The sequence below is a fragment of the Sorghum bicolor genome, chromosome 9 (genome assembly GCF_000003195.3).
Source record: "Sorghum bicolor cultivar BTx623 chromosome 9, Sorghum_bicolor_NCBIv3, whole genome shotgun sequence".
Classification (NCBI taxonomy): domain Eukaryota; kingdom Viridiplantae; phylum Streptophyta; class Magnoliopsida; order Poales; family Poaceae; genus Sorghum; species Sorghum bicolor.
The window spans coordinates 45,578,845-45,649,725 of NC_012878.2; the positions used below are offsets into that span (position 1 = coordinate 45,578,845).

General features: G+C 44.3%; 6 protein-coding genes across 9 annotated transcripts; 5 read left to right on the forward strand and 1 right to left on the reverse strand.

The window, feature by feature from the left end:
* Positions 12,368–14,605, forward strand: LOC8077906 (chloroplast processing peptidase). 3 transcript variants are annotated; one of them, XR_002447519.1, is made up of 7 exons: positions 12,368–12,725; positions 13,001–13,069; positions 13,155–13,223; positions 13,326–13,412; positions 13,715–13,782; positions 13,947–14,070; positions 14,159–14,605. XR_002447519.1 is itself a non-coding variant. In XM_021447439.1 (6 exons), exons 1-6 carry the CDS (start codon positions 12,468–12,470, stop codon positions 14,226–14,228), a joined length of 621 nt encoding a protein of 206 aa, XP_021303114.1. In that variant the 5' UTR covers positions 12,374–12,467; the 3' UTR covers positions 14,229–14,605. The 3 variants fall into 3 exon arrangements, 1 of the variants encoding a protein (XP_021303114.1); XR_002447520.1 differs by lacking the exon at positions 13,947–14,070 and adding an exon at positions 13,482–13,630 and having other exon boundaries at positions 12,371–12,725; XM_021447439.1 differs by lacking the exon at positions 13,947–14,070 and having other exon boundaries at positions 12,374–12,725.
* Positions 19,758–21,688, reverse strand: LOC8077908 (acyl-coenzyme A thioesterase 13). The gene is made up of 3 exons (XM_002440935.2): positions 21,180–21,688; positions 20,928–21,071; positions 19,758–20,214 (listed from the first exon to the last, which is right to left on the reverse strand). Exons 1-3 carry the CDS (start codon positions 21,381–21,383, stop codon positions 20,071–20,073), a joined length of 492 nt encoding a protein of 163 aa, XP_002440980.1. The 5' UTR covers positions 21,384–21,688; the 3' UTR covers positions 19,758–20,070.
* On the forward strand, positions 21,490–23,700 carry LOC8077909. Of its 2 annotated transcripts, none has more exons than XM_002439622.2 (7): positions 21,490–21,771; positions 21,924–22,029; positions 22,150–22,311; positions 22,448–22,494; positions 23,022–23,181; positions 23,298–23,361; positions 23,462–23,700. In XM_002439622.2, exons 1-7 carry the CDS (start codon positions 21,571–21,573, stop codon positions 23,520–23,522), a joined length of 801 nt encoding a protein of 266 aa, XP_002439667.1. In that variant the 5' UTR covers positions 21,490–21,570; the 3' UTR covers positions 23,523–23,700. The 2 variants fall into 2 exon arrangements, with proteins under 2 accessions (XP_002439667.1, XP_021303113.1); XM_021447438.1 differs by having other exon boundaries at positions 21,507–21,771; positions 23,298–23,393.
* Positions 41,209–44,738, forward strand: LOC8062706 (vegetative cell wall protein gp1). Its single transcript, XM_021448148.1, has 4 exons — positions 41,209–41,294; positions 42,757–43,284; positions 44,087–44,269; positions 44,533–44,738. Exons 1-3 carry the CDS (start codon positions 41,209–41,211, stop codon positions 44,217–44,219), a joined length of 747 nt encoding a protein of 248 aa, XP_021303823.1. The 3' UTR covers positions 44,220–44,269; positions 44,533–44,738.
* On the forward strand, positions 47,785–48,948 carry LOC8062707 (NDR1/HIN1-like protein 1). Its single transcript, XM_002439624.2, has one exon. It carries the CDS (start codon positions 47,904–47,906, stop codon positions 48,714–48,716), a length of 813 nt encoding a protein of 270 aa, XP_002439669.2. The 5' UTR covers positions 47,785–47,903; the 3' UTR covers positions 48,717–48,948.
* On the forward strand, positions 57,266–58,222 carry LOC8062708 (NRR repressor homolog 1). Its single transcript, XM_002439625.2, has one exon. It carries the CDS (start codon positions 57,387–57,389, stop codon positions 57,912–57,914), a length of 528 nt encoding a protein of 175 aa, XP_002439670.1. The 5' UTR covers positions 57,266–57,386; the 3' UTR covers positions 57,915–58,222.

A 70,881-nucleotide genomic window follows, 5' to 3' on the forward strand; every position in this document is an offset into this window, starting at 1 on the left:
CCATCCTTCCATCGACAACTATCCCCATCGGCAACTCATCCTGTAGATCAAGTACTGCCGTCCTGTCCTGCCGACCTACACTTTACCAATCATGGACACGTGCCCAAAAACGGTGTCAACACATGCCCCCCAATTTTGGAGTATGAAATCATTAATGCACCAAAATTCTCCGCAGTAATGATGCCTTTCCGCAATTAATGCTCCCGATTTGGTAACGACAGCCTTAATCTAAACAACTCTGATTTGATTCTTCCGCACATTCCTCGAAATCCTCAACTTCCCAAACGGACATTTCCATTTTAGTCGCGCATCGGCAATATTACCGTTACAGGGGTTTGCCGATGGACTGACCAGGACGCCCATATCTTATCCCTCCAAACGGCTATCTCCACTTTATTCGCCCATCGGCAATATGACCATTACAAGGTGCTGCCGATGGACCGACCAGGAGATCCCGCACAGTAAAATATCTCTGGACAATGACCGCTTTCTATCAAATCACCTGCACAATCCCTTGATTACCGTGCGAACAGTTACCATATCTACCTGAGTACCCTTGGGTTTCATGGATACGGCGAAGAGATAAGTCAGATTTGCCCTTGCCCGTTTTTTCCTATAAATAGTTCCTTCTCGGGTACTCCTTCTCCATCACATCATTCCACAGCCCCAACTTCACTTTCCCAGCGGCGGCGCTGTTCGAGAGCTTCAAGATCTCCAACGAAGCCCCTTCTTCACCAACTCTGAAGCCTTCAATCTTCTTCCTCGGGAGGAAAAATGGCCATCAACTTCATCGTCCCTGAGGTTAGTTCATCACTCCATCTCTTGTACTTTTTCTCGCACCCCTGTTCATCCGCAATCCATTTTACTGAACATTTTCTTTTTCTTTCTTTGTTTTTCTTTTACCTTCAAAACCATTAGGATTTGTCTAACAAAATTGTCATCCCCACCGATCAACCACACCTCCAATGCCTTGGCCCGTTAGGGGATCCAGATCCAACCGACCTCATTAACGCAGAAACCAACAGAATCCCTTTTAGATCCGAGAACTTTTCTTTGGATCTGTGGAAGGATACTTTCCGTTCTTGGCCCAGTCCTACCGTGGGATGGTCGGATTGGTTTTTGAGGGTCAGCAACTCAAATGAAGTCCAGTGGGGCGAGAGAAAACTAGACCAATGCATCAGGTTGTCTATTACCGATATGCATAGAAATGAATCATTGCTGATAGCTGCATCATACTTCTGGTCAGACACGCTCAACGCCTTTGTCTTTGGCCACGGCCCTGCTTCCCCTACTCTTGCCGATGTAGCTATGCTCACTGGCCTAGATGTATCTTCTGCCGATAGCACCCATTTTTTCGACACCAAGCCTAGTGCCAAGGTAGAAACTCGTTCCATCGGCGGTTGGTCAGGGTATATTCAGAAATATAAACGAACTGGCCCTGTCAACATAAAGGAGCAGACCAGCTTTCTGAACATGTGGCTGGACAAATTCGTGTTTTGCGGCCGATCGACAGGACCAACCTCTGTCTATCTAGCAGCAGCAGAAAACTTAGCTAATGGTGGCCGATTTCCCCTCGGCCGATACCTGCTTGGTGCAGCCTACCACCTCCTTCACCAAGTGACTAGGAAACTCTTACTCGGCCAGTCTATCGGCAACTTGGGAGGTCCCTAGTGGTTTATCAACATGTGGCTCAGTCTCCACATGCACAAGCGTCTTGAGTTTGACCTTTTTGCACAGCGTTTCCCAAGGGACATAGCCGAGAACTATGAACTGGACGAAGAAGAATCGGCAACACGCCCTCCCCTAAACTTCGGTGAGGTTGTCATAGTTTTACCTGGTACAGGGGGTAATGCAGACCAGGTCAGCCGATTCTTCCAAACCTTGTATGAAGGCTTGACTAGAGAGGAGCGAGCATGGTTAGCTTATGACGATCCAGACACCATGTTTCCTCTGGTTTTCAACCCATTCAATGATGCTCTTGACACGGATCACGAAGTGAAGATGGCACTGGTCACTCCCAGAGCTATACCAGTGAACTTCTTTGGTAGTGGGAAAACCTCCATCCAGACCTATGAGTTTTATAACCCATCGGCATTAGCTCGTCAATTAGCTTTCGGCCAGCTACCGATTGCACTCTGTTATGCCAATGTGATAAAACCCAGGGAAGCCATCACTAGCCTTCTTGAATGGATTCGAGTGGCCCAACTGCTATCAAGTGCCAATACAGATGTAGACCTGTCAGAGTGGGTTCCAGCTGCCTTCATCACTCAGGTATACAAGCAATGGTGGGCAGAATGGAAGGTACATCTGTTCTGTAGATCGGCTCTCACGTATCGCGGCATGATCGACCCTGAGTACAAAGTCCCTGATGACACTGTAAGTATCTTCGAACCGATGTTTCAATTTTCTCATTTTTATTTCCATCGGCGATTTACCTTTGTATCATCTTGCAGGTTGACAACACCCCTCCATCGGTCAGCAGGAGTGGCAAGCCGATTGACCTGTTTCCATCAGGCCTAATCTCCTCAATCGGCAACAACGCTCCTACCCTAGCCGCCATCATGCATCGAGGTGTACGCCTCAAGAAAGTTACCACTAGGAGGACTCAGATATCTCCATCGGTAGCTGCTTCCACCTTGGCACAGGTGTTCAAGGTAATTGTTAAACCTTTTCATTCATATCGATTTTTATTTTACATCTGCCACACTTGTACTCATAAATCTTTTCCATATCAGCAGACCGGCGCATCGGCAAAGACCAGAAGCAAAGGTGCCAATGCCCCCAAGTCCAGCCAGCAGAAGAGAAAAGGTGCCAAGAGTACCAGAGCACAAACAAAGCGCTAGAAAGTGGCAACTCCTCCTCCTCCTCTGGTATCTCCAATTTCGGTGGAATCCTCTCCTTCTTCTCCAGAAACACAGACACAACAAGTACCATCCCCCCTCAACCGCAAGAAGCACTACAAGCAGAAGAACCCCGACCAGAAGAGCTCCAACCAGAAGTACCTCAACCAGAAGGCATATCGGCTGATATAGGTGAGCAGACTACCGATCCAGCAGGATCAATCATATCGTCAGTAGTTTCCTCTATCCAGACGAGCACTGCACCTCCCCAAGGTAACACATTTGCTTATGAAATTAGTACCGATGAACTTATTTCCTCTGTCCTTACAATCATTTCTGTTATTTTTCAGCTGATATAGTTCCATCGGTAACCCCAGCCGATCAACCCGTAATACCATCGGCATCTTCCAGTCAGAGGCGAGAGATTGCCCTGAAGCAAGTAAGCCACCCAATCTCCATCAGTACTATTTGCTGATGCTTGACCATGGAATGACTCGCTTTGTTTTCTTTTTTAGGAACAGGACTCTCCCAACAGCCTGTTCTCCTTCGCCATTGATATCTCCGAAGATGAAGGCGAGGAAGCAAGTTCCTCCCGGGCAGTTGGGATCGCATCGGCAGAGATTAGGGCAAAGCTAGAAGAACTGTCGGCTCTCCTCCATCAAGACACGGCTCAATTGGTCGATGACTCTGACCCGGCCAAGGCTTTGTTCAAGACCCTCAGAGGCCAGATTCCTGCTGATGCTGAAGAAATCCTCTTCCAGGCCGCACATCTGGAGAGCCGTCAGCTGCAGTACCAGAAAGCTGCCCAGCGCCTTGCCGACAGAGCGGCTCATGCCCAACTCTCCGAGGAGATGATGAAGGTGAAACTCCTTGCCGATGAGAAGCACAAGAACATTGGCATTTTACAGTCCTCAGGAGATGTATTGAAGCAGAAGATTTCCGATCTATCGGCGAGAAGAGAAGCCCTACTGGCAGAACTCAAGCAAGTAGAGGATGCCCTGTCCCAAGCCCGACAAGAAGAAAGCCAACTGCTAGAGACAATTAAGCTCCTCGAGCAAGAACGAAACACCCATGGCCGCAAGGCGCTGCAGATGAAAAAGAAGCTAAAGCCGGTGGAAGGTTCTGCCGATGACGACGTGAAGGAGATAGAGGAAGCCAACCAGATTCGTCTGCACGCCATATCGGCGATCCAGGCGCTGTTGAACACATGAACCCTTCATTGGCAACACATCCTTGCCCCTCTGCACTTTCCAGCTCTCTTATTGTTTAGTCTAGCCGATAGGACTGTTATCGGCATCTTTTGAAACATTAAGTCCGGCCCCAGATACATTTCAATCTAGCCGATAGGAGTGTTATCGGCATCTAAACTTTTTATGCATCGACCCATATACTTGGGTAGTACTTTTTCAGATATTTACCATTTAATGCTTTGGGAAATCCGACTCCTTCGAGAGTTTCTAGAATATAGGCATTACCAGGAGCCGACCGACTTATCCGATAGGGACCCTCCCAATTGGGAGACCATTTCCCAAATTTTGAACTTTTAGTTCCAATCGGCAAGACCAACTTCCATACCAAGTCTCCATCGGCAAATTCTTTAGCCTTTACTTTCTTATCATACCATCTAGCAACTCTCTTCTTATTTTCTTCTATACTCATTAAAGCCTTTAACCGATGTCCTGCTAGATCATCTAACTCATCGGTCATCAAAGCAGCATAATCATCGGCAGCCAATTGATCCTGAAAAGATAGTCGCCTAGATCCAGCCTTAATTTCCCAAGGCAACACTGCATCGTGTCCATACACCAACTGATAAGGTGAAACCTTGGTTGATCCATGACAAGCCATTCGATAGGACCATAAAGCTTCATTTAACAATGTGTGCCACCGCTTAGGATTTTCTTCAATTTTTCGTTTGATAAGCTTGATAATTCCCTTGTTAGATGCCTCGGCTTGCCCATTAGCTTGAGCATAATAAGGAGAAGAGTTTAACACCTTAATTCCCATACCGATTGCGAATTCATCAAATTCCCCTAATGTGAACATAGTACCCTGGTCGGTAGTAATTGTTTGAGGAATCCCAAATCGGTAAATAATGTGCTCCTTCACAAAATCAATCATATTGGCCGAGGTAACTTTCTTCAAAGGAATAGCTTCAACCCATTTGGTGAAATAATCGGTGGCAACCAAGATAAACTTATGCCCTTTGCTAGATGGCGGATAAATCTGACCGATTAAGTCAATAGCCCATCCCCGGAACGGCCAAGGTTTGATAATGGGATTCATGGCCAATGCGGGTGCTCTTTGAATGTTACCAAATTTCTGACATCCTTGACATCCCTTGAAATATTTAAAGCAATCTTCAAGTATGGTCGGCCAATAATACCCGTTCCTCCTAATCATCCACTTCATTTTGAAAGCCGACTGATGTGCTCCACATACCCCTTCATGGATTTCTCCCATCAAACTCCCAGCTTCATCATCACCTAAGCATCGGAGAAGAATCCCATCAATAGTTCGATAATACAATTCATCTTCGAGGAGCACATACTTGGTGGCTTGAAACCGAACCCGCCTTTCAACTTTCTTAGATGGATCCTTCAAATAATCAATGATTTCCTTTCTCCAATCATCGGCACCGATTGCCGATATTGTATTAATCATAGGCTGATATCCCGAGGCATGCTGAGCCAATCAATTAGCTTCTTCATTATGCAATCGAGGAATATGCTCTAATCGGAAATCTTTGAATTCCTTTAACAGTCGCATACTCCTTTCGTAATAAGTTATGAGAACTTCACTTCGGCATTCATAGCTTCCAGCCAATTGATTTATAACCAACATAGAATCCCCGAAGACCTCAACAGCATCAGCATGAACTTCCCTTAACAACTCCAATCCTTTTATTAAAGCTTGATACTCAGCCTGATTATTCGTCGACGTGGCAACAATTGGCAAGGAAAACTCATACTTCCTTCCCCGAGGGGAAATCAATACTACGCCGATTCCTGCCCCCCGGTCACATGTGGATCCATCAAAGAAGAGCGTCCAAGGTACAATTTCCAAAGCCTCCACTGCACCGTAATGTTGAGTTACAAAATCGGCCATAATCTGTCCCTTAACTGCCTTAGCCGATTCGTAACGCAGATCAAATTCCGACAGCGCCAAAATCCATTTACCAATCCTGCCACTCATAATCGGCATAGACAGCATGTACCGGACCACATCATCCTTGCAAATGACAGTGCATTCGGCTGATAGCAGGTAGTGCCTCAACTAGACACAAGAGAAATACAGACACAAGCATAACTTCTCAATAGCCGAATACCTGGTCTCAGCATCAATCAACCTCCTGCTTAAGTAATAAATCACGCGCTCCTTCCCTTCAAATTCTTGAATTAAAGCCGAACCGATGACCACCCCATCGGTAGACAAATACAATCTGAAGGGCTTCCCTTGCTGAGGTGGAATTTGAACTGGAGGATTCACTAAATAATTCTTGATTTCATCTAGAGCCAACTGCTGTTCTTTCCCCCAAACAAATTCTTGATCGGCTTTTAGTTTAAGAAGAGGACTGAAAGCACGAATTTTACCAGACAAATTAGATATAAATCTCCTGATAAAATTTACCTTTCCGATCAAGGACTAGAGCTCAGTCTTGTTGGTAGGGGCAACTATTTTGTTGATAGCCTCAATAGATCTTCGACTAATTTCAATCCCCCTTTGATGCACCATGAAACCAAGAAACTGCCCTACCGATACACCAAATGCACACTTATTGGAATTCATTTTCAAACCGTGCTTCCTTGTGCACTCCAACACCTTTCGTAAATCAGCAAGATGCTTCGTGAAGTCTCAAGATTTTACCACCACATCATCAATATAAATCTCCACCAGCTTGCCGATGAACTCATGAAATATAAAATTCATGGCCCTTTGATAAGTAGCACCAGCATTCTTTAAGCCGAAGGTCATGACTGTCCACTCAAACAATCCAACATGACCAGGGCACCTGAACGCGGTCTTCGGAATATCTTCTTCAGCCATGAATATTTGGTTGTATCCTGCGTTGCCATCCATAAAACTAATAATCCGATGTCCAGCCGCAGCGTCAACTAGCAGATCGGCAACTGGCATTGGGTATCCATCCATCGGTGTAACTTTGTTGAGATTCCTGAAATCAATGCAAACCCGAAGCTTCCCGTTCTTCTTGTAGACCGGAACAACATTGGAAATCCATTCGGCATACCGACACTGCCGAATAAACTTGGCTTCAATAAGTTTAGTTATTTCGGCCTTGATGTTAGGAAGAATATTAGGATTACATCGGCGAGCTGGCTGCTGATGTGGCTGAAATCCAGACTTGATAGGCAACCGATGTTCAACAATCGATCGGTCCAAACCAGGCATCTCAGTATAATCCCAAGCAAAGCAATCTTTATATTCTTTTAACAAATCAGTCAATTGCTTCTTACACTTAGGACTTAACTTAGCACTAATAAAAGTAGGTCTAGGTTTATCACCACTACCTATATCTACTTCTACCAAATCATCGGCCGATGTGAACCCCTGGCCTAATATTCCATCATCGGCGAACCTATCCATTAAAAACCATCTTCAGAACCGACTGCTTGGATCGGTGGAATTTCATAATCGGCAACCTTGAGAAAATCCTTTTCCCAAGCTTCTCCTGAAATACACCTAGTCCTTTCATAGGTGTCTGCTTCCGCCGATGCGAGGACATAAGAAGAGTCTCCTGGGACAATTTCAATCTTATCACCTACCCACTGGACCAAGCATTGGTGTATTGTAGACGGGATGCAATAATTGGCATGAATCCAATCTCTTCCCAACAGTAAGTTGTAAGCACCCTTTCCACTGATCACGAAGAAGGTTGTCGGCAAGGTTTTACTGCCGATGGTCAACTCTACGCATATAGCTCCTTTAACTGGGGATACATTGCCCTCGAAGTCCTTGAGCAACATATCGGTCTTGGTCAGGTCCTGATCTCCTTTTCCAAGCTTCCGATACACTGCATACGGCATGATGTTGATAGCAGCCCCACCATCAATTAGAATCTTGGTCATCGGCTGCCCATCAACCCTTCCTTTGACAAACAGAGCCTTAAGATGTTGCCTTTCATCATCGGCAGGCTTCTCGAAGATAGCTGTCATCGGATCCAGAGCCAGTTGAGCTATTTGGTCGGAGAATTCCACCTCATCATCACTGGATGGCGCAAGGAACTCCATCGGCAACATAAAGACCATGTTGACATCTGCCGATGGACCTTTCCCCTTAGGATCTAACTGTTGCTGATCCCCAGACTGTCCAGAATTCTCTCCCTTGCTCAATCCTTCTCGCCTTTCGCGCTGCAGCCTTCTCTTCTGAGTCCTGGTCAACCCCTCCGGACACCATGGAGGAAGTTGTTGCGGCCTTACCGATGGGCGGCGATTTTCTCCTGACTCCATTCGGTAAATATTGGCATCTCGGCAGAAGATGAACTCATCGGGAACCCGTGCATTAGCCATCTCTTCGAGTTCTGCCTGGTTCCTGAGAAAATATTCAACATGATCCCCAAGTCTGTCGTGCACACTGAGCCTGCCCCCCAGCTGATCATGAACGAATGCTCTCCCCCTAATCGGCCCATTAAATCGCCGATCATTATCATGATAGTACCGATCGGACCTGTCGTACCGGTCATAACCGTTGCACTCAGGGCAATCTCTGACAGTGGGGAGCTTGATATTTTCCTCCCAACAATGAATGAAGAACGGGCAATTCCAGTGATCCCTATGCCGATTCCACTCCTGTCGGCGTCTGTCCTCTTCTCGACGATAATCCTCTTGCTAGCGCCGATACCGATCTTCTCGTTGCTGCCAATTCTCCCAAGGCCTCCTGTGAGTTATCACAATGCCGGATCGGGGAGGCCTTCCTGAGTTAGCTCCTTCCTGGATCAAGCCTTCCCTTTCGCATCGGCAGTAGTGATTTGATGCTGAGGATCCAGCGATGCACTTCTTTCAGCTGCTTCTGATGTCAAGACCTTGGCCTTTCCCTTAGCATCCAGCATGTTTGTCGGGAAAGGATGTTGGTCAATCTTCATCGGCTTCTGGGTCTTGGAGCTGTCAAATTTGATCCTTCCAGATTCTATAGCCGATTGCAGCTGCTGTCTGAAAACCTTGCACTCATTAGTGTCGTGAGAAGTTGCATTGTGCCACTTACAATATTTCATCCTTTTCAATTCTTCAGCCGATGGGATCACGTGATTAGGTGATAGCTTGATCTGACCTTCCTGAAGTAGAAAGTCAAATATCCTATCGGCCTTAGTGGTATCGAACGCGAACCTCTCTGGTTCTTTATGTCCAAAAGGGCAAGACATCGGATTCTTATTTTTCACCCATTCTGCCAAGCCGATGACTGGTTCCTCATCAGAATCTGAGCTTGTTGCCTCATCAACGAACGACACCTTTTTGTTCCATGCTCTCTTGGGCTCGAAAGGCTTGATATCCTGAACAAAAATTCTCTGCACCAAATGACTTAAGCTTTCAAACTCCTGAGACGCATACTTGTCCCTGATGTGTGGCAACAAACCCTGGAAAGCCAAATCGGCTAGCTGCCGATCATCCAGAACCAGGCTATAGCATTTGTTCTTGACCTCCCGTATCCTCTGCACAAAACCTTCAACCGATTCATCATTGTGTTGCCTCAATTTAACCAAATCAGTGATCTTCTTCTCATGGACCCCAGAAAAGAAGTACTTGTGGAATTGTTTCTCCAGATCGGCCCAAGTAATCACTGAGTTAGGAGGTAACGATATAAACCAGGTGAAAGCCGATCCGGACAATGACGACGAGAATAAGCGAACCCTTAACTCATCCCTGTTACCAGCTTCCCCGCATTGGATGATGAACCTGTTGACGTGCTCCATGGTTGATGTGTCATCCTGCCCAGAAAACTTAGTAAAATCCGGTATCTTGTACCGATTTGGAAGCAGGATCAAATCATATGCGGGTGGATACGGTGTCCGATAAGAGTAAGTATTGACTTTGGGTTTTATCCCAAATTGGTCCCTCGTCACTTCAGCAATCTTATCGGCCCAGTAAGCATCGGCATCTTGCAGATGAGGTGGTTGCGGATCTGGCGCCTGCTGGTAAGCTTCCACGTGCCTGTGCGGTGCACGATCTGCATGAAACATCAGGTTAATCATTTGGCCCCCAATCTGTGGACCACCAAGCTGTTGCCCGCCAGTCTGCTGCCCGAAATTCATCGGCTGGTTGGGCATTCCCTGATTTTGAAACCCGGGATAGATCTGGCCTTGCTGGAACCCTATAGCCTGGTGACTCTGTTGGGGTGTTTGCGGAAAGACTTGCTGCCCAAGCCATCCGTTATTAGCATTCATCGGCATAGGTCCCGCCGATGACTGGTAATTAGGCATCGTCATTGAATTGACATACCCAGGCTGAGTCATAAACCTCTGTTGCATCAGCATTGAGTCTGCCGATGCGTTAGGCATTTGGAACGTTGGAGCTTGAGAATTCCCAGTGTAAGGTCTTGCAGTAGTAGTTGTAGTATACTGAGGACTCTGGTTCATCGGCATATTGGGAGGTGCCGATGCCATAGGAGCCTTGCCTCTCATATCAGTTGCTTGAGATGTACCGGGTGTCTTGAAGTATTCCGGAGGCATACCAAAACCCCACCAGTTAGGAGGAGGAACTGGTCCTGACATTGCCGATGCCAACAGATCTGTGGTGAGCTTGATCTGTTCCGAAGTCGGCGGATTCGTCGTCATCGGCGTAGATTGTGCATTGGTAATTCCCAGCGTACTTGGAGGAACGGGAATCTCCATGCCCGCAACGGCCGTAGCAGCCGATGGAGCTATGACCACTGGTGACCCTGGCTGATGATGAGAGGGGCTCACATAATATGGTGGCAATTGTCCTTCCTTAAAAGTTCTAGCCACGGCATTGAAAACCGTATTGGACAGCACACCAGCTTGGTTGATCAAAGCATGGTTGATAGCACTATCAACCATCTCTTGAAGTTTACCAGGATTGGCTTCAAAAGTGACCTGCCGAGGTGCCGGCAGTGCATCTTTCTGGATCACCTCGCCACTCCTGTTCATGCTGAAGGACCTCAGGCATTGCTGCTTGTAATCCTCCATGGCTTTAGCAATAGCTTGCTTCTGCTCATCCTTGAGATTGGCTTCCGTCACGGGGATGACGTTCTCCTGATCAAACTCAGAAGTCGACATGTTGATCTTGATCTTGAATAGGTCCCACCGGGCGTGCCAAAAGATGTGTTGATGCAAAAGCTGATCTGCAAACACAAAGGGCTAATACCCGATTTAAACGTTAAGACGTGCCAGCCGATTTGACCTTACTATCGGCAAAGGTGGTAACTCGAATACTTTGGTCCCGACAACAGCGATGCGCCCGGATGTCACGGCCAAGAGGTATTCATGCGGAACTTGAGAACACGCCGAGCTTAAGTCGACGAATTCCTAAGAACTCGTAATAAAAAGGAAAAAGTATGACGAAGTCGTCGAAAAAGTAGATGCTTGGAATATGAGTAAAACGTGTGTTTGATTGATTGATAGATGTCTGATTACAAAGCTCTAGGGTCTATATTTATACCCTGCTCAAAGAACTACAACTAGACACGACTAGAACTCGAATTCCAAATTAAACAGAATTCGTATATAAAACGATTTAAATAACTAAGGAAAACATAAAACTATCCCCCCGTGACAAACTGGAACACCTCCGCAAGCCGATCGACAACTTCCAAACTCTTCCCCCGCATCATCGATCGGCAGACTGCCTTGTTGTAGCCATCGGCATAAACACATCATCACCTGTGGACTTGCTCACGTTCAGCCATCCTTCCATCGGCAACTATCCCCATCAGCAACTCATCCTGTAGATCAAGTACTGTCGTCCTGTCCTGCCGACCTACACTTTACCAATCATGGACACGTGCCCAAAAACGGTGTCAACAGGTTGATGAAAAATTTTGATTTTAGATACCGTAACACTTTCGTTTGTAATGGACTAACTAGGTTTAAAAAATTTATCCCGCAAATTGCAGATAAACGATGCAATTAGTTATTTTTTAATCTATATTTAGTGCTCAATGCATGTGCCACAAGATTCGATGCGATGAAAAATATAGAATTTTTTGAGAGCTAAATAAGGCCTAACAGAAAAAGAAACTGCGAGACCAAATCGCCATGACGTCTTGTTGATGAAAAAATTTAAATATATCTACTATAATATTTTTATTTGTATTTATTAATTAGTGTTTAATTATAGCCTAACTAAATTTAAAAGAATGTCTCATAAATTATAGATAAATTTTATAATTAATTATTTTTTATTTATATTTAATACTATCTAGAGATTTGATGTGAAAAAATTTAAATGTTTTTGGAAAATTTAATGCTGACTTTGGAGTTTGAACTGAGAGACGACCGGGCGGAGCCGTGTGTCTTGGAGTGGAAGCAAGAGCACGGGGCAGTGCGCGCGGGACCCTCACCAGCGCATTGACTGTGCGGCCGGCCAGTGCGGTGAAAGAGGGAGGGAGAGGGGGAGGTCATCGGTCATCGCGCCCCTCTCCAGAGCACCACCATCCATGGCCGTGGGGGGCCTTCTGCGGGGCCTCGTTTCGCCGGCGCGGGGAGCCGCCGCCTGGCTGCCCTGCCACGAGCCCTTCGCCTCCTGGCACCCCTGGCTCCCCTTGCTGCCGCGCCTCCGCCCGCCCGCATCCGACGGCTTCAAGCTTCTCTTCGTGCTGCTGCTCTTCTCCGCCGCTCTGGCCGAGGTCCGCTACATCGCCTCCTCCTCCATGGCGCCCACGCTCCGCCCAGGCGACCGAGCCGTCGCCGAGAAGGTCAATCCCCCCTACCCCTCTTTTCCCGCTCTCCACCCTCACTCTCTTTAATTTCCTTTGCTTATTTATTAAGATCATTATTACTACTTGTTACTCTCCACTATTTCTATTGCTAGTACAATAAGACAATGCGTGCATTACTCATCCTATTCTTCCTTGGAGATTTTACATACATGCATAGTTAGATTGGTAGTAGATCCACAGACCCAAATCTCATCACATTGTTGTTATTCATTGACCTCAGATAACACACTCCGATCCATTCTATTTTCCAGGTTACATACTTGTTCCGGAGGCCATGTATTGGGGATATAGTGTTTTTCAAAGTGCCTTCCGCTGCGCAGGTTTGCCTTCTTCGTTCTGCCCTCTCCACTTCTCAATCAGATCCTCGCATTGTCCACCCTGAAAATGTGGAGCTTCCAATTTCAGAATTATGGTGTCAATAAGGATGTTGTCTTTATTAAGAGAGTATTGGCAACACCTGGAGATTTCATTGAGGTAAACTGCATCACTACGTTTGTTCTATTCCGGTATGGTCATTGCCGCAAAGCAAGACACAGTCGACTTGTGGAGCATCCTCTTACATTGATCTGTTTATAGGTTCGACAAGGGCAGCTTATTGTAAATGGTATTGCACTGAAGGAGCATTACACAGCAACCCATGCGTTGTACACAACGGAAGCAATGGTTTGTGCATGCATCTCTAATCTGTGAGCATTGTCTCCTTGAACAACATTGAGGAGTTGATATTGCCAGGTCCAGAGGTTTTAAAGTTCTGTTAACAAAAGGGTTAACAGACGTGACGAGAGAATTTCCATTCTCCACAAGAAGATGACCAAAAGTGGACTGGCTGCTCCATGTTGTTGACTTCTTGAGTGCCTCGTTGTAATCAATGGCCTCAGATGGTGGATGATCTCTTCCTTCCATATCATCTTTCCTTATTGGCTGGGTACCTGGATCCTCAACTGAATGTATTCATACTCCTGCAGCGCCTTCCTGAAGGTCATGTATTCGTCATGGGTGACAACCGAAATAACAGCTGTGATTCTCGTGCCTGGTAAGAAACACGCTTACGCCTCTGCACTAACTCAAACCCTATAGCAGTAGATATAGATATAATTCATTGTTCAGCTAGAGACTTGAGACTACAAACTACTACAGTCATTGACAAAATCAGTTGCTAAGCATATAGCTGTGATGGAGTGTCTTGCTCCCGTACAGGATTTGGAGGCAATTGGGTTTGGATATAGACTGATAAGCATCAGCACCATACCGGGTGATTTCCAAATTGCTTGGAGTTGAGCAGCAGTGTTTGCTATTGCCTGTTGACAGTTGACTTGTCTTTGTATGGCTGACTTGCAGCTTGTTTTTTTGGTTGCCATTTGTCTGGGTACTAATAGTGGTGATATATATCTGTGGTGCTTTGGTTACAGGGGGCCTCTTCCCATTGCCAACATCGTTGGAAGGTACATGACGTCCTTTACAAGATCCTCTTTCCAGTAACTGAAGTGAAGAGGTTCCACTCAATGTTCCTAATGCTGATGTCGCCTCATAATCGTAGTTAGAGAGTTGTGTTAGGGTGGAGCCAGGCTGCTGCTATCTTGTCAACTTTTGCCAGAACTAGCCCTCCGAGTATGCTGTAGCGCTGTTGTTGTATTGTGTTTGTATATGATCGCCTTTCTCCCACCAGTGGGAACTAGAGGTTAGCTCTGCCGCTCGCAGTTGGCACGAGCCCTCAGGCCGCCTCACGCTGTCGTGTGTTGAGCTTGTGATTACCTTAGGGGATGAAGCTTGTCGGCGCCGATGCTAAATGTCGATTACAATTTGCATAGGAAATTTGGACATGATTGTGTTCTTGTTCCAGACTGCGTGTTTTTAAAGTAAATCTGTGTTGCACGTGACATTGCCTGTTTGCATACCGCAGCAGACATAAATTACGCGTCGTTAACACGCATTGTCCGAACAAAGTTTGGGCGTTTCCTTCCATCAGGACTACCTACGTACTGTACGGTTCTAGTTTTAGCACAATGCAAGAGCAGAAAGACCACTAATGTAGGTACTAGGTACAGTTGAAACATACTGATAATTCCTATATAAAAAAAAGAAACATACTGATAATTCCAGCAGACCGCATAGCAACACTAGTAACAGATTTCCACTCAGTGCTAACCACTGAGAAAATACATTGGGAGTTAGACAAGATGTTGGGCATACATACAAATCTGCCAAGAAAAAAAAAACAAAGCAAAAGAGGGTCCCTCTACATCGTACCCTTAGTACAAGCTCATGGATATTATCTACATATACTCACCCCCTTACTCGTACAAATTAATGAAAAGCAAATATGTGGTGACACCCCCTATTCGTTTCCCTGAAATTTGGCTGATGTGATGCTGATGCTGATTTGTTATGAGAGAAAAACATTATTCCTTCGTTAAGAACTACTACAGTAGTACTGGTGATGATGCTGATACTGATTTGTTGTGAGATGAATTCCTTCACCATCTTCGTCTGTTTGCTTTGAGAACTGCACTTAATAAGATGTAGGAAGACAGGAAGGAGGATGAAGTCGAAAGCCCTACATTGACACATGAAAAATAATAGTCTCAGAACATGTAACTCACTGACGGAAAAGTTGGTATGATGAGAAATCCGTACCACCATCAGCCATGCCTTTTGTTTTGTGTAGAAGAAAAGTTCCAGAAAGGATCGTAACAAAGCCACACATCTCAGTCACAATTTGTGTAGGATTAAGTGGTCTCATCTGCTGAGTTCTATCTACTCCAGAAGTATTCACAGGCTATGCCTAAAGCTCAGGCTCATACCATTTCTTATATAGTTTACTTTAATGCAATCCGAGGAAAGCTCATAAATTTATATTTGAAACTGGATAGAAACACTGGCTGAATCACTATCTAGTGCCCTGCTCAAATTTCACAACCAAAGCATGAAGCTGAAAAGATAAGCTACAGCAATTGAAACACATATCTTGAACATGATGACACTTGCCAGCATAGTTAAAGATGTGAACATGGTATAATAAATGGGTGACAGAACTGCTGTATTAAACGTGTAAAGTGCCTGCGTACAAGGAGGAAAAGAAAGCACCATCACCATTTGTTTTAGGAAAATAAAATGCTTCATTGGTCAGGCAATGCTGATGTCATGGTGAGTCAATTGAACTTGGCTCTATATAGTGCTAACTAAAGCTTTAACCATCCAATCATATCACCAATTTTACCAGAACATTCACACTTCATTTCCCTAAGGTATCAAATCTATCGGAGTCCCCAATATCTGGGGACTACTAGTCCTGCTGGACTAGAGAATAACAAGATAAATAATAAATGAATACCTCTGTTATGAACGAGGGTATTTTAGGATAACTAGGCCTTATGCTTTGCCAAGAGCTTTGGGATAACTAGGCCTTATGCTTTGCCAAGAGCTTGAGAGATTGAGGGAGACTAGAATTGTTTCTTCATAATTCATTGCTTGCTTTCCATTGTGCCCCATGGGCTGAATATAAAAGGTACATAGGACTAACACCTCTTGTGCCTAGACAATATGGTACTATTTCTATAGACAAATAACTAAGAGAGACAATAATTAACACTAATGGGCTTAAGGCCCAACTAGGACACTTGCGCCCTACGGCGCCCCTCTTTATGCCCATGACATCTCCCCCGCCCTTGGAGACCCAGCTCGTCCTCGAGCTGGAGAGCTGAAGCGAAATAGGTTAAGCCTTTTACATCTCGGCTTTCCCTTTTTATTGAAGACTAAAATACAAGGATATCCACCTGGATCCCATGGAAAGAGCGCCTCTGCTGGCTTCATGTAGGCTGAAGGGTGGAGTGTGAAGCAGCTGGCTCTTATGCTGAAAGTGTCTAGCACCACGACAGGCACAAGGATGAATGAGATAGCCTTTGATGCCTGATGCTGGATGCTGATGCGAGGTCGCTGCACTGGAAACGCCCATACTTGGACCTCCACTGCAATTGGAGCCGCAGGCCGTATCGGCGAGTCCGAGTGGATGAACACGTACGACAACGTCGAGCTGAGGAGCATGCGTATCTGCCGCACCATGCAACGGACAAGCATTCCTCGCACTGCTGCCTGGAGGCGCACCGTTGCTTGCTCCTTCGATGCTTTTGTGGCACGAAGAGCCTGCGCTCGGCGACGTGCCAGGAGTCCCCGTGCTGCTGCCTGGAGGCGTACAGCTGCCCGGCGTTCACGGTCCTCCTTCTCGAGACGCACCCGGAGGCGATCCAGCTGTGCGGTCATCTCTGCAAGGCTGCGCAAGCAGTTGTCGACACCAAGGGACAGCCGGTAGAGCGGATTGGGGCGCGGAGTTGGTGTGAAGCGCCGCTGCAGGAGCTCGGTGAAGCGACGCCATACCGGGTATTCATCTTGCGTGACTTGGCGGAACCAATCGCGGGCATCAGCTTTCAAATTGCGAGAAGCTAGCCGTACCCGTTCTTCCACCATGATGCGCTCCCGGCGGAAGTAGAGCTCGCACTGGTTGATGAAGGCCTCCGGATCAGAGGTTCCATCAAACTGCGGGAACTCCATCATGTACGGGCGTCGACGGGTCGAGGTCGCGCCTGCTGGATGAGTTGGCTCAGCGGCTGGAAACGGGGTTGTGGCTGCGCGAGATGGTGGTGGGGATCGGGCTGTGGTGGTGGCGGCGCGTAGTGGGGCAGCGGCGGCGTCGTGTTTAGGGTTGAGGTGACACTGCTGCTGGCTGCCAGGATCGGCTGATCTTTTTTTTTTGTGGAAACGAAGGGGATCGACGGGATAGTTGCTGTTGGCGCGGCTGATGGAGGCGCGGCGGCTGGGGGCTGTGGTGGTGGATGGCCGTGGAAGATGGATCGGCCGGCGATCTGGATTGATTTTTTTTTTTGATGTGGAGGATTGGCAGCCAGCAGGTGTGGATGGATCGACAGACTCTGTGATACCAGATGCTATGAACGAGGGTATTTTAGGATAACTAGGCCTTATGCTTTGCCAAGAGCTTTGGGATAACTAGGCCTTATGCTTTGCCAAGAGCTTGAGAGATTGAGGGAGACTAGAATTGTTTCTTCATAATTCATTGCTTGCTTTCCATTGTGCCCCATGGGCTGAATATAAAAGGTACATAGGACTAACACCTCTTGTGCCTAGACAATATGGTACTATTCCTATAGACAAATAACTAAGAGAGACACTAATTAACACTAATGGGCTTAAGGCCCAACTAGGACACTTGCGCCCTACGGCGCCCCTCTTTATGCCCATGACAACCTCTTTTAGGAAAATATATATGCCCTTATGCCAATCTCTTTTTTTGTCCAGTTAAATTCTAGAATCCTAGTCACCCTTGTATTATGCTTCTATGCTAGATCAAGGAAAGAAGAAAACAACAATTGGTTCAGATAGAACTGCTATGCTAGATCAAGGAAAGAAGAAAACAACAATTGGTTCAGATAGAAGAAATCAAAGTACCTTTTTTAGCCAAAACAGCAGAGGTTTAAAAAATCATAATACAGGCAAGGAGAAAAGAAGAAAGTAACTGTACAGTGTCTATACAGGAAAGGAATTCCAGAAGATAAGATTATACAAAGGAATTAATCCAAGAACACAGGGAATACTTTAATTTCGCTTTTAAAAAAACCAGAATACCTTGTTCAAGTAATTCATTTGGGTAATGATACATGAGATGACTACCAGAGTAAAAGCCCATGTCTGTGGGTATATAAGCTGGTTCGTTCCTGAAAAGGTCAGCTTCAATGCTATGCTGAGAGCTTTCACGCTCATGACCTGCATAGTTAGGCCAACGACTTTGTAATAAAGCACACAAGAGGAGATCACAAATGCATGCTATATCAAAAGAACGCATACCAAGATGGAACTAACAAGAGAGCAAACACCTATGTAGACCGTGACAGGTTTCTGCCCTTAAAATGGGACAAACCGATAAACAAGTATGGCAGCTATAGCAATTACCACTGCTGCTTGCTGCATAACACACGAAGGCTGAAAAACAACATCAAGTGATCATGGCTTGGTGGTGTAGTGTAATTATTCAAGAAAAAAGTAGGCAACTAAGAATATACAAAGCAATGGGCAATAGAAATACCTGGTTCTGTAGCTAGATCCCACATTTATGTCACCAACTCAATTTCACGCTCTGGTGGAGCATGAAGGACTATTGTGGTGGATCGACATCACACAGGACACATCCAAGAATTCCGAATATGTGCAGCTTCTCCCGCAGCATTACATGTGCAAGCATTGCACACAGCGCTGCAGAACAGAAGATAGCTCCAGATTAGCGATAAAATGAACAAAAGGTTGCAGTAAGGCAATGCATACAGTTCTATGACTGAGAACTCATGCCTGATAATAATGCTAAGAGCACCAAGAGGAGTACCAAAATAGCTGGAGCAAATGCATAGGCTGCGAAATTTGCAACTTCTCCAACAATCACTGCAAAAGAATTTCCCAAAAGAGACAGTATGTCAATAGGCTATCTATCTATTAGAATGAAACAGAAGAAAAAGAAGAGGCAAGCGCTTACTTGTTATCATGCCAACTCACCAAAGAGGCTCATATAAATAAGAATAACCACCAACCCCTGTCATCACATGGAACATTAAGGCTGCATTTTGCTAGTATAAGTGACATAGACAGACACCTCAGGGAAAGGGTACAAAATGAGGCTGAAAATTGTGATACAAACTCCTGTAGGAGGAGGAGGAGGGAGGGAGGGGGGGGGATACAACATGACATAAGTGTTCTCGATTTTGGGCATACGTCAGATGTGTCATGTAAGTATCAGACACTGAAAATTTTAGGTCAGATCACACGTTACTTACCTGCAATGCAATGCAACACTTACTTAACCAACAAAGTAGTTTGCTTGGGAAAGGTGTGACATTTTGGTGTAGCACAAATTCAGTAAGCTTTAGTCAGTTAATCACTGAAGCAGTTGAACTCCAACTGCAGCTGTTACACAAACATATAACAGATGGTTTGATTCACCTTCATTTCTGGTGGATCAGAGATAACAGATGGTCCACTGTAGGAGTACACAATGACACAAGAATAAATAACTAGCTGATAGTCTCATCGAGTGAGTAATATAGTATACAACAATACCATCTGCACGGCACAAAGAAACAGAATTGAGGCTGTTTTCTGTCACATATAGACAGTAGTAACACTTGTCCAAGCACACCACACCCTACTACCATATGCTCAGGGGGCTAGCATCATGAGAGTATAGGCACCAGTAGGGGGGAAAATAAAACCCAGCAGATTACAACATGCTGCCATGTCGCAAGGCCACCTTGTTGATTCAGTCAGATCAGAGTTTACTAGATGCTACACCGAGATACTTGGAGTAGCGGGCTTGAGCGATGATTTTGCCAGATTTCTTCTTCAGTTCCACAACGGCCACCCCTACTGCCTTGCCAGCGCGCAGAACCTTCGCTTCAATATCAATCTCTTCCTGCACGAAACCAAGCATCTCATGCCTGTCAGTGTCAGCATCAGTCCCTGTATGTGGACCATTGTCCATAACAAATCAACTTCAGAAGTGAAGACCGATTATTTACTCAATTAATAGTCTGGCTTGCTCATCGTCCACATACCAATAGAAAGAAGTAAAAGGGAAATAACTTGACACATTCTGGCTTTAGCACCAGAACACTGCTAATATAAGCTGTGAATCGAGGAGGTTTAATCATGATTACACCTACAATGATGATTCATAACAGAAATGTTTGAATCCACCCAGCTCATGATAATCATGCTGCCAATACAAGAGAAACTAGAAAACGTGCTTATTCCCAAATCACAATGGTGTGACGACATGGGTACATAATACAATCATGCTTATTCATTGGCATCGCCTACCAAAGTGTGGATGCCAGAGCATGCTATTAGGCTCACTGGCTAACAGGCAGGACAAGGCATGTGTCTCGTTTCATCAAAGATTAGATGAGGCTCTTGTGCTGTGTTCATCTTGTTGCAGCCAATTATACCAATTGGGTAATTTGTCAAGTCTCAAGTGTGAGCCACTTATCCTATACTACATCCTAGTAATTTGTGGAAGTAGTGAAAATTCCTTCAAGAGTGTGCAACCGATGAACCAAGCATGTTCGTACAGATCATAGATGGCATACATATATATACTGTAGTACTAGTATCAAGGTTACTCACATCAGCAAAAGCAGCATCGAGGTAGGAGATGTTCATCTCCAGGGGCGAGCCCCTGGTGCGGAGGCCGGCAGTGGCGAAGGCGGCGGAGGCAACCAAATCGACTAGGGAGGCGGTTGCACCGCCGTGCAGGAAGCCGCCCGAATTCTGCATACCATTACCATTCAGTCTCAAGGATCAAGAATCAGATGACACAACTCGACTCGGGGGGAGGGGAGGTGAGAACAGGAGACAGAAGGGGGCAAGGTGGCTCACGAGTAGTCTGGAAGGGACGGTGAAGTGGCAGAGGAGTGTGCCGGGCTGGAGGGCCTGGACGACGCGGATTCCCCTGAGGACGAAGGCGTCGTAGAACCCCGAGGGTAGGCTGGGCAGCTGCTCCGCCTCCGCCGTTGCTTCTGCCTCAGTCGTGTAGGTCACCTCCAGCAGCTGCCTCGCCGTCTCCAACGAGTCGGAGGCCATCGCAGTTCGATTCCCGTCCCGTTCCTTCCCACCGGAATCGAGGAAGAGGACCGAAGCGAGGAAGAGACGAAAGGGAAGTCTCCCCAGAGGGACAGGGGGAGAGGCGTCCCCGCGTCTTTCCGCTTTCAAAGGCAAGTCACGTAAAGACGTGAACGGCGCCTTCTCTCCTTCGTTCCTGCCGGCGGCGATGACTGATGAGATGAGGATGGCCGCCGTCTTCGGCGAGGCCAAGCCGGAGAAATCCGACAACCAAGCCGATGCTCTGCCGCGCCGACCCGTGCTCTTCCGCGCCCACTCCCACTCCCAGGGCAGCCTCCGCGTCGTCGCCACCGACCTCCACTCCCTCGCCTGGCACACCTCCCTCGACCTCGACGGCCTCCGCGACCTCGTACGTTGCGTTGTGTGCGCCCCCCTCTCCCTCTCCCTCTCTCTCACTCTCCATTGCAATCCGCTGATGTCTGCGTCTTGTGTTGCTGGATCGATCGAAATCGATGGTTACGTCGCGCTACGCCGGCTCCGAATTCAAATCCAAATCCGAAGCAAGATGACGTTGGTATCGCTGGCTCCTGGTCCGACTTCCTCGACTACCTCAATTCTTCCTTGTCTTCCGGCCATGTCAGGCTCCTCTTCCCCGACGCCGCCCGAGGTACTCAGTTCATATCTTCTCCATCCTACTCCTACACTTCACTACCCTGCCAGAAAACCTGAACGCCAGAAAACATGAACGCCTTCGCCTACCGGTGCACGAACACGATGTCGTATGCAGGTCCTGATACCGTTGAGCTTGTGGCTACCAAGGCGAAGGGGCTACCTCGCCTCACTATCTCTCTCGATAGAGTTGCTGCATCTGAGCTCAAAGATGTCATTGCTGATTTCTCCCTTGCGCTGTATGAATCTTACAAGACCAAGCAGGAACATGCATCCAGAGGTGGTTCTTTTGGCTTGTTGCTTATTCTTCTTTATTCAATTGTTTCTTTTTTCAATATCTTCATTCTTCACCGCAATGAGAAAATTTTAATTTATTTATCATCTTTGTGCCAAATTCTGTTTTCCTTCTGTTGCAGAACAACAGCAAGTGTCACAGCTCATGCAAAGTCTAGCCTCTGAAAGAGTAGGTTATCCCACCATTACCTGCTATATATATTAGTTCGAACTTGGTACTGGTGCTCTTGCTTATGCTGCTGCTTGATGAATAAAGTTAGGTACATAGTATCTTAAGATAGCTTACTCATTTGGCACATATTTGCCTGTCAGAATGTCAAGCAATTTTGCAGTCTACTCTGGGTTGCCATAGAATGTTAAAGCAGTTTTTGGCAGCCTAAAAATTAGCGCCTGGCTGTTTATAATGTATATAAATGCTACTATATTCAGTGCTCCATTATTTTCGTAAAATGCTTCTGAGTCATGAAATTAAGTTCCAACTCGTTGGTTTCACATGCCTAGTGTTATAACATAGTATTGGATATCATTTCCTTTTTCTCACTTTTGAGTTTTGAGAGAACCATTGGGTTTCATTGTGATCTAATACAGCAAAACACTTCATTACTATGCAATTTTCTTGGTTCAATATTTGGGTATTTAGAATGCATTATGGGGATGTTTGTAGCCCCTGAATGCATTTATTGTTGTATTTTACAGGAAAAAAACGAAGTAATGCAAAAGCAACTTGAAGCCCTTTCATTCCTCGACAAAAGAAAGGCTACAAAGCCAAAGCTGGTGACTGATCAGGTTCCAAGTGTATCGAGTGTACCTCCAAGCTCTGATCAAATTATTGTTCCTGCGCAGCAGCAAACACCAGGTTACATGGCTTCTTCTTCATTTCTTTTTGTATTGTAAACTACATGGCTTCTTCTTGATGCATACTTGCAAGAAAGAATCAAAACTGTATCATCTTATGGATTTGCAAACCTGCAGTGGCTTTGCCTAGCAAAGTTCCTCCTGCTAAAGCTACGAAGCGATTGGCCCCTGTGTCTCGGAGGTTGTACACAACCATTGAAAAACTACTTTTATGTGAGTTGAAGTTAAATTAATATCTGATATCCAGCTGGTACTGATGTTTTCTTTTATTCTTTTACTAGGGCAAGAGTACGAGGAGCTTTGTTGCAAGATACTGAAGAAAATGATGATGATGATAGTTAGATATTGCTGATTTATCAGCGTTGATTGACTCTTTGGCATGTAAACCTATTACATTTAGATGACACTTAGTTTTGTGGCTGCTTGACTTATGTCAAACTTGTGGAATTAAAGTATGCAGCTCATGTTGTAGAAAAGGTATGAGACTAAGTTCCTAAAAGAAAGGATTGCTTCCCTAGCATATTGTGTCTTTTAAAGTTGTCTGTTTGCTGTGGATGAGCTTAGGGTGCTTCTCAATACGCATCTATAGCTGGTTCGATAAAGTTATCTTCTATATTTTTTAGTTGAAATTGTGTATTGATGATGATGAACATTATTAAAAAAAATATTACACTGCACGTAACTTGCAACATGAACAAGTTGAGCAGCCGTTTTGCCATGTTAGCAACTTGGCACTGTTAACTATGAAGACTTATATTATAGGCCTGTAGGCCCATACGGTCTGGCCCATGAGGCTCTCTAGACCTATATATACTCCTTGCCATCTCTCTAGAGAGTTCATGCTCTCGGATCCCTAAGGTACGTAATATGGTACCAAAGCCATAGATTAGGGTTAGGATTAGCCTCATCTAATTCACCCACGATCTAATTTTTTCTTGGGATCCTTTCCTCTGCTTTGTGCGGCCCGTTGTCACGCCTCTGCTTTGTGCGGCCTGTCATCACGCCTTCGTCGTTCGCCATCCGCCGTCGCCTTCGTCGTTCGTCGTCCGCCGTCTGCGCCTTCGTTGGCCGTGCGCGCGAATCACGCGCGGACCCGGTCGCACGGATCGCAGGGGGCTTCACGCGAGGACCCGGTCCGTCCGCGCGGATCGCGGGGCGCTTCACGCGCGCGTGTGGACGTCCGCCGTCGCACGAGTCGTGCCTTCCAGTGCGGACCCGACCCGTCGCGCGCGGCCCGTCTCCTTCACGCGGTCGCGGTCTTCACGCGTGGAACCCGGACGCGACGCGTGGTCTTCCACGCGCGACACTCCACTGCACGTGCGGATCGGATCGCCGGGCGACTTCTTCAGTCTTCGTGGAACTCTCCTGTCTTCTCAGGAACAGAGTTCTGCTCAGTTTGCGGTGATATCCCTCCCACTTCTTCGTCTTCAACTGCTAGTGCTCAGATTCCATCATGTCTAAGTCTCAGTCTCATCATTCTGCTATTGTTTTCAATATCACACTGGATGGTCAGAACTATTTAGAGTGGGCTTTTACTGTTGAAACTGCATTAAGGGGTCACGGTCTTTATTTTCATTTGACTGATGATCATGCAACCACCTCCAGGAGTTGTTGCTCCAGGATATGTTTGCCATCTTCGTCGTGCTTTATATGGCCTGAAACAGGCCCCTCGTGCTTGGCATGAGCGTTTTGTTTCTGCCATACGGGCTGCTGGTTTTTCACCTAGTGATCATGATCTGGCCTTATTTGTTTATTTGTCCCCACGTGGTCGAACTTTGCTACTTCTATATGTTGATGATATGCTGATTACAGGTGATAGTGAGGATCACATTTCTTATGTGAAGCAGCAGCTTAGTGCTGAATTTCAGATGTCGGATTTGGGTCCTCTCAGTTATTTCTTAGGCATTGAGGTCAAGCGATCCACCAAGGGATATCAACTTTCTCAGTCTAAATACATTCAGGACCTTATTGCTCGTTCAGGCATCACTAAGACAGAACTGCTGCTACACCTATGGACCTTCACTTACAGATTCGTCTCACTGATGGGGTACCTCTTCAGGATCCTTCTCGATATCGACATATAGTGGGCAGTCTTGTTTATCTCACTGTCACCAGGCCTGACATTGCATGATGCTCATGCAGTTCATATTTTGAGTCAGTTTGTTTGTGCCCCGACTTCTGTTCATTTTGGACATCTACTTTGTGTCCTGCGATATTTACGGGGGACATCATGTCAGAGTTTGTTCTATGCACATGACAGTCCACTTCAGCTTCATGCTTATTCAGACTCCACTTGGGCGAGTGACCCCAATGATCGACGCTCCATCACAGGGTACTGCATTCTTCTTGGCTCTTCTCCTATTGCATGGAAGTCCAAGAAACAAGCTGTTGTATCTCGCTCTAGTACAGAGGCTGAACTTCGAGCTCTTGCTACTACTACGACAGAGATTGTCTGGCTTCGATGGTTGTTGGCTGATTTTGGTGTTCCTTGTGATGTTGCCACACCTCTTCTCTGTGATAATACCAGAGCCATACAAATTGCCAATGATCCTGTGAAGCATGAACTTACAAAGCATATTGGTGTGGATGCCTTCTTTACTCGGTCTCATTGTCAACAGAAGACTATCTCTGTCCAGTATGTGCCCTCTGAGTTGCAATTGGCTGACTTTTTTTACTAAAGCACAAACTCGAGAGCAGTATCGGCTTCACTTGATCAAACTCAATGCTTCCAATCCTCTGCTTCCACCTTGAATTTGAAGGGGGGTGTTAACTATGAAGACTTATATTATAGGCCTGTAGGCCCATACGGTCTGGCCCATGAGGCTCTCTAGACCTATATATACTGAGAGTTCATGCTCTCAGATCCCTAAGGTACGTAACCGACACAACTATGAACCGAATATAACATTGAACTATTGTACAAATGAAGGTCATGTACAAGCACCCCTCCCTATTGATTGATCCCCAGCCTCAAGTTTCCTACACTGGCTGCTAGTTTTACCTCGAATTGAAGAGTAGATTGCAGCCCATTGATTTCATGCAAATTTGTGTTTCGTCCTGCACTTGCATGAATTGAAGAGTGGATTGCAGCTCATTGTTTCGCCTTGTACTTTCTTGAACTGAAGAATGGATAGCAGCTCATTGGTTTCCTGCAAATCTTTATATCAGCTGCTTATGCTTATAAAGATGAAAAATATGGGTTTCCCTTTTTTTTTTACTTCTGCAGGTAAGGCATTTCCCCGGTGGTGTTATTATGCATGCATTGTTTCTGATGGAATGACCAGATGGTTAGTTAGACAAGAATAGAAGGTGAGAGAGTGCAGCTTAATTCAACCCTGGAATACCTTTGCTGCCTCGGGCAGATTGTCTGCCACTCGAAGCATCATCTCCTGGTGGTACCTGTTGATCACCTCTGCCTCTGCATCGTCCATCCACATCCACAGCTGCTTATTAGAGTAGCAGTTGGTGATCTTGGATTGTTGGATTCAGGATTCGTAGTCGAAGTCGTCCAGTGCGTCCTCATGGGTTTCTGATGTGAATGAGATTGGGCTTACGGTGAAAGTGAAGGGATGAGGAGAGGCAGATGTAGAAGCCATAGTGAAATGTATGTTTTGGGTGACTGCTTTACAAACTTTACTAGCCTCATGTCTTTTTTTTTGAGGGAACAGGAGGGGTGAAAGCCCCTTACTTATACTCTTGTACGTATGTACTGGTACTTGTTACTCAACGCAGTTTGATTGGTTTGATCGAGTCGTCTGGTAACAATGGAAATCCAGCACGTACAGCAGGCCATTCCAATGCTCGGTAAAAATAAACTATTGTGTAGTTGTGATTTGTATATATGTGATGTTAATTGTATACTGGTAAAAATGATGAACAATTGGTGAAAATAATGAAGTGTTTCAGCACTTGGTGAGCTGTTTTTGCCTTGACTGGCCGTGGGCTGGCATGGCATAGGAAAAATGTCGTGCTTAACGGGCCGACACGACATGAAAACCGGCCCAAGCATGACGACCCATAGTGGCCCGACGACCTACAACACGACACGACCTGTTGAACATATATAGTAGCAAGTGGACTTCTTTATGGGTGCAAACAAAGGTGGAAGAGCAAGGAAGGTCGATGCAAATGTAGCTCAATTAGTTCATGCTTTAGACCTTGAGGAATACATGCCTCGCCACCCCATTTTATAGCTGCTCGGATGGCACTCTGTCCTGTAACCTAAGGACCTTATCTAATGGGAGGGGGGCTATTGCATTGATGTGGGTGGCGTCATGGTGTGGGATGGGTAGTGGTGAGGTGATATCTGTGGTAGTGGTTGTTAGGCATCTAAGGGCCAGGCTCCTTTGGTCACCGGCATGGTTGGGCTCGATGTAAAATCAGCTCAATTAGGTCACTCTTTCGAGCTCAGAGAAATCCATGTGTTTCCACCGCATTTTATAGCTGACCTGCCTATATGACACTCTTTCTTGTAACTCAAGGACCTTATTTAATGTGAGGGGCTATTGCATCTATGGCTATGGACGTTAGGCACCTAAGGGGCAGGCTCCTCTCCTTTAGCCACGGGCTTGCACGAGGCTTTGGCTGCACATTTAAGGGACTATTCATTTTTTGCCTTTCCATGCAGGGGAGGTAAGGCCAGCTACTATACACCCCTCTTATGAGGGAGCACCATTGTTGTATGGTGACACCATTGTCGCTCGAAACACTAAAGGCACAACCATGAGCTATGCACCACATCCAGGCGTGCTCCATCACTACTACAATCAACAAGTTTCCCGATGGTTAATAATCCTAGGGAAAGGCTGTAAAACCGTAGGGAAACAATTTCCCTAGGGTATTTCATAGGGAAAGACCCCTAGGGAGAAATTTGACGGGAAAGATAAGGTTCCCCTACGGTTTCCACCAAAACCGCAGGGAAACATTCTTTCCCTAGGGGTTGCATCCCTAGGAAAACTTCCTCACAGATCATTTGTGACATGGAAAGATGGCAGTTTCCTTAGGAATCTTTCCCTAGGAATTAGAATTCTAGGGAAATAATATGTCATGGACAATAACAATTCAATCAAATCTTTTACATAGATTTATATTTGAATTTAAATACAGATTTACATTCGAATTCAAATATACAAATATTTCAAATTCAAATTCATACATGAACCACATAACTAAGCACTCATTTCATCCAATCGATAACCACAAATCCATACATTTAGAGTTATAATATTATCACAAATCGACAAATTCAAATTCAAAAGCAGTTGTTCAACAACAGGCGAACAGGCTGATCAATTATAACTCATGGTTTGACAATATCAAAAGAACGGAAATTGTTCTTCCTCTACAATATGTTTCATCCGGAGTTTCTGCTCCAACACATGAGCCAAAAGTACCAGTCTGTGAAGATTAAGCAAGTCTAAGTTAGAAAAGAGAATTGCTTTAAGATTACTCACATAACAGCAAGACACTACCATATAATAACACAAGAGTAAAGCATAATGCTTCTACCACTCAGATCTGACCTAACTAGCCACAAAAGTGCAGATAAAGCAAGTACAAATTCAGATAAAAAAGCCTACAGCAAAACCATACATTTTGTATATTTTCATAGACTAACTAGGCATTTTTCAGAATTAGACACAACATTGAAAGCATGATCTATGAAAGCATTTGTGTTTAGCACCCACTCTTGGGAATGACAACCATTGTCACTCTAGCCCTGTACATCCAACTAACATGTCTAGTTATTGTAGAAACAACAAACCCCTGTTCAATATATAAAACTCTTATCAAACCCAAAAATAGTAGTCTACACCATACCTATAGTTAAACTTTGTAGCTGCAGAGTTCAATTGATGCATATTCAATTGAGACTAGACTTCAAAAATTTACCTTACTGAGATCTAAGGTCCCAAAGGTGAATCGCATGGGGTGGGAAATTCATGCAGCACACCAAAGGCAGATCCTTGCAGCGTGGGTGGAGGGAGACCCGCGTGGCGCCAAGTCGGAGATAGCTGCAGCAGCGTGCGAACGGAGAAAGCTGCTGCAGCGTGGCGCCCGGACAGAGAGAGCTGCGGCGGCGCACGAACAGAGAGAGCTGCAGCGGCGTGCGGAGGGAGGGAGATGCAGGGCCGTGCGGAGGGAGCGGCAGCGTGGCACATGGACGGAGGGATTGCGGCGGCCTCGTCCGGTAGGTGCAGGCGGCGTGGCTCTAGGTCGGAGGTCGCAAGAAATGGGGCAAGACAAGAGGTTTGGGCGGCGCGAAGGAAAAGTTATGGGGAATTTTTCAGATGTAGGGTTTGGGTTCAGTGTGTCCCTAGGAATTCTATCTATTTCCTAGGGAAACTCCTAAGGAAACAAGACATCTGACGCTAACTTAGCTCATTTCTTTGATCTGTCTCGACGAAAACATGGATTTCCTAGGGAAAAAGGAATTTCCCTAGGGTTTTGCCAACTAATCCTAGGGAAATATATCTTTCCCTAGGGTGATAAAATACGGTAGGAAAAGAAATATACCCTAGGGAAACCTGTTGATTCTAGTAGTGCGTGTTTCATGGGCACGCCTTTTGTTGCCTGGTTGGCTAGGAGGTGATAGGATGACATGTGGTCCATGGTCGCACCTTTAGTGGCATGCGTGACACTGAGGTGACAACATAGTGATGGCGGTCTTGTAGATGTACATACACCATTTATTGGCCTACTATTACGTTGTTACATGTGTATGCGCTATACTCAACCGTGAAGCATGTAGTGGACAACACTATGTAAATCTAAGGATATACTCGTATATTGTACCATATTTAGCATCATAGAGTGGGATAGGAAGTGGTGAGGTGGTATCTGTGGTAGTGTTTGTTAGATACCTAAGGGCCATGGTTCTTTAGGCACAGGCATGGGTAGGCTCGAACAAGGCAGCTTAATTAGGTCACTCTTCCAAGTTTGAGGAATCCATGTGTTTCCACCACATTTTTATAGCTGCCTAGATGGCACTCTATCTTGTAACCCAAAGAGTTTATCTAATGTGAGGAGCTATTGTATCTGTGGTTGTGGTTATGGTTGTTAGGCACCCAAGGGACATGCTCCTCTCTTTCAACAACGGGCATGCGCGGGCCTTGGGCTGGGCATTTAAGGGGCTATTCATTTCTTGCGGGGAGATAAGGTCAGCTGTTGTAGATCGTTGTGTAGTAACATCCTTATCGCTCAGAACACTAAAAGGCATGATAAATGAACTAGGTAGCACATCGAGGCGTGCTCGATGTTTCATGGGCACGCCTTTTATTGCCTTGTTGGCAAGGAGGTGATAGGACGACATGTGGTCCATGGTTGCACCTTTAGTGCCATGCGCGACACTGAGGTGACAACATAGTGGTGATGGTTTGCTGTGTACTTTGGGGGAGGGGGCATGGGTTGCATGAGTGTGCCCGAGCTAGCTACACTTACTTCACACCTATGTAGTCCACAAAATGTACAACAGAGCATATGTAAACTAAAACCAAGTGCACAACCGGTCTCCACTCACCGAGGCTCCTTTTCCTGCACGCCAGTGGCATCCTCTTAGCGTCACACCTCAGTAACGCCACCCACGGCACGCTGCATCACCAGCCCACTGGTGCGTGCGTCTCTGTCTCCTACCTAGTATCCGCCTTGTGAAGTGTATCCCTGCTCTTCTGTTGTTTTCTGGGTGTTTCAATCTATCAAGGTGGAGGCAAAAGCTACCTTTTCAGATCCTATACAAATGTTGATTTAATGATAATGTGTACTTTTACACACCAAATAATATAAAATCCATTTTCTAAAAGGTAATATGGTTAGCTTGATTGAAACCATATGGTGCGGGCTATTTTGTCCTGTTGGTCTGTTGGCCACATGGAACCTGTAAAGATGATAGATAAGCAGGATATTGTTGTGTGTTGTTTATTCTTGAATTTGATTGAATGGATTCATGAGCTGTCAAATGGATTATATTGAGACAAATATTCTTGTTGCCTTACTATGCTGCGCATTAATCTGTGGACTCCGATGTAATGTTGGTTGTGTTTATTGTCACAAGAATTTGCACCTTTCAGTGTCATTATTATAAACCTCTAAAGTTTATGCTTGGAGTCCATTTGTTGCTGTTTTTTTCCAATCAAAGACATTGTCAAAGAACCCAGTCGGTTTTTTCTTCCTTCTTTTGTCACAATGCTGTTATATTGCACTCAGACACTAATGTCATCATTTACTCTTTGTTTCAGTTCCCAAGAATGCCAAACAAATCATTGGAAAAGTGATCACAAAATCGAGTGCAAACAAATGAAATCATTGGATCCTGCTGACAAGGTATCCAGTGGAGGTGAGGCCAACAGTAAGAAATTATCAGGTTTGGGTCGTACCTCATTGGTGGCTGCCTGTAAAAAGATAAGCAAAATCTGTATGTGTTTTAACTTTTCATGTATCTGCAACCATCTTTGTTTGTCTCCCATGCATAGGGTCATGGTCATGTTCTCTTTCCTTATGATGAATTTTTGAAGTTGTACAACTGGAAGGACTTTGATTTTGTACCTTGTGGGCTTATTATGAACTGTGGCAATAGGTACAACATAATAATGCTTTATATTATCATTTGTTTGCTTCCCACAAGCCTCTTAAATGCACATGGTAGATCCTCCCTTTTTTCCTGTGCAGATGCTTTGTTAACGTGGCTTTACAATGTCTCTCATGCACGAGACCACTTGTGGACCATAGCAGGAAATGTATGTGATTGTCTATAGTATGTATGCACTGATGACATCTCATTATTTGCTTCATATTGTTCATTCCTACGCTTCAGGTTCTATGAGACATGAAGATTGGTGTTTTTATGTGAGCTGCAATGTCATATTCATAGAGCTAGTGGAAGTTTGCACCCATTTCTCCTACAAACATTCTTTCTCATCTGCCAAGTATTGGTGGCAATCTTGGCTTTGATCGGCAAGAGGATGCTTATGAATTCATGAGGTGAATTATTAGTATTCTTTACTTAGTTTACATGGATGGCTCCCTGTTGGATTGTCTTCAATTCAATGTATTGTTATTTATATTTTTGCAGGCCTGCAATTGATAAAATGCAATCTGCTTGCCTAAATGAATATGGAGATGAGAAGGCTGTAGATTTTAGCACCCAAGAGACAACCATTATTCAGCACATATTTCGTGGGCGGCTGCAGTCACAGGTTTCTTACGTTTCCACCTCAACCATTCTAAATATGTACTTGGTTTTCTTTTACCCGTGTTTCAAGCAACCTTTAATTGAGCTGCATTCTGCTATGCAGATGTTACAATTCATCAGCATGTAGTGTATAGTGCCTAATTAGAAAGATGTGTGAAGGTTCAATGCACACATGTGGAATGGTCCCAAACCACTATGATAATATGATGATTTTGACTGTTGAAATTCAAGGTGATGCTGAAGCTTGGAAAAATGCTTGGATCAGTTCACTGCTATCGAGTGGCTTGATGGGGATCATAACTTCATAAGTACGAATGTGATAGGTATGTGTGGCTTTGAACAAGTGCCTTATCTCAGGTATCTAGAAATCTGCACTTCCTATATATTTTGTAGCAGTATTTATCAAAAAAATTAGTTTGAGTGCGTGCTGGGATACCTAGTTTCTTTTTCCTAGTGATCATTACAAAGCACAAATTTATATCATGTATGCACACTTGAATGTCTTGCAAATGCATGGACGTAAATAGCTAGATGTCAAACACTAGTGTATTCTAAAGTCTAAGTGAGCTAGTATCTATTCATATTATTAATTTTGTAATAAATTGTTAGCGTTGGTTATTTAATGCTGAAATAACTACACGATCACGTATTTCTGAACAAATAGATGTTTCTTTACGTGGGCACTGACGGGGTCAAGGCCCCAATTAGGGTCCAAGGGAAGCAAATAGATTGATTGGCCCTAATAACGGATCAATTGGGCCTAGCACCACACACACACACACGTAATTCTCACTAGACCCTGAACACAAGAATGGGCAGTGGGTGTAACATATGAGGAACCATTCATCATGAAAAAGGAAATTACAAGCCCAAGGGCTGGTCCTTCCCAAAACAGTCACTCATTGCCCAAGCAGCTAAGAAACATATTTCTCACTGTTCCTATGATGGCTATCACTCAGGGTGTGCCGACAGTCCTCCTGGTACTAAATGACACACGAGCGGTGCAAGGAAGGCAGCACACCTTCGGCCGTAGTCTCCAGCGATCGCTCTGATGGTGGGTATGGTGAGGTGGATGCGAAGGTGTTCAGGCATGGTAGGACGCTGCATGCCAGGGAATTTGAACCTGTGCTATCTGGGGAGGCGCTCACCATAGAAGTAGAACATGGCGGCATCATAGGCCAAGGCTGCTTCAAGGCCATGTCAAAATTTGACGATCCATAGCCTGAATCGAGTGTGTGGGATGCAGATCTCCATAGCCCACCTGCCCCAACTCCACTCTCACACGCCCGCCTATCCTAGGGCCTTCTGTGGGCTACGACGAGCGGGTACTGTTGGTACCGTGTGTCTGGGCGGCCACTGCGGTGCCGCTGTTACTACTACAGTATTTTTAACCGCGGCGGTTAGACCAACCGCCTTAAATCAAATGTCACGGTTAATCGTGGCCTTAACTAAGATGAGTGCCGTAAAGAAACTACCTCAGTTAACACCTATTAACTGAGGCGGTTGCCCTAATTTGACCGTCTCCTTTAAAGGAATAACCGAGACAATTTCGTTAAGGCAACCACCTCCTTTAAAGGAATGTCCCCCCTCTACTGATGCCACAGTGCTGGTCGGCGTGGCTGGTGCAGCCATAGCTTATCGCCTGGAGCGCCCAAGAAACTTGAACGAGGTAGAGTGGTGGTGTTGAGTGGAGATAAATGGGGTAGAGGGTGTGTTTTTAAAGGTGTGGCTAGAGATAGGCCGGTGTGCCGGTACCTAACTGGTCAGTTAGTGAATTACAAAGGTAAAAAATGGAGGTGTCCATATCTTGATGCTTTGCAGGCACCAAGTCGAACCTAGTGCTGCAATTCCACCGTGTGAGCAAGTATACATATGTATTTATATATAAAAAAGAAAAAAAAACACTTACCTGCTGAATACCTGAAAGCCGAGAGAGCTCAGCCTGCGAGGTGAGAGCCCAAGCGAGCGAGCCTCAGGCCACGCGGGGCACGTGGCCCATGCGTGCCAGGCTGCAGCCACGGAGATGGGACGCTGACGCCAATATGTATGGATTAATTCTCCGTCAGGAGTGCTTCCTTATTCGTGTTCTTGTGAGAAAGAAACTTTCTCTATTCTTATTCCCGCCAAATATCATGGGGGAGATTTTCTTCGCATCACCGTGCGAGAAATAATCCCCGTGGGGTTTCCCGTGATTCAACCCATGAATTTAAGCCTTATATTGTAACTTTGTGCATAGATACGGAATTATGTTGTTAATTTTGCAATTATTAGCGAATTGGTAAAATGGATTTTCTATATGAAATTTTTTAGGTGGCATACCATAAACTAAAATCTTAAATTCGCTACTGGTCGAACCTGAACCTACTGGTGTGTTTGTGTTGGATTCTCCTCTCAGGTAGCAAATGCACACACGTAGCAGTTCAGAATTCTATAGGCTGTTTTACTTGCTGCCTGCGCATAGTTTCCTGGGTATTTTCCTGTTCTCATGTTTGTTACCTGCCACCTCTTACACCACAACACTCATCGGCACAAAAGGTTAGTGATGCTCTGGTAAAGGATCTAGGTGTGGGTGTCCTGACTCCTGAGTGTGTTTCATCTTACGTCAAGTTACTTGGTTTGCTTCCCTGTACTTTTAAATATTTGCTTAGATTATAACCATGATGAACTGCCATTGTCTAGGCATGAATGTATCTAACATATTACCAGCTACTATATTATATCTGGACTTGAAAACATTCCTGGTGTTTCAATATGGAATACACGCCATCACAAACACCCAACGCATTTATTTATCTAAGGTGGCAAACAAGGACACGGGCAGTACATATGTGAGAGTACACATAGATAAAAGTACACACAAAGATACTTAATAACATACACATTAGAACATCATGGGCGACTACAACTGCTAAATTACACACTAGAGACCAGGCCTGTAGGTGGATGGAAGAAGTCCTAATGCGCTTCTAGCTAGTTGCACGTGCACCTCCACACTTCCTATAGGTTCTGGTGATTGTGTGCCTGTCAGGGAGTGCAAAGGTATAAGTTAGCCAAGCATTTGGAAGAAAACAAAAGAGCTGTTGGAGACTCACATAAACCAAGGAGCATGTATACTTTTAGATACTCCTAGAAGCAATGCACGTAGGGGTGTTCTCTAGCACAAGGCTGAATAGCTATTCGACAAGCTATACGTAGTGTGGGCTAGTGCAGGAGATGGCTCTGCTCCAATGGATGTAGGAATTGCTAATGAAAGGATATGACCATAGCTTCAATTGATAGAGCCGAGGCGGTCAAGTAGATTTTTATGAGACTTCAATAGGTTGTCCGTCTATATGCGCAGCATATCATACCTGGTCTCAACAAGCTGGGACCAGGACATCAAGTGGTTCAGTCGCTGGTATGTTTTCTAAAAGGCAGGATAGGTTAGATCATTAATGCAAATATTCATCCTCGCTTTAAAATAGCAGATTGCTTGCTCAGAGACACTTTCTTGGGCCTCATATTCGGTCATGCATGGGAGGCTCTGGAAAGTCTAAACTTCTAGCAAGCCCTTGTTGCTCGGTTTGGAACGAATCTTAATGTTGAGCCAGGCCATTGTTTTCTTGCTACCCACCTTAACTGCTCCCTCGGTGCAAATAACCACGCCTATCTTGGGAAGGATCTGTCTTAGCATGCTTTTGCGTGATATGTCAAGTACAATCGGATCTTACAACAAAGTTAACCAAACACGAAGGGTCAGAACACCCCTATGTGTATAGGTGGACCTAGGGATTTGGGTACCACCTAAACTCATCTATACACACGAGCGGGTAGCACAACAAATCACGGTGGACAAATAGCAGCATCATGCCAGCAATAGTGGTAGGTTGCTAAAATATGGTATAGGTGCTTGATTCAAAGCCAACTAATTTAAACAGGTCTATATTATAAAAAAAATTAATACCTGTGGCACAGGGACATGCACACCCAAACCACCCGATGGAAGCAGGGGCACTAAGACCTGGGCACCCAAACCATCGAAGTGGTGGCACTGAGACCTGTGCACCGAAACCATCTGATGGAAGTGCCGGCACTGGTGTCGGTGCTGGTTCCCAGATGACGCCCTTATCCTTATCCATGTTGATGATGACGCTCTTACCCTTAGCCATGGTCTTGCTAGATGAATGACAACATATTGTCTGAGACATATAACATATACTAGTGCATACATGGGCTACATAACTATTTAAGAGGCAAGCAAATATAGTTACATCTTCATGTCTATAGTTATATTTGTTACAACTAAAAATCTACGCTGGTACATGCAAAGCTATGAAAAAAAGACATAAGCAGATAAAGTCACTGGAACCAACATTAATGGTTTGACAATGTATGTTCCGTAATGTATCTACTAGACCAATGCCTGACATGTGGATCAACAAGTGTTGTTTTGTCAAGTGTTGTTTTGTCACCTATGCCTGCTTGTAGATTGTCGGCACAGTCCTAGACATGGAACCTTCCATATAAATAGAGAAGCATGCGCAGCTGAGTGTTGCCGGTGGACATGAACCAAGTAGGTAAACTACATGTAGGTAACAGTAGGTGCTGTCAGACACTGCACACCTCAGGTACGCCACCAATCCGTCAATAAGACACTCCATACACTACATGCACGACCCCCCACATCCTAATATATTGCTAGAAACACGCTACACCTGGTTGCACGCATGACTGCAATCACACAGGTTGTACCATATGTCCATTTGAGCATGCATGCATCCACCGTCCAACATTGTGATGTACTTTACATGCAGCATGCATACAAGCGTCATCCAAAACTATAGTGTACTTTGCATGTAAGAATTTACCATAGGAATTTACATCATTGCTCACTTTCCTTTTATGTAGCCTCAAGCAAGTGGATACATTGAACAGAGCAGATTGATCGGATGAGCATGGTTGGTAGGGTCATAAATACCTTCATGTCTCCACATCTAGGAGCACGCCACAACATAGGCTGTCCAGTACACCAAGTGGATACTATAGGACATAACGTTTCTTTTACACGCGCGTGTAGTTACTCTCATCTATATATCTCTAGATCTAAGGTGTATATGACCGGACGAAATGTATATAGACAAATTATATGATCATACTAGACCATCTAGAGTGATATGTATGTTAAGTATGTATGCATACATAGAGTATATGGTTATACTTATTGTATATAATATAGTAGTGACATTTTAGTAATATATTTTAAATATATTTTTTTTGAAAAATTTTCGCGTGGTAAGATCTAGAGTATCTTAATATGAGTATATAAACATACTCAAACCGATAAACAAGTATGAATACGTACACAATGTAGTTTATTGAAGATGAGAGTAACTACATTATATATATATATATATATATATATATATATATGTGTGTGTGTGTGTGTGTGTGTGTGTGTGTGTGTGTGTAGGTATAGGTTGTCTAGCACACCACTGATATTTACGGTGCAGCCTAGCTTCTCCACTATAGCAATGCCATCTATGTCCATTAAATAGCCATTATTGGGACTGCAGTGCAGACAGCTCGTGCATCCTATGAGGCCTTGTTTAGTTGGCAAAATTTTTGAATTTTAGGTACTATAGCACTTTTGTTTGTTTGTGGCAAATATTGTCCAATCATAGACTAATTAGGGTCAAAAGATTCATCTCGCGATTTACAGGCAAACTGTGTAATTAGTCTTTATTTTCGTCTAAATTTAATACTCCATACATGTGCCGCAAGATTCGATGTGACGGAAAATCTTGAAATTTTTTGGGAACTAAACAAGGCCTGAATCAAGCCTCCTCACTGGAGTGTAGAACAAATATTGTGTAGCATGCTAAATGCTGAGGGCATGGCAGCGTAGCTCATCAACCAGTTTTCCCAGCCATGTCCACTACACCATAGAGCCTGTAACTACATATGCCTCGATTGTCAAGGACTGCATCAACAAGCCTTGTGCACACACTGCCAAGTAGACCATGTATTCCACCGGACCCTACAGGTTCAAGAATTCGGCCTCTATAGACAATCCTGAGCATATGGACACTCCTAAGTAGCTGTTTAGTTGAATAACCACCAAACTCACTGTGCAGGTGCTGAAGAAATTAGCATGGAATAACGTGGTACATGTTTGAGACGTGTCGTCTTATTGACATAGACGACGTGAAACAGTATGTCTGCAATGGGTCTATGGTGGTTTACTTGAGGAAATGGCCTAGCAATAAAGGCTCCGAGTTTAGGCCCAAGCATCCGCACCTCAGAACGACTGCATGTGTTGGCGGCAAATAGAGAATAAAAAGTGCATACAAATTTTGTTCCATTAGGTGCAAAGATGTAGGTTGCTTCTTTTCTCTCTCTCCATAAAATAGCTAAGTCCTTAAACTTGGTAATCATTTCTTTAGATCATTATTGTCTAGGAAGCGACTACACCTCACACGACACAAGACGCTAGGCTGCCCAAGCACCCGTTGAGGCCTAATTAATGATGGCGCTGAATGTGGCTGCCCACTCAATAAGGTCGCAACACTTTGATGGATTTCATGCAAAGGGTGCCCAATACATGCGCCATTCTACTGAGCCCTACAGAGCAGGGGAGGAACCTATAAATTAGGACTAGCATGGACAAACCTATAGATTAGGACTAGCATAGACAACAACTACTGTAATTAGCTATGTGGCCTCGTGCCTACAAATGTTTGTAGTATATGTATGCCACAACTTAGCTGCTCTTTTAGGTAGGGACTGGGCTACTGCATAACATGGATTGTGCACGTGCACCACTAATATCCATGTGCTCAGCTTTTTCAGCGGGCAAGGGATCCGTGGGCAAGACCTATTTTTATTTCTAAGAATGGAATTAAGGATCCACATAATAGATGTTTATACCCATTGCTAATACTATGGCTCTGGATGTGCCGGCCTATTTTTTAAATGTAAAGTTACTAAATCCCTGAATGCCAATTTGTGCATGTAAATATATGATGTCCATCTATGTATCAGTGTTGTTAGTATTGGTCCTAGATGTGGGCATTTATTCTAAAATCGATTCCTCATGTTCCTGCATGTAAATACCTTTTAGTTATTTATCTGTGAACCTACCTATTTTTTTTCTCCCCTACGTTCCCCACTAGCTTCCTCCAGGAGAAGTTGAGTTCATCTTGCTCAAAATTCCTATAGCTGCCCAATGTGCCGATCAACGGTTGAGAACATTCGAAGCGGATTCTATCTGAAGTAGCTTCTCCTGCTTTATCTGGCTATTTAGCTGCTTCTTCTCGACTTCTCTAGCTTCTCATCTGAATCCGGCCAGACAAATATCTATTCGGGCTTCTGCTCCTTGTTTTCAGTGCAAAAGTATAGAGCTATGCATAAACTGGGGCTGCACCCTCATCGGGGAGTAAAGATCCAATTCTATGATGGACCTGGCCATTAATCTTAAACACATATGGACCAGGCCCCTTCTTGTTTACACTTGTGTCAATCTTAGCACCAAGTGATGTGAATGCAAACATAGAAATGTATGACCGAATAGATTTAATAAAATGCTTGGAAAGAACAACACTAATTGGATTCAATAGCCCATCAAGGAACAGAGGGGGTCTTTTTGAAAAGGCAAACTGACCTTGCCTCTCTTGCAGCAAAGATGGAAACGAATAGCGGCCGCATCACCTAGATATGACCTTCTCACATGTTCTTGATACCAAAACTGCGCACCACAATGCGGACACTCATGTACTGGAGGCCCGTAATAGGAAGTCTCAGTGGAAAGACAATCTACAGTCACAAGGCATCAGACAACCTAGGAATCTATTATCACTAACTAGTACATATGTTTGAATAGTAATCTCAGATTTGTAAGACATATAAGGCTCACCAATATTTCCTGCGTATATGGGATGGAAGCTTGCACGTTAACATAAGGGGAAAACCAGGCAACACTCAGGCACACACCCATACAATCGACAAGGTACACAACAAACCTTCTTGCTTTAGCTGTCTTTTAGACCTCCGACGCTGTTGCCTCTCACGTATTGTCCCCTCAACTATAGCTAGAGGTGGAGGGCAGGGAAGAGTCAAAGAGAGTATTGGCTAATTAGGAATAGGAACAACATAAACAAAAGGGAGAGGGTAAACAATCAAACACCTGGAACTGAAGCTACACTCTTCCCATGCTACCTCTTCGTTGGCCGACTAGACGAAGGTCCTTCCATGTGCCATCAATGTGTATGCCCGTACACATTCATTAAGAGCACCACAAAGATTACATGATGATAAAATAAAAGCTATAAAAGAAGAGGACCAACGCAAACAAAAGGAAAAGAAAATAAGGAAACAGGAGACGACCCATGCACTACAAACCAGCCACCAGGTCCATAATCAGCCATTTATTTAATAAAATCTTGTGTTTCAACTGTTTCATAGTACAAACCTAAGTTCATATGCACATGCTAGCTAAGTAATTTAAATACGCATGCACATGCTTAATAAGTGAACTCTATTGTTAATCATCACCAACCAGTGAATAGAGCCGTAATTAGTCATTAATTAAGTAGAATTTTGTGTTATAGTTGTTTTACAATACATACCTACTATATCGTGCTTCCTATGCAGTCTGATGTGCCCACGCCATTATGGGTTCCTGGAAAATGGCATGGCACTTGTGTTGGTGGCTTTAGCGTAGGAACAACAACACAAGCTACTGCAGGGAAAGGACACCTGCAAGCAATGGGAGGAGGGGATGCAAGGACGATAAGCAATGGGAGGAGGGGATGAAAGGACGATATGGACTATAGGGCGGACACTTGCAAATAACGGAAGGAGACGATGATACGGCAAGTAGCAGGCCACATGCTTATATCTGGACAACACATGCGTGCCTTTGCCACCACGGCGTGCAAGGACCTCATCAAGTTAGTGCACTACGGGAGAGGCAAAATTTCCCGAGTGTCGCAGGCTTCCCCGAGTGTCAAAAATCGGACACTCGGGAAAGCCATTCTTCCCCGAGTGTTGCCCTCGGGGAAGAGAGGCTTCCCCGAGTGCCGCAGTGTACTTGGCACTCGGGGAAGAGCGACACTCGGGGAAGACCCTCTTCCCCGAGCGCAACACTCGGAAAAGAGCCACACACAGGAAATAAAAGTGTTACTTGACGGCCAAACCCACCGGCGCTGTTACAACTAAAAATGAAAAAAAAATCTTCCCCGAGTGCCTTGCCTAACACTCGGGGAAGACGCCATTTCCCGAGTGCCAAGACATGGCTCTCGGGGAAGAGGTCGGCTTCCCCGAGTGTCGTGGGCTTAACACTCGCGGAAGGGTCTCTTCCCCGAGAGCCAAGGAAGACACTCGGGGAAGAATTTTTATTTTTTTCGTTTTTTTGGCCCATTTTTTTTCTGAGGTCTTACCACATTATTTAAAACTTCTTGTTCAATTTTGGAGAAATTTTAACTTTTTTTAGTATATTTCATTAGTTTTTTTCGTTTCGTTGATTTTTTTTCATACTTCAATTTTGAACTGCAGGTGCATGAAATAATAGAATTTTTTTATTCTAAAAATTATATTCATGATATTTGATGTATGTTGAGACCATATCTAGGAGTTCATATGAAATGTCGAGCACCTTGTTGTCGTAACATGATGAACAACATGTAGGAAAAGTATTTTTAAATTATATAAAATGCGAATAAAGTCCGAAAATCACGAAACTTGTCTGGGTGTCATGTTATTGTATATAGAGTCTATGGTAAAAAAATTGAGAAGGTTTCGAACAAGTTGCAATGTCGGATGCCTAAAACTCATATATCTCCACATGTGATCACTTGTGGAGATGTTTGAGTTTTAGGCATTCGATATCGTAACTTACTCGAAACTTTCTCAATTTTTTAGCATAGCCTCTACATTTGATAACACGACGCCCCGACAAGTTTCGTGTTTTTCGGAATTTGTTCGGATTTTATATAATTTTAAAACACTTTTTTCGCACACACCTTGTCATGTTACATCAAAAAGATGCTCGATATTTCATGCGAGTTCCTAGATACGGCCTCAACATACACCAAATATCACAAGTATAATTTTTTGAATGACAAAATTCAATTATTTTATGCACTTGCAGTTCAAATTTGAAATGTTCTATAAATTTAATGAAACAAAAAAATTAGCAAAATATAGTAAAAAAATTCAAAATTATCTCCAATTTAAATACAGAGTCTATAATAATGTATTAAGGCCAAAAAAAAATGAGCCAAAAGAACAATTATTTTACCAAATCTGTGGCACTCGATAAAAAAAAAAAAAAAAAAAAATTTCTTTCCCGAGTGCTCTATCTGGAGCACTCGGCGAAGACCCAACTGGCCAGGCCTAATTAGGCCCAACCAGCCCATCCCGCCCCCATCCCCAACCCTATTCCCCCGCGGCGCCCCACCCTGCCCCGCCCCAGCTGCGCCGCCGCCGCCGCCAAGCACCGCCCGCTCGCGCGCCTCCCTGCTGCAAGCGGCCGTCTCCCTCTGTCTCCAACGCCCTCCCTCGACCTCGGCGGCAAGCGGCCGGACCTCACTGCTGCCGTCTCCCTCCGTCTCCAACGCCCTCCCGCGACCCGCGCCGCCGTCTTCTCCGTCCACGGCGGATTCCTTCACTGTCCCTTCACCCGATTCCACTGCCTCCTCCCTGCAGCACAAGATCCGCCTGGATCCCCACCGACGTCGCCCGCGCCTCCCTCCACCCACTGCTCGACCGGCGCCGCTCCGTCCGGCCACGGCTCGCACGGCACCGTCAGCTGCCACCTCCGTCCGGCCACATCTCGCCCGGCACCGTCCGCTGCCCTGCCACCTCCCTCCGGCAACATCTCCCCTTGCACCGCCTTGTTGATCGGCATGTGAGCCGCCTCGGCTGCCTCCTCTCACTCAGGTATTGCAATTTTCTTCTTTTACTAGCAAATTGCAATAGATATTCTGATGCCGTAGATTGTGGTGTCTGGAATGTTGCAGTAGAAATAGGAGTACAAATATTGCAGTAGAATGTCAGAGGTGTAAAGGTCATTTCACATCCAGGACACACAATCTACCTGAAATAATAGGGACATCATATTCTCCAGATCGCGGCTTATCAGATAATCCTGCTCATTAGATACGCGAGTCTCAGAAGGGCCTAAAGCGAGGTTAGGATTCAAGAACACCCATTTGTTAAATCTCAGTGTGAAGGCCACAGCTGCTGGTTACATCCCCAGATCTGGAGCTGTTTCTTGTGTAAAATTCTTCAATCTAAATTATAGATTGAAACCAAGCTTGATTTGTTGCACGCTGATTTGTTGTCACATTATTTGGCCCTGTCTATTATCTCAACAGCCAGGTCGAAATGTGTGTGCTCTAGTTGAATGCAGGGCCAAGGGTGCTTTTCCCCCTTCCGTTGGTTTGGTTCTGAGCCTTGAAATCTCTCATGTCTCACCTAGAGGAAGAGCAAGCAATTGATGGACATTGGTAGCCAGTGAAGTCTAGCAGATCACACATAACATCGAAGTGTCGGTTTTTAGCGTTGGACTGAAACATCAAACTTATTTTTTTTATTGTTCCATTTACATTTTTCATTTCTCATGAGAGTTTTTAGCATCTGGTTCAAATAGTATGTGAGAGAACTTTTTTGGGCATTCATTTCACGTAGCATTGTGACCATATCCAACTGTATGGTGAAAATCCAATGTTTACTTTTGCAGCATAGGATATATTCTACTTTTCAGTTATACATACAGGAAGGGTCATCAGTTGCCAAAAATAAAGAGAGGAAAATGTTATCCCATGCCAAGGTTGTTGGTACAGCCTGTGATGTTTGTAAACCTGAAGATGTGAAGAAATTAGTGAAGTTTTCTATTAATGAGCCTGGCTCAGTTGACATTTGGGTAGGTAATTTGTTACTGTTTTCTAGCTTAAATCTTTATCTTATTTGGACTTTGGTCTACCTTTTGTTTCCACTAAACTGAATAGCTAGTCAAAGCTGGATTATACTGAACATGGACTACAAAGTTTATAATCTTTACATCAGTTGTGATATTCAGTTGTGTCCGTTTTTTATGTTTGTATCATTGATCAGATGATCTGCCTTAACCATGCTATCTTATTTCCTTCTTTTTAATTTATTCTGATCTATTTCATGTTGTTACAGACCGTCACTGGGATCGCAAGCTAGGGCGTCCCAACCCTCGCTGGCATCACACACTGGACCGTCGTCGTGAGCCGCCTTCTGAGTCGTTTTTATGTATTGAACTTGTGAACTTGGAATAATGTGTACTTTTGAACGTGTGATTTGTAATATATTGTGGATTTCATACAAATTTGGTCGTTTGTGATATATAAATGTGGTTTGTGATATATTACCGTTGATTTGTGGTTTATATATATATATATATATATATATATATATATATATATATATATATATATATATATATATATATATATATATATATTCACATGGAAAAGCAAAAAACAAAAAAAAAGATTTTCAGAGTGGCTTCCCCGAGTGTATGGGCTGCAGCACTCGGGGAAGATGGTGGCTTCCCCGAGTGTATGGGCTGCAGCACTCGGGGAAGATGGTGTCTTCCCGAGTGCCTGGGCTGTGGCTCTCGGGGAAGACACCATCTTCCCCGAGTGTCTGGGCTGCGGCTCTCGGGGAAGAGGGTTTCTTCCCCGAGTGTTGCACTCGGGGAAGAATTTTTTTTTTTAAAAAGAAGGAAACGACGCCGGCTGGTCACCAACGGCGTCAATTCTTCTCCGAGTGATAGCACAGCTCTCGGAAAAGCCTTCCCCGAGTGCAAGATTTTTGGCTCTCGGGGAAGACGTCTTTCCCGTGAAGAGATACCCCGGGCAGTCTTTCCTGAGTGTTGCACTCGGGGAAGGCTTCTCCGAGTGCATCTGGGCCTTCCCCGAGTGCATTTGGCACTAGGGGAAGCCAGCGCCTCCCGTAGTGGTGGGGCCCAACCTAGACAACATGTGCATGCACGCTCAGATGAGTGTGTGAGTACAAATGTTGATGCATGTTTCTCGAAGAGGGGGTCAGTCTTCATGCACTGATAGCAAAGAGGCGAACCAGTAGATGGCACAAATTACTCTTAGCCTATACGGTCCACAAGTTTTTTTACCAAAGCCACATAAGAATCACCATGCATGGTGTAAAAGATGTACAACCTAACCTCCAACAAAATATAAAAGAGCACTATTAGGTATATAGGGTGTACAAATGGTGACAACATATAGAATTTTTATATAGCCTAGGGAACACCTGCGCAGGGAAATGTACCAGATTGTCTTTACATTGTCTTTAGGTACATGTAACTTCTGAAGAATAGGTGATGTAAATCTGTGGTGATCAGTAATTGTAAATCGTTCGTGTTGAATAGTAAATTCTGTGCACATAAAGCTATGGTTTCGGACAGGACTATTACCATGGTGCAGATGCTCACAGTAAATTCAGACGGTAAGAGCAGCTATAATTTTTACGTAGCCTACAGAGCACACGTGCACGCATGCAAATCTAGCACATTGGCTAAAGGCGATCTGCATTCTTGCTAACCAACATTTTTTTGTGTGACAATAAACAAGTCCTTGCTATTGTCTCACCTGAGTTTACTTTCCTCCATGCAAAAATTCGGCAGCGGTATAATCTCCTACACATAAAAGGAAAAATAGGAACGATGTAAATCCCCATGGTAAATTCTTATATGCAAAGGACACCAATAGTTGCTTGTATGCATGCTGCATATAAAGTACATCCAAAGTTTTGGATGGTGCTCATCCACTTTTCCATCTGCTCCATTCAATGCATCCACTTGCTTGAGGCTACGTAAAAGGAAAAGGAGCAATGATATAAATTCTCTTGGTAAATTCCTACACGCAAACGACACATATAGTTTTGGACGACGCTGCATGTATGCTGCATGCAAAATGCACCTATAGTTTTAGATGGTGGCTGTATGCATGCTCATTCAATTTTCCTCCTGCTCCATTCAATGCACCCACTTGCTTGAGGCTAACCATGATATGCACAGAGGTACTACTTCATGTGGGTCATGGAAATACCACTTCATCAGGGTCGTGCAACAAGTGAAGGACTCTACTTCATGTGGGTCATGGAGATACCACTTCATATGGGTCCAAGGAGCAAGTGAAGGACTCTAATCTATCCTTCCATAAGTATGACACTGCTTATCTGTCTAGCTTAAAAGATACTTTTGTATAAGTTAATAGCTCTTCATGTGCTGACCCCACAATTAACAGATTCAGGCATCAGTCGCTTTGGGTGTTCGGACATCAGACCCTGGAGAAGCAAGTTCCATCAGGAGCTTGATGTGAATGACGGCGGATAAACGACGAAGAACACAAAATCAAAAACACAGCGGAGACACAAGATTTAACGTGGAAAACCCCTCCAATGCGAAGGGGAAAAACCACGGGCGTCAGCCAGCAAACACTCCTCACTATTATCAAGAGTCGGGTTACAACGCCGTGCGGCGGCTTACAAGATCATATCTTCAGTGGAACCCTAATTTAGGTATATGTACCATACCAAGCCTCCGGCGACGGGCCTCCGCTTCGCTCCGGCAGAAATCGGCCTTTGTAATGTGCAATTAAATTTGGAACATATATATTCAACAGAGCTTACCAAGAAGCTAAGAAACAAGCAAGAGGAGAGCTTGAGGCAACCAGAGAGGCGCTGAGGGGAGCTCAATCCACCATTGCCAACAATGAGGAGGAGCTTGAGGCAACTGGCCGAGCCAGGTTGACGATGGCGCAGGTGTTCCAGCTAGAGGCGCAGTCTGCAGTCGCCGCCATCAACACTGCCTCGCCCTGCGCTTGAGTGCACTCTATGTAACAGCTTTGTAGTGTATATATCCTGCTGCTAGTTTGCAATGGTAGTGTCCATTTCCATGTTGCGGCATTTCTTGGCTTCTTCTGTGAGCACCCTACGAGTCTTCCTACTGTGTCCTGCAGGTCACTCTACATGCTCCTCTGAACAAAAAAACAGCTACATATAGTTTGACTACACAACCTTTGGAGCACTTGAAAGATGTCTGAATTATGAATTTGTGCCCTCGGTTGAATCATTCGCTGGAACAAAGAAATTCGAATTGATCCATGGGCCGTGAAGTATATAGTTTAATTCACACAGAATCACAGTTATATCCTATATTCCCATGGAGTCAAATTAAAAATCACCACATGATCCACAGGTGACTACGGTTTTTCTGCTGTATCTGTTCATTTTCATTTCAGTGGATGGGAAGCTGAACACAGCTGGAGCAGTGCATGGATCCAAACAAAGATTGCCGACCCAGCTCCAAGATTTCGCGGCAAGCGGTGCCTACATACCCTGACGGCTGACGGGCGCGCATGCATGCCGATAAGGGAGCGCACGTCACTCTCTCTCCCTTTCAAAGCCGACTCTTGCCCACACCTTCCACAGTCTGTAGTGTACTCTGTACATACACCACTTGCCCCGAGAGCTCAGAGGTTGTCAAGCCTACGCAAGTGCAGAAGATGGCCGAGCACCACCACCTCCCGCCGGAGCACCCCGACCACCACCACCACAAAGGCGGGAGGAAGGGGGTCTACGCCGACGACGTCAAGCCCGGCTCGCGCGGCCGCTCCCGGTACAGCTACTACTACGGCGGATACGGGGACGGCGGCGGCGGTGGCGCCGTCCGTGCCCTCTGCTTCGCCGTCCTCGTCCTCCTCCTCGCCGTCGGGATCACCCTGCTGGTGCTCTACGTCGTGTACCGCCCGTCCCACCCCACCTTCGCCGTCACCTCGGCCGCCGTCCTAGACCTGTACAACGCCACCGCCAGCACCAACAACAACGCCGCCGCCGCAGGCGCGGCGCCCGCGGCGCTGCTGGCCGCGTCGTTCCAGTTCACGCTGGTCCTCGGCAACCCGAGAGGTCGGTCGGCGGCGCGGTACGACCGGCTGGAGGCGTACGTGGCGTACCACGGGGAGGCCCTGACGGCGCCCACGCCGATGCCCCCGCTGGCGCAGGACGCCGGCACCGCCGTGGCGACGGCGCCCGTGCTGGGAGCAGGCGTCGGGGGCCCGCCCGTGCCCGTGTCGCCCGACGCCGCGGCGGCGCTGGCCACGGACGTGGCCAACGCCGTGCTGCCGCTCCGCGTGGTGCTGCTCGGCCGCGTCCGGTTCGTGCACGGGCCGTTCCACAGAGGGTGGCACTCGCTCTACGCCCGCTGCGACGTCCTCCTCGGCGTACGCAAGATCGGGGGGACCGGCGCCGCCACCGGTGGTGGTGGTGGTGTGCCCCAGGCGCCGATTCTTGGCGACCCCAACTGCAACGTCGACATGTGAATATGTGATCGATCGGATCATCACCTCCTCATCTCGTGTCGTGTGGACGTCTAAGAGCAGAATATATACATACTATAGCAAATCTACCTACGTGCAGATGCGTGAATGTCTCCGTCGTTGCGTATGTGATCTGTATATGCAAAAACAAAATTACATGTACACGCTAGAAACAAATAAGGAGTTTGTAATGTAATGCTTTGATAGCAGTGGTGCTTTGTTGGTCGTGAAATAACAGCAATGGTGTTCAGCTATGTCCGCAGCTTGAGCGGCACTCTGCCGCCGATGTTGGCCAAGAGCAGACGGTGGTTTTTGGAGCTTTCTTTCCCTCCGCTTCCGTGGGAATGTGCGAGTGTCTCCGAGCCGTGCCGGCGCCCGGAGAGAATAAACAGCGGCAGGTGCGCGGCCCACGGTGGAATCGTGTTCAGGCTGGCCGATGGCCCAACCCGGGCACCCATGAAAGAGATTATAAAGGCCCAGCAAACTATCAAGGCCACTCTGCAGCCTGAGCAATTTTTTTAAAAAACAAATTATTAGCAGGAGCAGTGACATATATCATTTAAATAGGAAAGTAAATTGGAGTTTATATTCAAGATCTATGAGCCTCACAATTTAGCATGCAGTACAGAAAGCTAAACTAGTGGAAGCAGCACGTGCATTTTGAGCACTGCAACTTACGGTCGCGCAATGTTGCAAATTGAGCACGTGCATTTTTTTCTTTGAAACGAATGAAGCATGAGAGCTGTAGACTATTTTAAAAAATAGATGAAAGTTGATTGGACAAAAATAAACAGGTACAACTCCAGTTGGTTGGATTGGGACACCAACGTGCACTCAAACCCTGAGTCCCTGACTCAAAGAAGAAAAAAACTACTTGGTCGGTCGGAATAGGACGTTGACACAAGCCGCTACTCGAACAACGCACGCTTCACTGCCACCAAACCACCATGAAACTGGCACTACACTGCACCGCCACCCTTAAAAGACAAAGCCGTCAAGATGAAAATACCTTCGTCACTGTTTGCGCCGTTGCGGAGTAGCCAACTGCTAAGCAAGGCTAGCCGCTCTATTATGCTACAAGTCGAGTAGCCCTTCTAAAATTAGATCTCCTTGCACGGTCTCTTAAGATGTTGTCCCACACTGGAGTAGCCACTGTAAAGTAGAGCTACCCGCCGCAAGCCGCTGCAAGCTACCAAACTAATGCGGGAGAGGTGCCTCAGGCGCACACCAAGCCGACCCCACCCATCGAGATCCACACGCACACCACAGCTTCTAGTAGCCTAGTTGTCTCGTCGAAGTTAGAAGTGCCACACATGCCTTTCGGCTATTGGTCAGAAGCCTCCTTGCTGAAACAGTCGTAGCTGAGCGGGATCGCTTGCTGCCACACCATGCAGGTCACCTTGTCAACACAAGTCTGTTGGCTGCCACTCCCATGTTAGCCTCTTCGCTAACTCTGTGGGCGTCTCCTACACTAGCATCCTCGCCAACTTCCTGGTCACAACTCACCAAACTACCAAACAGATGTGAAACATTTCATTTGTTGAGCCAAGTGCTTTCTTTCGGACCATCTTCCGCCACAGTGGGCACCAGAAACTTGAATCTTCAGCTAGGCCTCTAGCTTGCTCACCACGATGGTGGCGGCCAGCACAAACTGGCAAGCATGAGCTTCTAAGGAGAAACCCAATGCCATCAGCGCCTAACCACAAGGTTAAAGTTTTACACCTAGAAAGAGCACGCCACGCAAAGGAGAGAAGACCGATCAATGGATGCTTCCATGGAAGAAAACGACGTATGTTGATATTTCTAATATGATTACAAATAAGAAATTCAAACCATATCTTAGTAAAGAAATATTCAGGACATCTCTTAGCATTGCTTAAGTCAGGTTGTCATCCCCAACACAATACCAAAAGATGTGGGTGTACTTATGACCATGGCACTATAGAAAATGAATGAAGGTTATCGGCAAGCGCACAGATAAAATACACCCGTTAAAGCATTTCACCCAGGAAAGTTCCAGGTATCGTTATTTATAATTTTACCACTAGGAAGGCACTCGGAGGTATAAAAGCTATATCTTCCACTTGTGATAAGAGTTCCACTAGATCAATACTCGAAACAGGGATCAATCATATTATAAATAAGGATAATTAATAACAAGTCAACATATCTCAAAAGGTTCCACAGAGCATTTCCTACTGGGTGTGATTCTAGAAAGAACTAGAAAATAAAGACTAACTCCTAGGATTATTCGAACTATAGGCCATCGAGCTACCTTAATTAGTGCAATTATATTTAGTAATCATAGTCATGACTTAACTTGTATCCATACACAAGAGACTTTGCTAAGGTGGGTTAGGAACATAGCAAGACATCACCACGCAACTCTGCCTTACCAGTCCTATATTCAGGGAGTGGACTACGTAGGACTCAACAAAGTTGTCACCTTCATGATCTACCACATGATCCGGAACATAGGGTGCATTCATAGATAGGCATTGTCTAAGCACCACACTTACACAACTTCTACCACCCACCCCTGATATCAAAGGGTAAGCGCTATACAAACAAGCGCATAAACATAAAGCTAATCCAACTATACTAAACATATAATCAAAGTAGGCAACGAACATTACAATTATGAATATATAATTATACCAAGTCATATCAAGTATTCAACTCATACACAAACTAGAATAAGAACTAGAGGGGAATATGAACTAGACAAGAACAGTATGAACTAGTCGATGATCTAGAGGAACTTGAACAAGAACAAGATGAACTAGAAGAACAAAACATGAACTAGAAGATAAACACAATGAACTAGAAGACAAATAACTTAAATAGATTAACAATGTTGAATATAAGAGAGAAGTACAAGGCTTTACCTAGCCTCCTCGTGACTAGATCCAGAATCCAAACATTGCTTGACTCCTCTAATTACTATTCTTATATTCGAGCTATGTCCTAGTTGGTGGAGCTCAAAACTGAACAATGAGATATGAGGTATGATTATGATGGATTGATTGATCGATGCCTAGTGGGATGAACCGCAGCCCTTGGATCAAACCGACATAGAACAAGGGTCAAGATGCGTCGTAGAGGTCGGTTGGAGGCCGTCATGCGATGGAGAGTCCAGCTGGCAGGGGGGACAGGCCGGTCGGCCTGGCATGTGGGGCCGGCCAGCCCCACCTGGTGGCCTTCGGTCTTCCGCTTTGTTCCCATGTCTTCTGGTGTCTTCTACATCCTTCTAGTGCCTCTTTTCGATCCGTTTGCGTAATGAGTCATGTCGTGGATGGATTCTTTCCTTCCCCAGCTTTTGGATAAATCCTTGAAAAAGATTATTTGGCCGAGTTGTGGATTCTTGTCGGTTTAGTCCCTGGTCTTGTAATGGATGATGCTTCTAGGGTCTTCTAGAGTCTTCTCGGTCGTATCCATCGAGAACTTCTCTTCGGTGCTCCAAATATGGCAAATGATATGTTCGTCTTGATCGTCTCGACGAGCTTTCCACAATGGTATACTTAGATTCTTCACTTGAGATACTTTTATATGGTAAAATATTGAATATTCTATAAGACAAGTGAGAACAACACAACTCATGAAACTCGTTAGAATAAACCCCTATAACCTTACTTTATAAGTCATTTTAGATTTCTCCTTTGGTTAGTTGACAGTTGAAAATTGGAGTTAATTACCATCAACAACGCCCTAAAGACATCACCACTATCGGTCCAATGGTTATAGCTTTTGCTGTGACAACTCAACCCCATGAGCGACAGTGGCCAAGACCCATACATGCTGCTCTAGCCATCACCCTGCTTATGAAGCGAACCCTGAACCCATTGTGGTTGCCATTGCTGATGCCGAAGCTAGCCACTACCACTGCAACCGATGTTGGTTGTCACCCCAAAGTCAACACAAGCCAACGTCCCCATCGTGAGTGTCGTACGTCGCTGCCACCTTAGGAGTACGGGACCTAGCTTCAAGAATGTTGAATCCGGTCACTAGGGCGTCGGACCTACTTCCCATAGGCATCGTCACCACGTATAGTGTAGCCACCGGTGAAGACCACGACGACGAGTAGCAGTCTCAAACGTCGCCTCCAAGCCCTAGGGGCACTAGATCCAAGCTCCCACCGGAGCCTCCAGCGTCGCCCTGGTGCGGCCCAAAGCCGCCAACGAGGGCCGCCGCCTGCATAGAACCAACATGGGAGCACCTTGGGCCTCCACCGCTGACCCATGCGGAGGAACAATGGATCTACCCCTAGGGGCAGCAGGTCCATTCATCTAAGCACCGAGCCATCCTCAAGCATGCAGGGAAAGGGAACGAGCCAGCTAGCCGCACATCTGCTCGTGCTTCCCAGACAAAGAGCGCTCTGCCGCCACCTTCCTCATGGGCCTACACCTCCAAGCGCTCGCTCCGGAGACGGCAAGGAGAAGAGAGAGAAGGGAGGACGCCTAGCGACGGCGTGGGGGGAAACCCCCATTTCATTGGGGGAACAACGCAGGGGGAGCGACCTAAAAGTAAGAGAGAAGGAATAGGCTAGCTACTACTGGGAGTAGAAAGGAACTTCCCTAATTAAATTTTAGATATTTCAATAAAAAATTTATCATTTTCTGAAAAAGCTAGACAATCCAAGCCATAAACAATGACGTACGGTTCATATATAGATAGTAAGAAGCTTAGCGCTCAATTACTAACAGGGTAGCAAACTGTATATTGTATTTAACAGTTTGAACGACTCAATTTTTTTCGATCACCCATGGTACAATCCTACAGAGTTTTCTTGTTTGCTCTTGTAGTTTTGAATTGTAAGTTGTTTTAATTTTATCCCGAGTCGAATTGTTTGACTAAATTTATAGAAAATATCTATAACATCAAGCAAGATCTACTAGAAAAATCATAATATATATTTTAATGGTGCAATTTGTTTGTTCTTTCCTACTGTTAGTATATGTATTCCTATAAACTAAGTTAACGTTAGATAAATTTGATTTAGGACAACTAAAATGCAAAATCTGTTGTAGTATATAAGGCCTTGTTTAGTTCGTGAAGAGAAAAATTTCGCGACACTGTAGCATTTTCGTTTGTTTGTGGTAATTATTATCCAACCATGGACTAACTAGGCTTAAAGATTCGTCTCGTCAATTTCGACCAAACTGTGCAATTAGTTTTTATTTTCATCTACATTTAATATTTCATGCATGCGTTTAAAGATTCGATGAGACGGGGAATCTTGAAAATTTTGAGTTTTTAGGTGGAAGTAAACAAAGCCTAAAAAAGGATATTGAGCTTTTTGGACAAAAAGAAGTGCAATTAACCACTGGACTTTGTGGTCCCGAACAAATTTTCTAGACACAACATTTGGTTAAAATAGTCGCTGTGCATGTGACCGACAAAGGCCGGTGTTGCAGGATGCCATATGCCAACTGTTGCGAAGACGATCGAGAGCCGACACGACCACCGGCACTGTCGTTCCCACCAAAATCTAAAAAGTTTTTCAAGATTTTCCGTCGCAACAAATCTTGCGGCACATGTATAAAGTATTAAATATAGACAAAAATCATAAATCACGAGATGAATCTTTTGATCGTAGTTAGTCTATAATTAGATAATTTTTGTCAAATAAAAAATAAAAATGCTACGGTATCGAAATCTAAAATTTTTTGGGAACTTGTTTAGTTCGCCTGAATATTTGGTAATGAGTGACTCGTGTGGCGTGACACCACCCTCGCTGGTGTCACCGCGGCGACGTCAGCGCGGCAACCACTGCGTGCCGTCGTCGTCGGGAATGGAATTGGACTACTCCAGCCGGTTCGCCATGCTTTTCCTGCTCTGCCCCCACCACTCACTGACCGCTGCTGGCAGCAGAGACCGCACCTTGGATACTACAAAAGACGACCCAGCGCAGACCGGCGGCGGTCCAGCTGGTCCTAGTCTTGTATATTTTTCCGGTACTACCGCCTAGCATTACATTGGCCGCCCTTGTTGCTTGTTTGTGTGCAAGTGTAACAACTCTGTGTATATGAATATTCTTCTTGACTAATGAAACCCATGTCAACTTATGAAACTACTATGACTAGTTACATTTTTTGGACCAGCTTGTCAAAGATCCCAATTTCCTCTGTCAAAAAGATGGTTACATTGACCTGACCTCCAATCTGCTTACCCGATTCACATTATTACTGGATTGCATTACCTTAACAAATGCGCAGAGGATCAATTTCCATCACCTTGGATTCAAACTACTAGGCCTCCTATTTTGACATCATCAAATGCTACTCCCACTGTTCCCTCCGTCCCCAAAAAATGCAAACCTAAGTTTACGACAAGTCATTTTTTTTAAAAAAAGTTAAATTAACTAAATAATAGTATTACTATTAATGTCTCCAAATAAGTCTAGTATAGAATATATATTTGATAATTAGTCTAATAATATTAATTTGGTATAAAAAATGTTTGTGATTTTTTTATATAGGTTTGGTCAAATTTTAAATTTTTGACATATCAGAAAACGTAAATTGCATTCATTTTAGTACGGAGGGAGCAGTTTGGAATATTATCCACTTGTCATTTTTGCATCTACTAGTGTTGAGTGTGTATTGACAATACTTAGTGTCAATTTAATATAGCTCTAGCTCTTCTTACATGTGGAGCAGTTGCTCTGGTGGAGCTAAAACCAACTTGAAAAACAATTAGCAAAAAATGACTATGGTTACATTTTTTTCATATTTGGTGCCAAATTGGTGAGGAGCTAGGAGAGACTACATTTTTACGGCTCTAGCTCCTCAGTACAAAAAAGGGTACAAACTTCTTGCAAGGAGTAGTTAGCAAGAGTCGGAGCTAAAACCGCTCTAGAAATCCTACCAAACAGAACCAACCAGTTTATAGACAACACAGCTTCTCCATTTCACAATATATATATTTGTTGGTTTGGTAACTTCTTCGATCAACTGTTTTCTAAACATTGGTCACCTACTTTCATTCTAATTCATTCAGTATAAGGGAGAGTGGATATGGGCGTGCTTTTGACACGAAATGCGTGCTATATAGAAGATTGGCTAGTGGTACAATAGTCATTTTATTTGTGTCTTTTTATGCCAAAAGCTAAAACAACATGATTGTAGAAAGTAAAGAGTATGTGATAAAATGTGCTCCCGTTGTACCTCAGTACATATCTAGACACTCATACAGAGGGAGGACAAAGGGATGTGCTCTCTTTGTACTTAATGTAAGGGTATTTTATATGGAAAAAACTCAATCTTTTCAAAAAAAAAATCAACAATTCAGTCATATTATAATAATGTTTTTATAGAAAAAAAATTATAATAATATTTTGTGCACAGAAGTTAAAGACAGATTTTGTATTCTAAGCTGTTTGCAAATGATAATAACTATGGCCTTGTTTAGTTTCTAAAAAATTTTGCAAAATTTTTCAGATTCCCCGTCACATCGAATCATTAGACGCATGCATGGAGTATTAAATATAGACAAAAATAAAAACTAATTGCACAGTTTGGTCAGAATTGACGAGACGAACCTTTTAAATCTAGTTAGTCCATAACTGGACAATATTTGTCAAATACAAACGAAAATGCTACAGTGTCGATTTCTCAAAAAAAATTGGAGCTAAACAAGGCCTATATATATCTTAAAAATATTTTGCAAGAAAGATTAATATCAAATATTTTTTAGATGCTTTCCAAGACTGTCTTGGCTAGGCCCTATTTATTGGTAGGGCTTCTCCAGTGGCTTTTGGAGCTGTTTAGAGCCGTTTTCTACCAAACGGAGTAAAATAAAATGGCTCCACCAATGAAGCCCCTAAAAACATGCTCTCACAGAGCTTTAGGGTGAGAAGGAGCTAAAAATAGTGGCTTTTCCTAGCTTCATGTTATCCTATATGGCATCGTGTGAGAACATATTTTGAGGAACTCTATATGTAGAGCTGTTTTGCCAAACGATTTATCACAACGGCTCTAGCTCCGCCAATAGAGCTATCCATAGAGCTGAAGCCCCAAAAGACGGCTTCATTGATGAAGTGGAGCCGTGCCAAATGGGGCCTTATCATTGCATAGTATATGTGGGTCGTTTTGTCTACACTTCTAAAAAAATGCTTCAGAGCTACTCCCTCGATACCAAATTATAAGACATTTCAAGAATTTTGGAGAGTCAAAACATCTCAAATTTGACCAAATTTATATGATAAAATAATAAATTTATGGTGTCAATTAAGTATTATTAAATTCTTCATTAATTATATTTTCATATAGGATAGTTATTTGATGTCATACATTTTTATAATTTTCTCTATAATTTCGGTTAAATTTGAGATTTTTTTAACTCTTCAAGATTAGAATGTCTTATAATTTGAAATGGAGGAAGTATATCAGACAATTTCAAGCACGAAGTAAAAACCAAAGACTGAACAGCCACTCAATAATGGTCAAGGTATGATGAGCATGACACACGTTTAAGTACTCAGTTTCTTCGTACACCTAATAACCAAAAAAAAAAAGCCCTCCAGAGTCCAGCTCCAGCATCACCGGCGGCAAGGCCTTCTATTTAAAGAAGCAGCCAGCAGCCAGAAGCAGGCCTTCAACGTCCTTCTCCATTTGCCTTTCCATCCCTTCTACTCTCACACATCAACTCTCCGGGCAAAATATCCTGGGCGCGATGGATGCAACGCTACGGAGCAAGAAGGCTCCGCCGGCCACCGCTGCTGCCACGGTTCCGTCGTCAGCTCCGCAGCAGGCGGCAGAGCAGTCGTCACCGCCGCCCGAGTCCTACGCCACCACCGTCGCTGGCGCCGTGAAGGCTAGCGGCAGCGGCGGCGAAGACGACGACGAGCAGGTGGAGAGGTTCTACGCACTGCTGGACAACATCCGCGCCATGAGGGGTATGGTCAGCACCGGCGGCACCGGCACGGCTGCGGGGAGGAAGAAGCGGGCGCGGGACGCCGAGCCACCGTGGCGGCCGGCGTTCCGGATGGAGGACTTCGAGATGGTGGAGGAGGTCGACTCCGACTCCGTGGGGTGCGCCGGCGAGAAGAAGAAGAAGATGAAGAGGGAGAGCAGTGCGAAGCGGCCGGTGGCGGACGAGGAGGAGCAGGAGGGCGAGGTCGTCGTGGAGGCCACCAAAGGTCGCCGGCGGGGGCAGCCGCACAAGGCGCGTCGCGCGGGAGTGCTGGCCGTTGACGGTTGACAGGAAGATTCAGAATACACAGGACATGGTCCAATTTGCATGTCTTTCACATTTATGAGGATGGTATGGTGCTAATTGTGTATTGGGAGCATGTGTCATGTGCTCTCAATCAAAAAAAAAAAAACTTTGTCACATGATAATTATGACTTTCTGATGTACAACTACTCACTACAGTACTACAGTAGTAGAGTAGTAGTAGCAGCTTGTTGCCTGTGTAGTTTGTATTTTCCCTTACAACTTCGATGGGGAAAAGAAGATCGAAGTTGTATTACAATTTACAGGAAATAATCCTCTAGAATTTAAGCGTACATATGACCGCCAATTCAAAACAAAATTCCTTGTAGCAGCCTGTTGTACGTGTATTCTCAGCTTACTCCATTGATTCCAAGTTGAAGCTCATTTTAGTTTTATCCCAAGTCATGTTTCATTAGATTCTTCATAAAATATATTTTGAAAGCGCATTAGTTTGAATTTTATATACTTTTTTCAAAACACTTGATCAAAGAAAGGGAGGTATGACAAAGAAAATTGCTCGCTACAGCATACTAGGACATTTCCATGAATCCGATCTACATTCTATACATCCGGATTGGAATTTTTTGTTTGGACCCTATCCATCTGGATTTGAGTCCCATGGTCTCCTATATTATTTATTATAGAAATCAACACCATTACTCTTGCGCTCCGTTTGGATGATTCGAATTAAAATTCATTCTAATAATTATAATTTAGACATATATCTTGTATGCAAAATATATTTATACTACTGTCAACCCCATATGAGAGCTAGCTGCTATAGGTAAGCGAGCCTAAGAGTAGAAATATAGCATGATGATATCTAGAATCGATTATGTAGATTCTAACTTCTCCAAAAGTAAAAGGATCCAAATGGTCAGTCAATTTATAAATAGTTGCCTATAATGACTTCATCAATCTAAAATATGTTATTCTAGTCTCTTAAATGTGCTCATAAGTCATAACTCATAAGGTAGAATGTGTGTGCACATTTACAGTGTTGAATGTGTGAGCGTTAGCACCTATATCGTATTCGAGAAAGAACAAGGCCTGAGTCCATTTTGGAAGAAACTATATATGTAAAACAAGAGAGATAAAAATCGAAGATCTCACTAAAATACAAGCAAAGAATAAGGACCTTTTTGGAACTTGTGTTAATTTATAGTGGGATGGGATGGTTCCATCCTATCTTTTTGGGATAAGATCTTGTCTCACATCTGGTTCAGTGGTATCAAAGTTAAGTTTAGAGATACCACATACTGTGGGGGTATAAATCCCTATACCCTTACGGCTAGACTTGGGCCAGGAGACTTGGCCCATCGCGAGACAGATTCGGGGCTTGATCCAACTGCTCGGAGTTTCACGCAAGAAAACAAGACGTAGGGATCAAGTAGGATTCTAGTCGGTTAGAATAGGAATTGATATTGTACTATCTATGGCAATTGTAACCGACTAGGATTAGTTTCCAGATCTGTAACCCTGCCCTCTGTACTATATAAGGAGAGGCAAGGGACCCCCTATGATAGATTATCTCAACACAATTCAATACAACCAGATGCAGGACGTAGGTATTACGCCCACACGACGGCCGAACCTGGATAAAAACCTTATCCGTGTCTTGCGTCACCATCAAGTTCGTAGCTTGCGCACCGTCTACCGATTAACTACTACCGTGGGTATACCCCAAGGTAGACTGCCGACTAGCTTTCTCGACAGTGGCGCGCCAGGTAGGAGGTGTGCGTACAGCTTCCCATACGAACAAGATAGCCATCATCCCCGACTTCGCAGCCATGGCGGGCGGCTTCACGTTCACCGTCAGCTTCAACAGCTTCAACCACTTCTTCATCGACGTCGACGGCAGCTCCAACCACACTGGCTGCGACTCCGACTACTCCAGCAACGTCTTCGACCACGCCGACAACGCGTCACCTGCTTCCCTGCTACAAAGAGAGACAGATCGACGACATCGACCTGCTCGGGCTATCGACCAAGTTGTTTGGCCTACTTGCTCTGACCACCAGTCGCAATAATAATCGCCGCGAAGAACGGCGCTACGACAACTGCGACCACCGTCATGACAACAAGTCAAAAAGCTCGAGGGCGAGACAATTTTGTCATCACCGACCAGACTTTCGTCCAAAGATAAGTACACTTCTAATATTTTATTTATTTTTGGCATAATATTTTTTATTATCCTTCAAAACAACTTTTTGGTTAGCTGACTAGTTTTTCTCCTACACGAGTTTTCCAGAGCCGGTACTGTTTCCGACTCCTCCCTACACGTGCATGAGATCCGTCCTCTGCGTTCCGGGTGGTCGGCAGTAGCTCTCTGGCGAGGCTGGCAATCCCACGCGTGTCTAGGTTCCGCACCTCATGCTGATTGTTGGCTAGACCAGAGCCGGTCACTAGTACACAGATGCTCTAAGCCGGCGGGGGCAAAAAATTTTCACAGGCGGTTATACTTGTAATACGCCTGTGTTGTAAATTTGTACGGCAAGATTTAAAAACCGCCTGTGTAAACAGGTCTTTACAGGCGGTTCACATAAGAAAACCGCCTATGTTAATGCTCCATTTACACAGGCGGTTTTCTAAGCAAACCGCCTGTGCTATTCTTTCTATAAACACCCCACCCCTTCTTCCTCCTCGGGCAGAACTGTAGGTAGCAGCCACATTCCATTGGAGCACATCTTGGAGGTCCAGTTTTTCCAAAATACAAGGGGGGTGGTTTTGATCTTCATTTCTTGGAAGGAGGTGGCTAAGAAAGGTTAGTTGATGCCTCTAAAGGCTATTTTTGTGCCCTCTTGCTCAATTAGAGCTACTTTTTGGATCTAGGGTTTCACCATGAGAGAGAGAGAGAGAGTAGAATAGCTAGGTATGGACTATATTTGCTCAAATGAGGTTGCTTAAGATGGTTAGATGATGTCTCTCCTCTCTTTTTTTCTATGTTTTCTTCTCTAATTAGTGAATCCAAGAAATATATATGTAGTGCTTTCCATGAATGGTGTTTCCATGCTTGGGAAGAAAGAGAAAGATAAGTTTTCTATTGTTTAGGATGTTCATTTTTATGTAAATTTGATTTCATTATGCAATATGTATTTTTATATATTTCCATGTTTCCTTATCAAATTTATTATAGTGAATCAAGGTATATATTTAGTTGATTCCATCAATGGTGTTTTTCTACCTTGTCAATTTGATTTAGTTGTTAGTTTTTTATTATTACTTAGGGTTTTGTCTTTATTTTTAATGTTAGCTTCGAGGTTTTCATCTTCACAAGTTGTTGTTTGAAAGGTTAGATGACAATTTTCCTAAACTACTTGTTTTGCATTGAGATCAATTAATCCTCCTCGGGCAGAACTGTAGGTAGCAGCCACATTCTATTGGAGCATATCTTGGAGGTCCAGTTTTCCCAAAATACAAGGGGGGAGGTTTTGATCTTCATTTCTTGGAAGGAGGTGGCTAAGAAAGGTTAGTTGATGCCTCTTAAGGCTCTTTTTGTGCCCTCTTGCTCAATTAGAGCTACTTTTTGGATCTAGGGTTTCACCATGAGAGAGAGAGAGTAGAATAGCTAGGTATGGACTATATTTGCTCAAATGAGGTTGCTTAAGATCGTTAGATGAAGTCTCTCCTCTCTTTTTTTCTATGTTTTCTTCTCTAATTAGTGAATCCAAGAAATATATATGTAGTGCTTTCCATGAATGGTGTTTCCATGCTTGGGAAGAAAGAGAAAGATAAGTTTTCTATTGTTTAGGATGTTCATTTTTATGTAAATTTGATTTCATTATGCAATATGTATTTTTATATATTTCCATGTTTCCTTATCAAATTTATTATAGTGAATCAAGGTATATATTTAGTTGAATCCATCAATGGTGTTTTTCTACCTTGTCAATTTGATTTAGTTGTTAGTTTTTTATTATTAGTTAGGGTTTTGTCTTTATTTTTAATGTTAGCTCCGAGGTTTTCATGTTCACAAGTTGTTGTTTGAAAGGTAGATGACAATTTTCCTAAACTACCTGTTTTGCATTGAGATCAATTAATTTACTAATTTTTGCACAGCTCGTGATGGAGCGATCCTTCTGGATGTATAACTTATCAAGACTAGATCCATCATACATACCTGAGGTCCATAGGTTTGTTGATGCTGCTAAGAACCATGCTTTGAGAACAAAGACGAAGCACATATATTGTCCATGCATCGACTGCAGAAATATTAATATTTTTGAAGATACTGAAGCAATCATTTCTCATCTGGTATGCCGAGGATTTATGAAGGATTACTTGATTTGGACAAAGCATGGAGAGGGTAGCTCGGCACCTTATACAATTGGGGACCCTGCGAATATTGATGTCGACGGTCCAGACATGCCTGATGAAGGATTTCAGTTTTTGCACGACACACACCGAAGTGAACATGTTGTGCCAAATGTCACTGCTGGTGGTTTTGCTGGGAGAAATGCTGATGACAGAACTCATGTCTTACCAAATGATACAACCGCGGAAGATTTTGAATTCTTAGAGGCAATGTTGCATCGTCATACTGAACCATCAATGTTATTAATGAAAGGGATGGAGGCCTTGAAGAAGGCGGCTGAAGAGCCTCTGTATGATGAGTCCAAGGGTTGTACCAAAGAGTTCACGACTCTGAGATCTGTGCTAAAACTACTGATGGCAAAAGCCAGGTATGGTCTGTCTGATGTTGGATTCGATACGTTCTTAAGTATTATCGGAGACATGCTTCCCAAGGAGAACAAATTGCCTGCTAACACGTACCATGCAAAGAAGCTGATCAGTCCGCTCACTATGGGTGTCGAGAAGATCCATGCGTGCAGGAATCATTGTATCCTATATCGCGGTGATGAATACAAGGACTTGGATAAGTGTCCAAAGTGTGGTGCAAGTCGGTATAAGACAAATAAAGACTATCGACATGAGGATTGTGCTGCCTCCATGTGTACAGCAGGGAAGAAGCGAAAGAAGACCCAAAAGAAGACCCAGCAGAGTTCAAAACCCACCAGCAAAGATAAAGAAGAGGTTGATTATTATGCGCAGAAAAAGATTCCTGCTTTAGTGATGTGGTACCTTCCAGTGATAGATCGGCTGAGGAGTTTGTTTGCTAACCCTGACGATGCAAAACTAATGAGTTGGCATGCTTCGGATGAGCACAAAAATGATGGCAAGCTTCGCCATCCAGCCGATGGAAAGCAGTGGCAAGATTTTAATGAGAACCATCAAGACTTTGCCAGCGAACCAAGAAATGTTAGGTTTGCACTGAGTACCGACGGAATGAATCCATTTGCTGAGAGGAGCAGCAAGCACGGCACATGGCCGGTGATTCTCACCATCTACAACCTTCCTCCATGGTTGATGCAGAAGCGAAAATACCTTTTGCTAACCATACTTATCTCTGGACCAGTCCAACCTGGAGTTGACATGGATGTTTTCTTGGAGCCCTTAATGGAGGAGATGAAAAAGTTATGGATACAAGGTGTTGAAATGGTGGACGAGTATCGCAAAGATTCATTCACACTAAGAGCAATTATTTTTGTTACGATCAATGATTACCCTGCTCTCTTCACATTGTCAGGGCAATTCAAGGGAAAGGTTGGTTGTGTGGTGTGCATATATGGAACCCATTATGTGTCCCTTAATGCATCTAAGAAAATAGTGTACATGAGGCATAGACGCTTCTTATCAAAAGGGCACAGGTACCGCCTAAAAAAGATGGATAAGTACTTCGACAATAATGATGAAAGGAACTCAGATGCACCATCAGGTATTAGCAAAGGCCAGAGAGTTTTCAAAATAGTGAGCAACATCAACTTTGTGTTCGGAAAGAAGACAAAGGATGGAAAACCAAGAAAGGATGTCAAACCAACTCCAGGGGCAACATTCAAGAAGAAGTCCATTTTCTTTGAGTATTTGCCATACTGGAAAGAATTGGACATACGACACGCGATCGATGGTATGCACGTCCAGAAGAACGTGTTTGAAAGCCTAATTGGCACATTGCTAGATATCAAGATGAAGACAAAGGAAGGACTCAATTCACGCTTCGACATGGTACAGTTAGGTATAAAAAAAGAGCTTCATCCTGTTCTTCAAGAAAATGGAAAGTACCATCTCCCAGCAGCAAGCTACAACCTCAGCATAGATGAGAAACATGTGATGTGTGAGTGGTTGAAGAATTTGAAAGTCCCCTCTGGATTCTGCTCTAGTATACGAAGTATTGTGTCAATGAAAGACCTTACACTCACCAACTACAACTCACATGATTGTCATGTAATGCTGACTACTTTCCTCCCTATTGCAATAAGGGCTATCAATCCAGTGTTCTTGAAGATAGCAGTCACACGATTGTGCTATTTTTTCAATAAGGTCACACAAAATGTAATTGACCATGATGAGTTAGAATCCCTTCAGCAATTCGCAATGGAGACAGTGTCACAGTTTGAGATGTGTTTTCCCCCATCATTCTTTGATATCATGGTGCACCTTGTGGTGCACTTAGTTCCTCAAATACAAGCATTGGGTCCCATGTACCTGCATGAAATGTGGACGTACGAGCGTTTTATGGCAATACTAAATGGCTATGTATCAACTCGTGCTCGTCCTGAGGCATCCATGATAGAGGGGTACTGTACTGAAGAGGCAATTGAGTCCGGAGGACCATTGTGCAATAGTGTCCTAAAAGACCAGGTCGCAATAGGTTTGCCTCCATCAAGGCATGAGGGTAGGCTGCATGGAAGTGGGAGGATTGGACGGAAATCATTCATCCCGCCAGATTACAATACAGTCCTTGAGGCACATCACAGCATCTTACATCAGCTCTCGATTATGGAGCATTTGCTCGGTCAACACTTGAATGAGCTTCGAGAACATAATCCTGGGCAAACGAATGATTGGATAATGAAGGAACACAAGAAACAATTGTACACATGGCTAAGGGAGCAGGATATTCCATCTGGGGAAACAATTGAGGAACAAACCATCAAGGCTTTGGCATCTGGACCATCACGCCAAGTGACAACATGGCAAACATATGACATAAGTGGATTCACATTTCATACCAAATCCAAGGATAAAAAGAGCATGACACAAAATAGTGGTGTTCGATGCGAGGCCATAGACGACGAAACTGGTGATATTATTACATACTTTGGCTTCATCGAGGACATATGGGAACTAGACTATGGTACATTTCAGATCCCCGTGTTTCGATGTCAATGGGTAGAAGATAAACATGTCACAGTGGATAATTATGGGGTCAGAGTTCTTGATCTAAGTAAAGTGGGATACAAAGATGACCCGTGGATCCTTGGTAACCGTGCTGCATAGGTGTTCTATGCTGAATAGATCCTTTCTAAGAATGAGAAGAAAACTACTAACAAGCTGAAGCATGTAGTTTTTCCAGGAAAGCAACAAGCAATAGGAGTTGATGGTGTAGCGGATCTGGAGGATTTTAACCAGTTCAGCGACATGTCCCTCTTTGTGGATGACTATCCTGCTAAGATAAGAAATGTTGAGCGAAGCATCTCACAAAGTTCTTTGCCTTGGGTGCGCGCTGATGGACAAGGAAGAATAGTAACTGCCTAGATTGTATTGTCATTCATCATGTAAACTCTAGTCATCATGTAATCTCACTCAAATTTATGAAACTATATGTGAGACCTTTCGATTTCGATTTAGAACTACACTTTCGTAACGCTTTGTCAAATGCCACATAATTATGTTACAAATAATGTAGAATGTTACAAATAATGTAGAAACAATATAATCATATTATAATATCAATATACAAAGAATATATAACACTAAAAATTAAAAATAAATTTAGAAACAATATAATTATATTATAATATCAATACATAAATAATATATATTAAAAAGAAATTTAGAAAAAATATAATCATATTATAATATCAATATACAAAGAATATATAACACTAAAAATTAAAAAGAAATTTAGAAACAATATAATCATATTATAATATCAATATACAAAGAATATATAACACTAAAAATTAAAAAGAAATTTAGAAACAATATAATCATATTATAATATCAATATACAAAGAATATATAACACTAAAAATTAAAAAGAAATTTAGAAACAATATAATCATATTATAATCATATTATAATATACATTAAATATATGATACAAATATATTTTACATTAAAAATAATGTAGAAACAATATAATATACAAGTTATTTTACATTATGTTACAACAAATAATGTACAAACAATATAATTGAAAAATATTTATACAGGCGGTTCACATAGCCAACCGCCTGTAGAAATGCATTTCTACAGGCGGTTCACATAGCCAGCCGCCTGTAGAAATGCCGCGCATATAAAGGGCCGCGTCCAGCCCCTGAAATTTTCCAAGTCCCTGGCGCCACGAAGTTTCAAACCTACGCCGTCAGGCTGCCGATTTTCGCCACCGCCGCCGCCGAGCTCGCCGCCGCTCCGCCTCCGGTGTCCGCCGCCGTTGCTCCGCGCCCGACCCCAAGCCCAGCAGGTATGCCCGCCCCCCCTCTCTTCTCCGACGTCCGCGCTCCGCCTCCGGTAACAGCCACCGCCGCCGCCCCGCCGCTGCGCCCCACGGCCTCCCCATCGCCGCCGCCGCCGCCCACCCCCACCTCCCTGTTCCCCACCCCCTCCCCTCCCCTGCGCACCACCGAGAAGGTCCCCCACCCTCCCCTACGCAGCACGGGCACAGAATCCCTCCCCTGCGCGAGATTGAAGAAGACCCTGACGTGTGGGGCCCACACGTCAGTGACCATGTGATTTGTTTTTGGAATGATATTTGGAAAATCATAGTAAATGCTAGAAAAATCGTAAAATAGCAAATATAGACTTTTTGGAATCCTTGTAAAATTGTCTATCCAGTAGATCTATAATATGTCATGTTTTAGTTTGAAATGTTAGCTTTAAGAATAGATTTAGGCAGTTAGGTTTTAATTGCTTATTGTATTTGTCTTTTTCATAACTGTAGTAGTAGTGCTCAAATAAATATGAAATTATTGTGATATGCTTTTCATATGATATTGGAGGCCTAGTAATTGTTTCATGAATTTAGGAATAATAGATTAAGAGATATAAAAATAACTAATGCCCTATGTTGCTTTGCTCTTATTCTTAGTAGATTTGCATGTTTATATTGTTTGACTCAGTTAAGATGTGTTGCTTTGCACTTATTCTTAGTAGATTTGCATGTTTATATTGTTTGACTCAGTTAAGATGTGAATCTTGCCTTAAGGTAAATATATGAGTTGTGGTACTTTTCATAAGCTTTCCCAAAAGCTAAACAACACAATTTTTGGTTAAGCACATGTGTACTTATAGTATTTTAAAGTAATGTTTAGAACAAAGTTCACAATTTAGTAAGCTTTCTAGAAAAGATGTAGCAAATATTCACTTTTAATTATTTATAAGTCAACTATTTATTAGTCAACGATTGACTTAGAGTATTATCTTCAATGTTCATACTATACTATATAACATTTCTGATAACATATATGCTTTAGAATCTTGCAATGACGACTTCTCCAAGTGAAAACACGGAGCAGGCACAAGGGTCCGGCCCATGGAGCAAGCACCAGGGTCTGGCCCCACCGTGCAAGAAAAAGGGACAGACCACACCGAGAAGGCACCAGGGTCCGGCCCCACGGTGCAAGAAAAAGGGTCAGACTGCACCGAGAAGGCACCAGGGTCTAGCCCCACCGTGCAAGAAAAGGGGTCCGACCGCATGGAGCAAGAAAAAAGGCCCGAGCACGCAGAGAAGGAACAAGGGTCCCACAACACGGAGCAGGCAGAAGGGTCACGTGAGTCAACTCCTTCGTACGAGACCTCGGTAAGCGACATTCCTGATCCTCGCATAGAGAGGAACGCCCGTCGTGAGTACGCACGTGACCCCGATTACAACCCAGAGATAGAAGAGGTGAATTACTCGTTCATAATTATATGTTTCTATACTTTTATGCGCCTCATTCATAATTACATGTCTTTATATGAATAGGAGGTGCTATCTCAATTGAAAGAAATGGAGGAAATCCTATCCCAAGAAGAAGTTGCACATGAAAGTGCACCTGAGCCGACGACGGAGACGACCACTGAGACCGGGAACAAAAGGAAACGAGGTGAAAGAGGATTGAATCAGTTCCCAAAAGTAACTTATAGAGTTACAGATGTCAGTGCGACTGGACAACCCTTAGCTCCAGCGGAGACCTTACCTAAGTGGCGTAACACACACGGTTTCTTAGTTAGGGACCATCTTGACATCACAGTCAGGGAGTGGAAAAATGTGGACAACAATGAGGTCACAAGAATGTGGAACAGGCTGCTTACGAGGTTTGTTTTACCTCAGGGTTCAGAAGACCTCGTAAAAGAGCACACATTGAAGCAATGGGGGATCATGTTTAGGAATTACAAGTCTGAGTTGAATTCAAAGTGGGCAAAGAAAGGGTTGGACCCGACAAAGAGGTATAAAATCACGACTGGTCAGTGGGCAGTGTTTCTAGAGCAGAGGAATTCTGATGAGTTCAAAGCTTTGAGCGAATCCAAATCTGAACTCGCAAAAAGGAACAAGTACCACCACCACCTAGGCACAGGTGGTTACCAGCGCAAGCTTGCCCAATGGGAGCAAGAGGATGAAGCGCAGAGGGCTCAGGGTTTGCCGGCGCTCCCTGACCAACTTGGTCGCAGGGGCTCGCGGTGGGTTCGTGCTCGGGTACCGGCAAAGAAAGCCAATTCTGGCTTGTCATTTGCTGACCCAATGGTCGAAGAGGCTGCGAAGAATATTTTCAAGGTGGCAGCTAAGCAGAAAGCAGGCGAATTTAAGCCACAAAGGGAGAAGGATGTTCTTACTGTTGCTCTGGGTAACCCAGAGCATCCCGGTCGTGTACGAGGTATCTCATCCAAGGAAGGATGGAAAGAAGGATTCGGACCAGAGTGGGAAGGAATGTATAGAAAACGCGATCGCTACAAGGAAGAATTGTCTAATTTTTTTAAGGAGGAGGCTAAGAAAGAAGTCGAACAGGTGATGAATAAAATGCTCTCCGATCCTCCTCCTGAGTTGATGCAGCGACTGGCGTCTGCAATGTCTAGCCAATTGAGTGGTCAGCCTCGCCAGATGCAGCTAGTGGTCGCCCCGACAACATCACAACAGGCTCCAGTTGTCCCAAGTAGTGTGGCGTCTACTGGAAACAAGGACCGGTATCCAGTTGACGAGATTGAAAGTCCTGTTCGTTGCTCCCTAGTCATAAGGTACGGTCTTAACAATATTCGTACAAGGGAAGTAGCCACAGGACTTGCAATCCCGAGGCGGCAGTTTCATGGTAGCGAAATTCCAGAGGACTATTGTAGGGTGGAAGTGCAGACAGTTGTCCAAGGATATGAGGATGACATGCTAGACATTCCTGGTCCTGAGGGTATTGAGAAGCTGGGACAAGCTATCAAGAATTTCATTCTTTGGCCTCGACGAGACGTCCTGTTGTCTGAGGTACCACAACCTTCATCCCAAGAAGTACCACTGACTCAGGAGTCGTCCCTTCCAGATGTCGGTGGTAACATAACTCTTCCGAGTCTACCACCCTCTCCGATCTTCGCTCCACCATCCTCACCTATAATGCCTCACCCACCATCCCCACCACCATCACCTAAACCACAACCTTCGCCAGCTCCACCAGAATCTTCCACACCACCACCACCCAAAAATGCCGAGACACCACCACAACCAACCAAAGATGACGAGACGACACCACCGCCACCAAAAAAGTTAAAATTTTCGGTGCCCAAATTGATTTCACCGTTCGAGCCAAAGAAGAGGAAGTCTGCTGGTACTGCCCTATTTTTGTCAGGAATTGCAATGAGCCACACGACAAAATTAGTTGACTTGGCTGAGCACGAGAAGACAGCGAAGAAGTCTGAACCAGCTTTTGTAAATATTAGGCCACCCACTAAAGATGATTATAAATATGTCCCTAAGAAATATGAGTTGGGTAGGCCTCTACTCACTTGGGATAAACTTAAAAAGGTCCCAACTGGTGTAAAAAGGTTCCATGACTGGTATATGAGAGCAGCTTCTGTTGGCATTGACACGATCAGTGTAGATATACCAGCAGAGGCATTTAATAGTGATCATACAAGAGCAATTGTGACCTTCGAGGACATGTGGTTAATGATGAACCTACAAAGACTCGACGTGTAGCTCATAACTGTGTTTGCATTGTAAGTGTCACTTATACAGTGCTTTAAATTTGTGAGTTATTATTTGTGAGTTACATTAAATTTTAATACTAACATACAAGTGCACGTTACAGAATGCAATATGAACAGCAACAGATGCGGTACGGTCCGGATCCAAGCACTAATGCGAATAAAAGGGTCGCGTATATGAGCCCAATGAGGATATGTGAGGACGAGCACACTTTTAGGATCGGAAAAGATCATGACTCCTTAAAAGGTTTGGATCCAAAAGAGTAGGAGGACGAAATAAAGAAAAGGGAAAAGAAACAAATAGCTAGTTACGGCCTCTACCTAGCCATGACAATGCTAGAGTTTCAAGACAGGGAATTAATATTCGCACCATATCACTTTAGGTAAGTGTCAGTTTGCATGCATCGTATTAATAGTTAAAATGCGCACTTTGATCACAAAGTTCATTCTCTCAGGGACCACTGGATCTGCTTAATGATTAATCCCAAGCATGGACGTATGCATGTCCTAGACTCCGCAGACTATGAACCAACAACTTATGCACCATTCATTTCTCTCTTAGAACGGTAAGCTAAGTAAAATATGCATACAAAATTTTATAAGAGTTTGACAATAACTTGCAGAATGTTTTTGATATCATAGGGCCTATAGGTATTATAAGATTAAAGGAGAAAAGTGCGAGTCAGGAATACAGGGGTAGCCTTTGAGGTTCTTTTATAAGTGGCCG

What these genes read in the sequence shown, in the direction of transcription:
- LOC8077906 (XM_021447439.1), top strand. Translation starts at nt 12,468, where the DNA reads ATGGCCGTGGGGGGCCTTCTGCGGGGCCTCGTTTCGCCGGCGCGGGGA. An exon ending in TGTACACAACGGAAGCAATG is followed by an intron (nt 13,413 to 13,714) that starts GTTTGTGCATGC and finishes ATACTCCTGCAG; the next exon opens with CGCCTTCCTGAAGGTCATGT. An exon ending in AGCTGTGATTCTCGTGCCTG is followed by an intron (nt 13,783 to 14,158) that starts GTAAGAAACACG and finishes CTTTGGTTACAG; the next exon opens with GGGGCCTCTTCCCATTGCCA.
- LOC8077908 (XM_002440935.2), bottom strand. Translation starts at nt 21,383, where the DNA reads ATGGCCTCCGACTCGTTGGAGACGGCGAGGCAGCTGCTGGAGGTGACC. An exon ending in CCGTCCCTTCCAGACTACTC is followed by an intron (nt 21,072 to 21,179) that starts GTGAGCCACCTT and finishes AATGGTATGCAG; the next exon opens with AATTCGGGCGGCTTCCTGCA. An exon ending in TCGATGCTGCTTTTGCTGAT is followed by an intron (nt 20,215 to 20,927) that starts GTGAGTAACCTT and finishes GGTTTCGTGCAG; the next exon opens with GAAGAGATTGATATTGAAGC.
- LOC8077909 (XM_021447438.1), top strand. Translation starts at nt 21,571, where the DNA reads ATGACTGATGAGATGAGGATGGCCGCCGTCTTCGGCGAGGCCAAGCCG. An exon ending in TCGACGGCCTCCGCGACCTC is followed by an intron (nt 21,772 to 21,923) that starts GTACGTTGCGTT and finishes CCAAATCCGAAG; the next exon opens with CAAGATGACGTTGGTATCGC. An exon ending in CATTGAAAAACTACTTTTAT is followed by an intron (nt 23,394 to 23,461) that starts GTGAGTTGAAGT and finishes TTCTTTTACTAG; the next exon opens with GGCAAGAGTACGAGGAGCTT.
- LOC8062706 (XM_021448148.1), top strand. Translation starts at nt 41,209, where the DNA reads ATGATACGGCAAGTAGCAGGCCACATGCTTATATCTGGACAACACATG. An exon ending in GCGTGCAAGGACCTCATCAA is followed by an intron (nt 41,295 to 42,756) that starts GTTAGTGCACTA and finishes AGGCCCAACCAG; the next exon opens with CCCATCCCGCCCCCATCCCC. An exon ending in GGCTGCCTCCTCTCACTCAG is followed by an intron (nt 43,285 to 44,086) that starts GTATTGCAATTT and finishes TTACTTTTGCAG; the next exon opens with CATAGGATATATTCTACTTT.
- LOC8062707 (XM_002439624.2), top strand. Translation starts at nt 47,904, where the DNA reads ATGGCCGAGCACCACCACCTCCCGCCGGAGCACCCCGACCACCACCAC.
- LOC8062708 (XM_002439625.2), top strand. Translation starts at nt 57,387, where the DNA reads ATGGATGCAACGCTACGGAGCAAGAAGGCTCCGCCGGCCACCGCTGCT.